The sequence below is a fragment of the Heptranchias perlo genome, chromosome 9, assembly GCF_035084215.1.
Source record: "Heptranchias perlo isolate sHepPer1 chromosome 9, sHepPer1.hap1, whole genome shotgun sequence".
Lineage (NCBI taxonomy): Eukaryota > Metazoa > Chordata > Chondrichthyes > Hexanchiformes > Hexanchidae > Heptranchias > Heptranchias perlo.
The window spans coordinates 36011045-36083133 of NC_090333.1; the positions used below are offsets into that span (position 1 = coordinate 36011045).

The 72089-nt window shown below is 41.9% G+C and overlaps 2 protein-coding genes across 3 annotated transcripts; both read right to left on the reverse strand.

The window, feature by feature from the left end:
• Positions 1–18211: 18211 nt before the first annotated feature.
• Positions 18212–33502, reverse strand: LOC137325275 (leucine rich adaptor protein 1-like). Of its 2 annotated transcripts, none has more exons than XM_067990171.1 (3): positions 33377–33502; positions 33037–33271; positions 18212–21978 (listed from the first exon to the last, which is right to left on the reverse strand). In XM_067990171.1, exons 1-3 carry the CDS (start codon positions 33445–33447, stop codon positions 21382–21384), a joined length of 903 nt encoding a protein of 300 aa, XP_067846272.1. In that variant the 5' UTR covers positions 33448–33502; the 3' UTR covers positions 18212–21381. The 2 variants fall into 2 exon arrangements, with proteins under 2 accessions (XP_067846272.1, XP_067846273.1); XM_067990172.1 differs by having other exon boundaries at positions 33037–33275; positions 33377–33481.
• A 26560-nt stretch (positions 33503–60062) lies between these two features.
• LOC137324992 (uncharacterized) lies at positions 60063–68597 on the reverse strand. Its single transcript, XM_067989688.1, has 2 exons — positions 67864–68597; positions 60063–60795 (listed from the first exon to the last, which is right to left on the reverse strand). Exons 1-2 carry the CDS (start codon positions 68240–68242, stop codon positions 60629–60631), a joined length of 546 nt encoding a protein of 181 aa, XP_067845789.1. The 5' UTR covers positions 68243–68597; the 3' UTR covers positions 60063–60628.
• Positions 68598–72089: the final 3492 nt, after the last annotated feature.

Consider the following 72089-nt stretch of genomic DNA (forward strand, 5'->3'; position numbering starts at 1 on the left):
TGTGAAGGAGACTCTGGAAGACTCTGGAGACTAACCCTCGTGGATGTGAATACCTTACGTCAGGGACGTAAAGACTGCGTCGGGGACGTGGAGACGACGTCGGGAGTAAGAGGGAGAATTGCCTGGCCAGCAGCGTCTCTCCTTTCCGGGTAATATAATATCCTTTCTATTCTGGGACCACTCTGGGAGTGCTGTCAGGAAAACCTAGTGGGTGTGCGTTTAAATCCTAGTTTGAGTATAAACCTGTATAACCTGCTGTAAACTACATGCCTATATCTAACTAGACGTATAAGCGGTATGTACATGATCTAATAACGTTAATAAAGCGAATTGAGAATTAAGAGAGAATTGACTCTTCCTCTGTGTACTAAGCTAAAACCGTTAACCGGTGACTTCCGGTCAACATAATCCACCTATCATCAGTATTCCCTGAATGTCATTTGTTGACAAGAACCTGTCTAGTTCCTTCTTGAAACCCATTAAAGTTTCTTGTTCCACCAACCATGCCGATAATCTGTTCTACATACATACGCCCTTTTAGTAAAAAGGTCCCTTTCTATTTTCCTATTATTTCCTAATTTCCTATTTTCTTTTGTTGCCCATAATTTGTAAATATAACCCCTTGTGCTTAGATTCTGTACATGATATAAAACCTACTTGGATCCAATTGTTCCAAATAATTCATAATTTTAAACACCTCTATCATATCCCCTATCAGTCTTTTCTTTTCAAGAGAGAAAACACCCATGGTGGTCAATCTATGCTCATACATCATTCCCTTAAGTTCTGAGATCAAATGTGTAACATGGCTCATAGGTAGTCTGGGAGTACAGTTGTAATGTTTAACTGCTGAATTGGACTGTCTCTAAAGTCACTAATTGTGTACTCACCATGCGAATGTAGTCTAAGTGGACATTTCCTGAGGTAAATTGTTGACGGCACTTTCTGTAGATTGGCAGCTGTTTGTAAATCCTTGCCCATGCCCTTGGGTTATCAAGGTCGGGAAAACAAAAAGAAAATGACTGACTTTCTGTCTTTCTTTTAGTACTTTTTGGCACACTAAAGTAGGATATTTGAAGAATAATGCAAGATTTTTATTTATATGTATATAAACACTGAAATGGTATTTCTTTAAGATGGCAAATATCAATACTTTCTCTGATGAATGCAACAACTTGTGGGCACTAATTGAAAAACTTTGCTGTGGTAAATTGTGTTGCTCAGATCGTTATTGTTTACCCAGATATTGGGCAGGTTAAGATATGCTCTGGATCGTAGGGAAAGTGAGGTCCACTTGCAGGCTAATAATGCTGAACCTGAGAAAATATCTAGTACAAAAACTCAAAAATGTGTGAGAGACCCTGAGAGCTGTACTGGGTCAAACTCAGAACAGCATCATTTCCCATTTTGGACAGTGGTGAGCTGGAATCTTCAGTACCAACTGAGTACACAAAACTAAATGGCACTAGGTAGGTGGGTACAAGGGTAAGGGATTATATTAAGCACATTGCACAAAAAATCAAATAACTTGAAGAGAGAATATTTGAAGAAATATTTGACCCAAGGGCAATTGTGAAGGAAGCAGGGACTGAACAATTAAGAAAAAGAGCATCAAAACTGTGAAGGAATTCATAGAGAAGAACATTAAATAACAGAGGAGGAGGATATATAGAGTGAAGAAAGGAATGTAGAAGTTGAGGTTGAAAGAGGTGCAAGATTCTGTTACCAATAAAGATTTAAAAAAACATACAGAGTGGATGAGAACTAAATATATAAAATGCTGACTGTGAAGAGTGGAGCAGTTCAGTCCTCTATCCCCAAGGGCTTCCAAAATTAAAGGGGAGTCATCCCTGGGTCACTCTTGTGCCCCTCCCAGTGGTCGACTAAGGAGTTGCATTTGACAGTTGGGTAAGTGGAGTTTGCCTTTCCAATTCAGTCAGAATCTATTCACATCTCCGTAGGAAATTAAATGGAGTTGGGATGAATCCATAATTGAGCAGACTATACACATCTGTCGAAGGAGCGAATTTGGTGGACTGATGAATCCTTTCTTATTATTCTTTTTATATTCTTGATACTTTTTTAATATAGGAGTTGCAGCTGTTTTAAAAGACAACAAAATGTTAAAATTTAACTTTCTGATTGAAAAATATGTAGATAAAGTTATTTGTTTATAAGGAAACTGAGTCATCTTCATGTGGAGTCAACTTGGATAACACACATAAAGTGTCTGCAAAAATTTGGGCCTCAGCCAAAAGATGGTTTAATGCAAAATCTAAAGCAGTGCTCAAGTCAGACACAATATACTTAAATACAGCAAAAACATTAGTTTTGTTGTTAAGCCTTGAGCTTTAGGGAGTTCTTATTTCTCTGTGGAATTCATCTAAACAGACACCAAGGGATAACTTTAATTCTTTTAATCATGAATGCAGAGATAACTCCAGTTAGATGCCTTCAGAGCAGCGACAGATTTCTCATGCCAGAGAGATTTACTTTTCCTAACTTCTGCATGGATGGATTACCTCAGTAATCTAATACTGGTATTTCCAGAATTGGACAAACCCCTTTTGTCACCTTGATATTCCCTCTATATTATAGAATGTAATATGTTGGAGTTTTCCACTTTGAACCAACGTTAATTTTGTACAGTTCTAAATCCGGAGTTAGGGTTGACCTGGGTCTGGAGTGAAGTGGATTGGAGTTAGGCAGCATTTACACTATAAGTGGAGCCAGTGCAATACAGTCATTGTGAAATGAAACCACTTTGCAGTTGTAGCGCAAATGCAGCCTTACATTGCAAGCAGATTCCATAATACCAATGCGACAGAGAAAAACTACACATGTGCACTCATGTGTAGTTGTTTGAAGATCACAAATGGTGACTTTCCTTTATTGCTGCTAAACCTTCTACAATGGCTGGCGAAGGTTCGTGCAGGCCAGCAAATGGTCAACCAAATCCTTGATCTGGATGGGTAAGCTGAGTCCATAGCCTGGTAGTCAGCAGCAGCATCATTTATATTTGCTGGCAGCAGTGATGATATCTTTGGAAATGTCTGGGAAAACAGTCTTTGATGTTAGCTCTCTCCTTTTCTGAGGCAATAATAGTGTGCTATTTATGTTATATTGAAAGTGCCAAAGGCAAGGCTGCTGTTGGTGGCAGTGTGATGATATAATGGTGGGGATATCAGTTACTAGGTCATTTCCCTAACTTAGATCTCTATTAAATAACTCCCTGGCCCCAAAATTCCGATGCCACCATCTGCTACCAGAAGTGCAGTGATGCAGAATTTAAGTTCACCCTTATGCACAGATGCTGACCCCATCCGAAATGCCCAGGTTCAGCTGATTAGCATAATGACTTTTGCCTTTGCAATTCACCTTTAAGAAACTACTTCTGACCGCATCATCAGGTCCTGGCAGAAATGCCTGTAAAATACTGGCATTCTTTACATTGGTGGAGTCTAAGGGAGAATTCACAGGACTGGGGTGGATGATATCACCTTGTCCTAAACCCATTATTTTCATGGCTGTACACAGAAGAGATCAGGCACATTATAATCTGGTCATTCGAAAACTTAACGGGGTAGAAACTGATCAGAGTGGCGAACCAACACTGCTCGCCACTCCATAAATTTATATTAACCCACTAACTTACCGCAGTCTTTTCATTGGGCACTTTCTCGTATAGGAAGAGGAGAAGAGCCCAACGTCAGTTCAGGAGAGCTGGGAGAAGCGAGAGGATCGATCTCTCCCCTCGATCAATCAGATCGCAGCATTTTTGACAAGCTGCATTCACGGAGCGTTAAAACCAGGAAGTGAAAGGTACAACATTAAAATCAATGTAAAAACAGTTATAGACAGAGAAAAAGAGAGTAAGAAATAATTGAATTAAATAAAAGAGCCAGAAGGGAAATGTTAAAAAAAATTTAATCTTTTAATTTTACAAAAAAAATTTTTTTAATGACCAAAAACTATTAAAATAAGGACTAATGAGACTCCACGTTTTTAAAAGCTAATCTTTAGTTGTTTAGCACTCGTTAAGATTTACCGCGCTGTTAAAACTTAGTTTAGACCTGTATTTTTAAGCGTACCCGTTTGGTGGTGATATTAGTGACTTTCCAGCTGGGCAGATGAGCAAAATGACGCTTTTTCAGTGATTTCCCTGATTGCAGCATGCGATAAACCTTTAATTGAAGCTGTCATATCACCGGACCAGTAGGAGCAAGTTCCGGATTTCCGCGTTCCACTGCGCATGTGCGAATGCTGGAACTTGCTCCTCCATTTCGCCACTAACAATGGAGAGCGCTGTTGAGTTCTCCGTTATTTTGCGAGCCAATTCTGCCCCAACAGAGCACAACATGAGCAGATCCATAGCGGATCACAGGCCCGACCTAAATTCCAGCCCTAGGGCAATCAATTGATTTTCCCCCCTCCCCCCTCATCAGAACTGTGGGGCCCCTGTTATTGTCTGGGAAAGAATCAGAGTTTAACTAAACTGGTTACTTTGACATAAAATGAGGCACTGTAGCTTTCAAAAAAACTGTTATCCAGGAGGCAGTGGCTTGTAACCCATTAGTCAAACAAGAATGATCAAAAAAGGCAGGTGAGGTAAAGCAATAAAAATAGGCATTTATTTGTGCAGGATTTTCTACATGGATTTGTGCTAATAGTTCCAAACTGAAATGTATTGCTAATTTGGCACCTGAATGTCCAAATACTGTATTTGTACAAATGAAACATCAATATCAAGAGAAGGCCCGAAAAAGTATGAGGCCTTGTGTGCACGGTAGTCTTGCAGTGTTAGCACTTTGTGTTGTGACTATAGCAACCGTGGTTTGAATCCAGGTTGAGGCTAGGATGGACGGGGATTAATACTAGTCAGGGTAGAGGGAGAAATGGACACAATCACTGTGGGGGTGAGGGGGATAATTGTTTTGGGATGGGCTACATCCTTCTCATCTACTTCAAACCGTTGAATTGTGCTAATGTCTCCCCCAGTACATACATAATATATACGTGGGAGGAAGGGTGGTTGCTTGTGGCTTGTTATTTTGCCCTCTAGGCCGAAAGAAGAGGAAAATTATATTGGCAATGATTTTGTCTCTTTAATGGTGTCAATCATTTTATATCAGCTGAATACCCAGTGTTACTGCATTTAATGCAAATAAACACAATCTGAACCCCAGTAATTTATCAGACTTTTCACATTTAGATGCAAGTGGTGTAGATTGGATTAATCATCATGCTGAATGTGATCTGATGAACTTGTATTGATAAAAAATCAATAGTTTTGATTTATATGGCCACCATTGGCGGCCGTGCCTTCAGTCATTTAAGCTTTAAGCTCTGGAATTCCCTCCCTAAACCTCTCCACCTCTCTCTCCTCCTTTAAGATGCTCCTTAAAATTTACCTCTGTGACCAACCTGTCCTGACTCGGTGTCAATTTTTGTGTGATTACGCTCCTGTGAAGTGCCTTGGGACATTTTACTACATTAAAGGCACTATATAAATGCAGGTTGTTGTTGTTGTTCATCTATGAAAAAGGGATGAGAGTGTTAGGACGAGTAGCCTTTTCCCATACCTATAAATTTTCATGCTGGACTTGAACACATGGAGGTAAGATTCGGTCACAATGTGTAATGACATCATCAATACGTTTGTAAAGATTTCCTCTGATCAGTATTTCCAGAGACGTCATTACCACATTCCGTGAAGAGACATTTACAATTTCACTGAAATAAGAAACAAAGGAAATCGTCACAAATTACATTGACAAAGTCCCTGCTCATAGAATCCAGAGCATGCTTACCAAATTACAACAGTCACTACACTTCAAAAGTACCATAAAGGCACTACTTAAATGCATTTATTATTATTTATTTTCTTCTTTCCTTCTTTCTTTCTTTCTCTCTTTCTTTTTCTCCTACTTTTTCTCTAACTAACTGAAAACCACATGTAGAATTCACCCCAACCCGCTTTCTGTTCTATGTATTTCAGGTATGTATGTGTGCCAGCGGTATAGCTGAAGAATTTCACACCATTCCATTGAGTATAGAGTTCATGGGCAAATATGATTTAGATTTTGATAAACTCTGAAGGGTTACAGTGCAGACATCCCTATAAACTGAAGTAGATTAATGGCTGTTAACTTGATCTTAATATGAAACACGTGAAGTGATGAGGGAAAAACAGCAGCAGTCACTCAGTGAGTGCATTCTTTGAATGTTTCTCTAATCTGAGCTGGAGATCTTCCTGCAGCACCAAATATTGTAAACTGGACTTTTTATAAATATAGAGGCCAGAGCACCTCTTTGGAGATGAATATATGTCATTGTTTTATTTTGTAAGACTAAAGCAATTGACAGAAATAGAAAATATACTGAAAATTAGGAGCACCAAACTATCCAATCTTCTTCAAATACAGATATTGATGGAATTTTCCCATATAATCTAATTTTACACCTGCCTTACCTTTTGGGTTTGTTCACAATAGGGGGCAAAAGTAAGGCTTCCAAAATGTTTTTGCTAAGTGAACTTGCCTACGTCGTTTATTTATACTTATATTTTTGAGACATTAAAATTGAAAAAAATTTGCTATGACTTTGCGTGGACTGTATAGTTTAGGGAGGTGTACAGATAGACAGGGGAGGGGTCAAATAATTCAAATTCCATATGATTCTCCAAAAATACAGTTACACAAGAGTTTGTGTCAATGTGGCAATACTAATCCTTCCTCTTCTTAGGATTGGCCTTTTGTGTCTACTGCTATCGGTAGTTGCAACAAGACTAACACTATATTGGCCCAGATTTTGTTGTTAAAATAACGGTGAGGCTAATAGCGCTCGCTGATATTTATGCGTAAATGGTGCAGCAACTTCAGTTGAGGGGCGGATGTGCTGTTAAACTCAAATATCCAGAAGTTGCTGTCTAAGTTGCGCCGTTCCGCCATTAGCTTCGCGAAAACAGCATCTTGCTGTCAGCCTCACCATTGAAATGCATCAAATAGCGTGAAGTTGCTGTATTTGTACGGTAGATACAAACTAAACTCACCAAAGTCTTGTCTATACCAGTCTAAGTACCCTTTTAAGGTGCTAACATGTTAATTACTGCCAATCAACTGATCTGGCACTGAAAATTAACTATTACAAATGTGGAGTCTCATTCCTTAGGATTTAATTGTTGTTGGAGATTTTAAAAATGTAAAATTATAAATTAAACATTTTTTTTACTTTTTCTTTCTGTTTCTTTTTTCTCTCTCTTAAGCCAATTGTTCTTTCCCACTCTTTATTTCTCTTTCTGTACCTGATGTGATATTGAATTCACCCACTCTAATTTACACTTCCTTCTCAGTCCTTGTGCTGTTTATTTCACAATCCTTCAATCTGATTGGTTAAGGAGACACACAGTTGCTTGCCCTGTTCACTCAGGTCCCAGATACCATGATTCCCTCACTGCGACATTACCAGATCACACTTTCAGAAACTTACTACTCAAAAAATGTAAAAACCTAAACGTGCAAGAGCAAGTCTAACTAATGGCAGACGCCATTCGATGCCCTGCCACAGCAAAATCTGGGCCATTATAATACGTTCCAAATTCACTTCCAGTAAGTTGTACTATTTCTGTGGTTTCTTCATGAAATAATTATTACAGCATTCTGGTGCTTGTCCTTATTATTTTTTTCTGCGTCAAAACAGTGGTAACTCTGTTGCTGTTATTCCATTCACCAAAAGCAACAGCAAGGCAAGGACACATATTTGCCAACAGGTAATGCAATGACTTATGAGTGAAATACTACCATGTTACTGAATTTGGCAGCATTCTATTCGGCAAGGTTGATCAGCACAAGATAGATATAAATGATGAAGAACATTTAACCCATCATAGCTCATGTTTCCAGAGAGCTCCTATAGTTGTCCCCTTCCCATCCATCATGCTTCACAAAGGATTCCAGGATTTTTACCTCCACTGCCCTGCCCAGAAGTCCATTGCATATATTGACACTCTTTATAAGAAGAGCTTCTTCGCATCATGCAAGTGGGTAGCACACTACTACTGAACATTCACATCTTTGCAATTATTGGGCTAGAGGTAAACATTTTACAGTAAACTAAGTCGATGCTACAAAATGATGGTCCATAAAAACAGTTACCGTCCATTGTCATTTATTTGTACTGCATGCAGAGTTGTACCCTTCAGTTGATTCCCTGCTTATAAACTAACAGGGAGGTGTTGAGTGGTTGCAATGCAAACCATAATATTTAAATGTCTAAGATGCTCTTCGTGAAGAGAGTTGTATCATTGTTTATCTGAAAATAGACATTTTTTTTTGAGATCTAATGAAGTCCTTAGGATGAAGAGAAGCTACAGGTCCTCTTTTGGCAAGAGCCAGACTTCCTCATCAGGGGTCTAGACCTCGATCTTGGCCTGGACCCCCACTTCAACTAGACCACATTAGCCTCTGGCTTGGCCAGTACATTTGGTCTCACCAGGTGTATCTGTGTCAACCATATGCTGGTTTGAAGGCCCAGGATACAGGAACTCTCAACATAGGGAGGTGCTGCCCTGACCTCACCCTTCCTAATGACAATGGCCTTGTAAGGCCCAGGCAGCTACTCCATCCATCACTAGATCTAGTTTCTAGCCATTCCACCATATTCTCACTGACGTTATGGCGGGAGTACACTGAACAGCTGTGGCCGGTTGGTCCCATGATGCTTTCCAGGAGGACCTGTAACTTATATTCATCCTTAGGACTTAATTACACCTTTAAAAAATTGTTATTATTTTTTCAGAAAAATTATGTTTCAGTTCTGTTAAATGAAGAGCATTCCACTTCACCCCTTTCAGGAATAAATCTTTTGAAGGGCTATTTTTAATCTGTGCCACTGGTTTTCATTTAAACTGAAAAGAGTGTTATTTTACAGGAGTATTTTAAATAAATCTTATTTGTTGTTCCTCTATGTATTATATAGTTCAGGCTATGACATTGTAGGCTTTCCCTCTTCCCATGTGTGGCCAGAGGTCCCTTGCACTGTAAGCACTTCAACTGTTCTGAGTAAGTAATTCAATTTAAAAAAATAGGATTAGCACTGATCATTATTAAGAATTTTAGTTAGAGAGAACATAATTTTCTGAACATAAACATATATCCAAATGGAAGATGTGCTAATCCAACTTATTTTCATGCAATAGTGATGTTTTAAACACTCTCATAAATCCTGTCCAGATGGTGTCTTTGAAATCATTCAAAAACATATAGTGAGAAAACTGCATGACTGCATCACAATCACCATTCTGGCTACTCTCAAGAGTACAAGAATTGCTATGGCCTCAAACAGAAACTCCTAACAGTGTACCTTTAAAGCCTAACAAACCTTAAAAGTCTTCTATGGAACTATTTGGACTAGATAATTTGTGTCTAAATATGGCCATTGTTCCAAAGATAATGAAAATTCCAAACATTGAAAAGAGATTTATACAAAGAGTGTCAATTAAAAATGATTCTGTATGAAAAACAAGATAATTAATTCACTTCTTTACAAAGGACATTTGTATTTTACTAATTATCAAGAAATTAGATGAATGTATCCATTCAACTCAACATGACCAACGAATAGAAAATATATGCACGGCAACTGAAAATAATTCTTCAGATTTTTTTCAGAAATTCCTTTGCTGGTTAGCACAAAAGAAATTTTCACATGAACAAGAATAATTTTTCATACAAGGAACTCTCAAATTCCCACAAATGCAGAACTCCCTGAAATATAATGGGTCAGACTTTACTATCAAAATAACAGTGAGGCTAACGGCGCTCACCGTTATCTATGCGCAAATCGCACTGCAACTTCAGGCAAGGGCAGATGCGCAGTTAAATGCAAAAATCCGGAAGTTGCTGTCCGAGATACACCGTTCCGCCATCAGCTTCACGAAAAAGGCATCCCGCTGTCTGACTCACCATTCAAATACATTGAACAGCATGAAGTTCCTGTACTTACATGGTAGATACGGACTAAACTCGCCACAGAAAGTTAGGACTTGTCCTTTTCAGTCTAAGTACCTTTTTAACAGTGTGATAAGACTTTATTACTGCCAAACAACCTCCCTGGAACTGAAGATTAACTTTTACAAATGTGGAGTTTCATTCCTTCAGCTTTTAATTGTTGGAGTTTTTTTTTTAATTTAATTTTTTTTTTAAATTCTTTTACTTTTTCTTTGTCTCTTTTAACTTGCTCTCTTAATCCAATCTTTCTTTCTCTCTCTTTATTTCACTTTCTGTACCTGATTTAACATTGAATTCACTATTCTAACTTACACTTCCTGCTTCAGACTCTGCGTTGTTCATTAACAATTCTTCAATCTGATTGGTTAAGGAGATACACTTGCTTGCCCTGTTCACACAGGTCCCAGATGCCCTGTAGAGGGCGCTGCACTGTTTAGCTCACCCACTTACAGCGACTTGCAGTACAAAAGCTCATGGAAAGTCTATGGGCAAGGACACCGTTCGTTCACCACTTACTGTAAATTCTAGACCAATATGTATTGAGGAGTGTTGTTTTACAAGGGGCTCCTTCAACAATGAGTTTGCAAAGGACCATTTGTGGCAATTGTTTATCTTGTTTTACTGTACACAAGGTTTAATATGTACCTGTAAATTCAGCAGCACATTAATACAGCCTCTGAGAACACGAGTCAATAAATTAACTGTACAATGGTAAATAAGTTGGAATTGTGGAAAAAATGAGCAGAAAATAGAAAGAAAAAGATAAAATGACCTACAGTCACATACCACCTTACTATATCTCAGAAATGTCCCAAAGTGTTTCATATACAATTAATTACTTTTTAAAGCTGTGTCTTTTGTTATGTAGGTGAAATAGAAAATACAGCTTATAGAGAGTAGCATGTTTTCTAGAACCTTATAATTAGGCAATAATAAAAAGGATGAAATGAGAATCTCAGTATATTTGGCATAAAGGCACATTCATGCCTTCCTGTTCAATACTTCAATTAGATCCTCATCCTATCTGTAAGTAAAAAATCAATTACTATTTAACATTAAAAACTGCTCAAACTATTGAATTAATCAGTTTCTGAAAAGATTTATTCCCCCCCCCCAACTTTTTTCCCCTCCTTTCCTGAAGGCACTGACTATTCTTGCTGAGGTACAGCCCCACAGGCACAGCAGATGCACAGTTAAACCCATGTGAGCAATCTTCACGTATGAGCCTAGGCAGTGTGTGCTGGCAGACCACTTGCTTATGGAGGGCGTCACAGCTGGGCGTGATCCTGAGCTTAACATCCACATATTCATACTTCCCAGCAGTGGTCACCAGAAAGCAATCGAGACAGGAGCCGGACTGATTTTTCCTCTTTCCTATCTCGGTGATGCTGTGGCCACTTGTAGTGCCTCTACTGCCACCCAGCCTGAAATCAGTTAAGGCGGAACAGATCAGGAATTGAACCAGGTACTTTACTCAGTGGGGCCGATTTTCATACCACCACCGTCCCATTTGCACCTGTAAACAGAGCAGCAGCGAGCTGAAAATCGGGGGAGGAAAACACCGACTGACTGCTGGAGATGTGCCTGTTCCAATTTTTGGAGGGACTTTGATTTAGGTTGCCAGCACTCCCACCGGAAACAAATGAGGGCCTATCTAAAATATTTAACTGATGTTTTCAGGACCCCAACGCCAGTCTCTCATCTTGTCTACAAGCCATGGGCGGTAGAGTATGCAAGGCAGCCATTAAAATACTATTTAAAGGGATTCTCACCTGCTCTCATTTAAAATGCTACAAAGGTTTGGGAAACATTTTGCTGGTAGTTAACATTTGAAATCTTAGGAGGCTTCTGGCAACGTACTTTTTTCTACAAAGGTATCCATCTGGCAATTTTACTCTGGGTGGAGAAAGAGGAGCCTCTTTGTTCAAGCTTTAGTTGCTCCTCCTACTATCCCATTCTTTGACAGTGTCAGTTTTTGTCTGATTACGTCCTTGTGAAGTGCCTTGGGATATTTTTCTATGTTAAAGGCGCTATATAAATGCGAGTTGTTGTTGTTGTTGTTGTTGTTGTTGAGCAGCAGCAACATCCAGAGGAAGGAGCAAATAGAGCTTCAGCTGCAAGGAGGCCAAATAGAAGGAAACGTATAGGCCCAGAGCACATACTTGTAATTCCCTGAGGAGCAGAGGCTACACTTCTCTAGGAGCCTGTCACAGAGTTGTGTCACCTCCTGCAACAAGACCTGCAAGCAACTGGCACAGCATTGACTGTTGCAGTCAAGGTCACTGCAGCCCTCAACTTCTTTGCCTCTGGCTCCTTCTAGGCTGCAACAGGGGATATCAGTAACATCAGTCTGTGCTCTGGTGTTCATGCAGAATGCAGGCTTCCCCTAGGTTCAGGGCACCCACATCACCCTGCAGGTTCCTTCAGATGAGCTTGATGCTTTTAATGAATCTCATGGGCTTCCACTCCATTAATGTGCAACTGGTGTATGATCACCAACAGTACATCGTGCAAGTCTGTGCCCAATATCCTGGCAGCTGCCATGAGGCTTTTATATTGCAACAATCCTCCAACCCCTCCCCCCAACTCTTTGCCTATGCACCGCAAATGAGAGGCTGGCTGGTTGGGAATAAGGGCTTATGAGTCCTATTAAGCATCCACACTCAGTGGCTCAACTGGGCTACAATCAGATCCATGGGTCAACTAGAGTTTTCATTGAGCAGATTATTGGGTTCTCAAGTAACGACTCCAATGCCTGGACAAGTCTGGTGACTTCCTCCAATACAGCCCAGAATGTCCCATATGATTGCGGCTTTCTGTGTACTGTTTTTTCTGCAACAGGGACAACACATGGAACCACCATTAGACAAGGACCTTCAGCAAGATGAGGGAAAATGACACTGATGACATAAAGGATGGCGAAGAAGTGGAAGAGCTCCAACATCTGGCTGCAGCCAGAGCTCTTCAGCAACAGTTCAGTTGAACAATCTCTGCTCACTTCCACGAACAACATCTGTCCCAGTCCTTCCTCTCCCCAATAAACTACAACTGCCCAAAAATCAACATTGAGATTCATGTCATCAGCTGCTACAGGAACATACTTAAATAAGATTTAATCATTTTACTGGCTTACACTAATGCCTACATACTAATTATCACCCAGCTGTGAACCCATAGTGCCCGTCTTAACTGCTCTCTTACTTAGTCCAGCGCTCCTACAAGGTGTTCACCCGGTGGCTTCAGCATGGGAGGTGGAAGGCTGATGTGGCTCAGACAAGGGCTCGTGAGATGTTCATAATTGGAAACATCTGGAGCTCGGGCCTAGCTGCAAACAGCAGCAACTCGGCAACTGCCACGGCAATCTGGCCCAGCTGTCTATCGGGCACAATGGCAGGCATTGATTGAGGGGGTGGTGAGGGTGCGGACGGACTGTCATCCTTAGAGAGGCCAACATGTTCCACTCCCAGTAGCTGCTATTGGGTTGCAGCTCAGTGCTCCCACTGACGTGTGGGAGAGCAGACTGTGGCAGAGCCGACTGTGGGAGAGCCATGATCTAGTAGAAATCCCAATCCATTTGGTCTCCTAGCCTGACCACTATGACCATTCTTGAGTTGCTATTATTGGTGCCATAAACTCCTGCAAGGAGAGCCTACCTATAGCACCCATTGAGGTGACCATGTGCTGCACGGTTAACTGCACGCAAGTTAATAGTGGACTCCACCACAGGGTCCGACATGTTGGGGAGGATCCCTGGCAGGCAGTCCAATACATTCAGCAATTACTGATGTACAGGAAATATTTTTCCTTTGAAGACTGAGCTCCTAAAGTCTGCATGTTTGTAGAGCTAGGAACCAAGCTTGCCGTCTGAGGTAAAATGCAAGAAAAAAAGCCAATGCTAGAAATGCTCTGGGACAACAATCACATAAGGAAGAGTGGAACCAAGTGAGGGCAGCCCTACTGAGCTGGGCAATACAGGAGAGACGTTGGTGGAGGATGGTGCGTGGTCGACTGTGTCACAGACTGCACAAAATTTGAGGGATAACACACCAGGGTCAGAGGATGGCATTTGTGACTTTGGTTAGGGCCGTTTTGGTGCTGTGGCAGTGACAGAAACTGATTGAATCCCTTCAAACAGGGAGCATGGATGTGGAAGGTGACAACATATTTGAGGAACTTGGAGAGGAAAGGGAGATTGGAAATGGGGTGATAGTTTGCAAAGACAGATGAGTTGATGGGTTTGTGAGGTGAGGGGTTTAGGCAACAGTTTTTAAAAAGAGAAGGGGCATCATACCCAAGGAAAAAGAGCCATTTGCAATATCAGTTAGTATAGGGGCCAAGAAGGGAAGTTGGATGGTTAGCAGTTAGATGGATAGAGTGTATGGGGAGATGTGAGTTCAGAGGTAGGGCAATGAGAAGCCAGGGAGTGGGGGAAATGTTTTGGCATAGTGGCCCAAGTCTAAGCCCCTTGAACTTGACGGAGTGAAGATGGGGTCATACCATGGCAACAACCAGAATGGGAGGGAGTAAAGGTTTTGCTAGGGACAAGGACATCAAAGGTGGAGGTGAGGGAGTGATTGAGCAAATCGACAGCTAGGGAATGGTGTACCAAAGATTAGAAAGTTGCGAGAGTTTGAAAGTGCAGTCGTGACACGGGGGAAAAGAGCTCCCCCTCCCTTCTTTCCCCCCACCCCCAAAAGCTGGTAGACATAGAAAAATATGGGTGGTACCCATCTTTCCTGCAACTCTCTGTTTGAATCTCTCCAATCAGGTTTTGTCCCTGCCACAGCACCGAAGTAACCCTAAGCAAAGTCAAAAATGACATCCTCTGTAACTGAAGCATTCTCCCTCCTCAACCTCTTTGATACGGTCTAGCACACCATTCTCTTCCAACACCTCTCCTCTGTTGTCCTGATTGGAACTAAATGAGGGCAGTTCCACCAAACTTACATATCCGACCATTGTCAGAGCATCTCCAGCAATAGCTTCTCTTCCCGCCCCACACGGTTACCACTGGAGTCCCCCAAGGATCTATCCTTGGTCCTCTCCTCTTCCTCATCTACTTGCTGCCCTTTGGGAACATCGACCAAAAATGTTGGGTCAGCTTTCACATGTATGCTGACAACATCTACTTCTGTCTCTCCACTTGTCTCGACACTAGACATTAGAATATTTTCCTCAGATTATGGGACATAGAATCATAGAAGTTTACAACATGGAAACAGGCCCTTCGGCCCAACATGTCCATGTCGCCCAGATTATACCACTAAACTAGTCCCAATTGCCTGCACTTGGCCCATATCCCTCTATACCCATCTTACCCATGTAACGGTCCAAATGCTTTTTAAAAGACAAAATTGTACCCGCCTCTACTACTGCCTCTGGCAGCTCGTTCCAGACACTCACCACCCTTTGAGTGAAAAAATTGCCCCTCTGGACCCTTTTGTATCTCTCCCCTCTCACCTTAAATCTATGCCCCCTCGTTATAGACTCCCCTACCTTTGGGAAAAGATTTTGACTATCTACCTTATCTATGCCCCTCATTATTTTATAGACTTCTATAAGATCACCCCTTAACCTCCTACTCTCCAGGGAAAAAAGTCTCAGTCTATCCAGCCTCTCCCTATAAGTCAAACCATCAAGTCCCGGCAGCATCCTAGTAAATCTTTTCTGCACTCTCTCTAGTTTAATAATATCCTTTCTATAATAGGGTGACCAGAACTGTACACAATATTCCAAGTGTGGCCTTACTAATGTCTTGTACAACTTCAACAAGACATCCCAACTCCTGAATTCAATGTTCTGACCAATGAAACCAAGCAAGCTGAATACCTTCTTCACCACCCTTTCCACCTGTGACTCCACTTTCAAGAAGCTATGAACCTGTACTCCTAGATCTCTTTGTTCTATAACTCTCCCCAACGCCCTACCATTAACGGAGTAGGTCCTGGCCAGATTCGATCTACCAAAATGCATCACCTCACATTTATCTAAATTAAACTCCATCTGCCATTCATCGGCCCACTGGCCCAATTTATCAAGATCCCGTTGCAATCCACATAGAAATTATTACGAAAAAAAAATAAAACCACTGCCTTCTTTATAAAGAAGATCAATATGATATGATTGAAAGGTAAAAGGATGCATAGAGACAGATCCTTACATACTCTACAATACACACTTAGGACCACAGGAAGGATATCTATGAGATGCAACTAATCAGGCACAAATAATACACATTGCCATGTTAAGATTTATATCCTGGGGATTTTGCTTCATCAACCTCTGGAGATAGGAAGGAATTTCAAGTCTTCCTTTGTGGTTTCAGGCTTTTCAGATAATAAATTAGAATGGCATTCAAGATAGCTCACCTCATTCATGGTTGATTGTAGAAGCAGCTTTGATACACTTACAGGCCTTTTTTCCTTTATATATTAAGAATATATAGAAAGAGATGAAAAGACTCAGATCAAGGTAAACTAACCAGCAATTAGGTCATTTTCTTTCATTTTAGAATGTAGTCTTTACTGCAGTCCAAAAATACAATTCAGATGTTATCATTCTTACATTAAGTTTTATTTGTTCTGATGCTGTGCATTTTTATCCAGTGCCATTAAGCAGCTCCTGCCACATATCACCAGTTTTCCTCATCACATCCTGATTTTTTGAGCATACACTGTCATGATATGCTAACAAAGACACTGTAGTCTAGCTGTTTTGTTCCCCATTCTGCACCAGTACAGTTTTCCCCCCAGTGTGTTATGTATTTAAATATTTTTAATTTCAAACCCCTTATCAAATCAGTTCTTTTACACAGCAGTTTCTCTGCACATCTCCAAATGAAATCTCTTGCTCTAGTACAAAGCACCCAAAATTTCCTTTATACATCTGTGACTATTGTAGCTGGTGTTGCCAATGGCACCATGGAATGACCCAAAGGCATGGAAGTTAGGGCTGTTGTGACCTTGTGGCCTTCACAGGCACTGGCAGTGCTACACCTGTGGATGGTCTTCAATGCAGCTCAGCTTGCAGCATGTGACAACTTAGTCACTCTCTTCCTTGTGAATTACAGCCTACATAAATAATGATCCTTTTGACAAAATCTAGGTCTGTAACTTCAAGTGCAAGGGTACCAGGTGACTAGCGAGTGCCTCTTGCACCCCTATTTTTGGAGGAAGAGTACAGAACATTTCCCATGAGGAAAACCCATTTTTTGGGAGCCACTGCCATTCTTGTCCCAACAGTTGCCACAAAAAAAAATCCCAAATCCAAGTGGAAACCAGGGTGATCATGAGGCAGCTACACTTCCCCTCGACTCTTATGCCTAGCCCCTGGAGTGTCGATGTGTGGCATTCAGTTCTCCCTCCATTTTTAGATAATTTTTTTATATATTATATGTAATTTTGAAGTGAGAAATGCCATGGGAGATCCACTTGTGTTTATAGATGACTATTCAAATACATTCTTCAGTAATGCATTGCACAGATTGATGAACAAAATTGCTCATTGTTATAGAAGAACATTATTAGATGCACAAAAGAGAGTGAAAATTTAACAAAGTCATACAATCTCAATTTCAAGGATCATTTAGACTTGGGAGTGCTCTGCATCAATTGTACAGTTCCTGGGGGAAAAATGAGTGTTCCAATATAGTTATCATGTGAGTCTTTTCAAGGAGAATGTGCTTAAAATTAGAATTCAAATTCCCCTACATGAAACAAGGCCACAATGTTAATAGGTTTAAGCTTAAAATAGCTTACTATGTGTGTAACACACTCAAAACCCTCCTTGCGGAATGAAATGAAGTGTCAGGAAATAGCAAATAAAATGGTTTGGAAAGGCCAGGAAATCCATCATTTTAGAAAGTTCCAAAGTACCTACAAAATCAGTAAATTACACAAAGATAAAAAGAGGAAGATTCTAAAGGCCTGTGGCAGTTCACAAGGGGATTCCCACCAGACAAGTATATAAAGTAGGAGGGTCCCATAGTGCTAGATCACATTGATCTTTAGTTATGATTCCAGTGCATTCTCACCCAGTAGACTTTTCATTTGTTACATGAAGATACATTTTAAAAAACTCTGGCATCATAAATGAATAAATAGCTAATAACTGACAAAGACACAGGCCAATTGAACAAAGCACAAATAAGCAATCTGATTCTAGTATTGTTTGACCAGACATTGTCCAAACTATTTACACACAGATTTAAGTTTGTAAACAGAAGAGTTTAATATTGCTGTTACTGCAGTGGTCTGTAATACTTTTAAGATATCTGTTCATCCATTAGTAACATTCACACGTATATTACCAAACTATGATTATATTTTAATCATAAAACTAAGCTTTGAGTTTTATTGTAAAATATAAAATCAAGCGGATACTTTTAAAAATGTATAACCAAGGAATGTATTAAACACAATTAACAATAGAATTAAGTAGTTTACTGCAAATCTTAGTTTGGCTAGAATGAGATAACATGTCCCAAACACAGAGGACTGATTTGAGGATCTATCACTGAACAGGTTAAATTTGGCAATTTATACAACATCCAGAAACATCATATCATACACAAGCACACACACAAAAAAAGTGAGTTTCATGGTTTGGTAACCGCCATACTTTAAGACTTTAGTGCATTGTGTTGCTTTGCTGAAGAATGGTCTTTTTTCTACTTTCGTTAAAGTTTGGCAGGCACTTCAATCACCTTTGTGCCTTTGTTTTAAATCTTTATACATCAGCAGAAATATCAATATATTTTGACAATACAATAATCATTTGAAGTACAGCATAAAACAATAGAGTCAGACCTGGTTTATCCATAATTCATTAAGCCAAACATTCTTTCTTCTGATACCCAGCTTCCATTATAAGCATATTAGATAATCCAAAAACCTTGCACTCTGAATCCAAATTGAATCAACTGGCAAATCCCCATTAATCCAAAATGGCTGCCCATTAGACTGATTTACTGCCACTAACACAGGCTTTTCTCCTTGCTGTCTTACATCTGCTTGCATATATTGCTTCTAGCTGGGCTATGCATTATGAGCCTAATGAGATACAAAATAAAATTATAAAAAGCCCTTTCTTTACGTATGGACACAGCATTTAAACCTGCAGCTTTTGGCCAGGTTTTCAGACTTCAGCTCTGCAGGAAACATGCCTACCCGACTCGCTAAATCTCCTTTATCTGCATTCTAAAGAAGTCTACTGCCAAATAAAAAGGCATAAGCAACACAAGCACAGTCTGAGTTTGGCTTGCGGCTTAGTCTATCAACTAGCTTCATTTGGAGAAACAGGGAAAGGTGGCTCGATTAAACTGCAGACCTGTCCAGCTTGACCTGTGCCCATCAGCAACAATGATACAAACTCAAACAAAAAGGTTTTGGAGGAGGAACTTTTGCCCCCTGCGCCTCCAATAACCCTTTCTAATACCACAGTGACCTTCATTCAGTGATTCACCATCTGAAGCAGCACATGTGATGTGATGCTGTGATGAATACGTTTAAATTCAGGGATATCAAGAAGGATCCAACAATCAAGACAAAGCAACAAAAAGATTCTCTCCATGCCCCATCAAGTTCGGTCACAAGATTTTGAGAGTGCAAGCTTGTATACAGTTACACGATTACAGTTCTAATGCTGAATGTGTTCTTCATTATCTACAAACTATGTACAGAAAACTGCTCTTTTTTGATAAATGCAATATATTTTGTTTTGAAAAAAATGTGTTTAAGTCATTTTCATTCTTTTGCACATTTTTTGAATGGACATCAGATTAATCTGGTGACTTGCAATCTAATAAAAGCCAGTATTCCATAAGTATTTGAATAAACCAGGTCAAACTGCAATTACTGTATTGCAGAACACTAGCTATTTTAGCAATAGCAAATCTCTGCAATTTTCAAAAATCATTCAACAGCTCCTAAAAAACTATTTTTTTGTACCTTCCCAAAGTCAATCATGTGCTTGCATTGAAAGAAATTTACAGCAGATCTTGAACCGCGGGTGTTCTCGAATAGCTACATAAAAAGGTGGTTATATCTGTAATTTGTGCAGAAATGCTATTGCAGTCATGAGGGTTGATGCCTCTATTTTGATAGATATGTAACCACCTAAATAAAAAAAAAGTATCTTTATGAATTTCTAACCTCTGCCCTCATGAAGGGAAAAGTATGTCTGTTGAACCGAATGGCATTTGAGAAAAGGTTTCTCAACCATGGTGAGAGCACTTAACTTGTCATTTAAACATAAACCAGAATTTCCCTTGACCAAATCTGAAGAGATAAATAAGTGCACAAAAATATTCCGCGTAAAAAGCTATATATAGTGTTGAAGATAGGGCTCATGCGTCAGGTAACCCCAGCAATAAGTGGCAATTGGAACCAAGCACACGAGGAAGGAATAACTTTACAAGAATAGCTCAAATATTTTAAGTTCGCACAAATATTTAAACCTGCTGAACCTTGGAATATTTCCCTTCCCAGATCAATGATTGATAAACTTCACTAATTAAGAAGTGCTTACCACCATGTACAAAAACGTAATCTTTCAAATGTTGGCCAACACCTCAGACGGAGCTCAGAAATATACTAGTATTGCAAAGGAAAGTACCTCCAATCAATTATGTACTTATACTACAATTACCATGCTTCCTAATTATTGAAATTGAAATAGGTAGGAAACAGTAGGATTATTGATCTTACATGTAATATACCATGCACTGTGAGATTACTGCCAATCCTATACATTAGGAAAGTGGTACTCAACCTGTAGTGAGTCATATTTGATTATTCAGAACCACAATGCAGATTTTTACCTCCCTCCACCCCAGTTAACGATCACAACCAGCAAAATACATTTTACAATTATAAATGGCACTGATGAAAAACCAAGCTGTTTCTTTTACCTAGAGTTAGTGTGAAACAGTTTCTACTTCGTATCGATGCTAAACTTGTGTGGTATAAATCCAAAGTTATGGCCCAACCTAATTGTGCTTTGTTCCAGTGTCAGGTTGAGCCTGGACTCCAGATTAAAGTTGCATTTACACAACTGTAGAACACCGTGACAAGCCAACTGTTTGCATTTAAACTAGTACTGCAGTGTCGGTGCAATTTCAGTGATTGAAATCCCATTTCTGTTCCCTGATTTCTTAAAACTGCCAAATCTCGCAGACTACTGCTGACACTTGAAACATATGCCTTTTATTGTAAAAGTAACTCCAAATGTGTTTTCTATATTTTGCCGTACTGACCACCCATACCTTTGAACTTGGCTTTTTGAGTCTACTCAGTGCTATAATAGTTCAGATTGAGATAAGGTTGAGTACCACTGCATTGGTCAATAGCAGTGTCAAGAGGTCTACCCTACCTCCTCACAGGAATGTTACATCATCTTGTGACTGCACCCAGTGCCAGTGGGCATCATATTCAATGTGCATTTTGTTTTGTTTACAACCGTCATAATCTATTTTCCCATTTGTTTGAATCTTCAGTTTCCCACCATCTTTGCATAATTTGTCATGAGAAAATTTAGTTTCCACGTTGCAATCAGCAACATTGCTCCCCTGCTTTTCCGAAAAGCCATTAGCCATGTTGGCTTGTTGACAGCGTGTCTCATTGGCATATATTTCTTTCTCCATTGTGGTGAACGGGCCTCCTTGGCTCGAGGGTGCAGTGGGCAAAGGATCTATGGTGATCTGACAGTATTCATCCATATCATCAGCCAAAGTATCCAAAAAACTTCCAATGGAAATGCCATCCAATTTATCATTCGGATCCTGCAGGCTGTTCCAACTGCCTCTCCTCGAGGTTTCCTGACTCTCCACAAGGCTGTACATACTGCTGGTCAGACTGCTGCATCTGCTGGCAAGAGTGCCTTTTTCTTCCAAAATCCACTTCACTGCCTCAATCCCTTCATTAACAGCCATCAACTGGTGCATTATCTTGATATCAATCGACCTTAGATATGCCTAATGGTACAAAATGGACAATTACTAATAAAATCATAATAGCTTCACATTCTACTGCCTAAAGAAATGATTTTTTTTTAAAAACTTAATATCTTGTTGACTGGTTTCATTTTTAATAAAAGCAGAAGTTAATTCTAAGGACAAGTACTATGAACAGCAAATGCCTTCCCCCTCAGTGTCATTTCACTTTGAATATTCCTTTTTATACCACCCCTTTATGGAGCCCAGCCTCTCCGCCAACAGTGGAGTGAATACACAGGTCAGCCAAGCAAATCTGATTCCTATTATTGGCACCACTTGCAGACTGATTGTAAGCCCTCTCCATCGTCCCCCTTTTTAAAGAAGTACCTGTACAGTTGCTCCCCATGTTTTAGTAAAAGCTTACCAGAGACAAGAGATGAAAGGAAGGGGAGCTGGCAGGAGAAGAAGAGAGAAGTGGCTCCCAATGTTCTTCTGTCTGATTTACATCACAGCTATAATGCATAAACCAGGTTTTCTAACAAAACACTGAAGGCAAGAAAGTACTTAACATTATGATGAATCCAACTTTGAGGAACCCGCCATTACAAGAAAGAATGTGCAGCACTATAAAGTCAGCACCAAGAAACAAAGTATGCATTCACTGGGGAAGGCTGTTACCAATGAAGCACCTTTTTGATACAAGATGGTGGGAGTGCAGAAACAGATACAGACTTGACAGACACACCATGTTCAGTTACAGATTTTTTTTTAAATTAAATTTATAGGTAGACAATAACTATATTTTGATGCAAGTTAAAAGGACCATTATTGCCTCAAATGAGGACCTTACTAGTAGACAGTAAACAGTTTATCTTGGGAAATTCCATTATGGCATATATATTGCAAGAGTTAGAAGCAGTGACACTGAACACTAAAAGCCAATTCCTTCAATAGGCATGATGTCTGATGACACCCACACTGAAGGATCAATAGTAGAAATACTGCCTGAGTTTTAAGTACATGATATACAAAAGAAAACAGCATGCCCAGGACCACAGTTCCAGAATAACTTGAATGTTCAGATATGGCTGCTGCAATGGATGAAAACCTCGAAGTGCTGAATCTATGTCTTCCAGAAAACACAATTATCTAACCATAAATCTGTCATTCTTGAAGAATGCTAAGGCATAATGCCAAACCTACATATTATTTTAAACCCATCTATTTCCACAAGATTTATGATTTAATTCATTGTTCATCTTGATATTTTGCATAAACAAAACACAACCTGCATGGTTTGTGCCAAGATGCTGATACATTGCTTGCTTTCTACATTACAAATCCTTTCAAGAATTAACCAATTAAATTACAGTTCTGCCTGGCCCAGGTAGTCCTGTGTAATTAGGCCACTCAAGCCTGCAAACTAGTGTCCAAGACTCAAACTCAAGTTCAATTTAATGTACTCATTCTACATTCCCCACCAATAAACCATAAATCTCTGGTCAGTAACCAGACGTCTAATTGTACACAGGTGGCAAGATATTTTGCTGCTACTAGCAACAAAAAGGAGAAGACTGGAAATCTGCCCAGAATTAAGAATAAATTGCAACAACTAGAATTTCTTTTTCCTCTCCCTCCCAGTGTCTTTTTAAACACAGGTGGGTTAGAATCCTGCTCCAAGGACAAGAGTTCAACCATGACTAAAATAAAATTAGCCTTACTCTACCAGCATGAAAACTGGAAGAATGGCTTGGGGTGGGGGGTGGGGGGGGGGGGGGGGGGGGGAGGGAGGGAGGGAGGGAGGGGGTGGGAGGGGAGGGAAAGAATGATCAATTATTCTCCTCCTCCCCTGTAATCATACCATCCTTATTATGGATGCTCAACAACTGTTACTGCAACCACTTGGAAGAGTTACACAGAAACATATTATGATTAGATTGTTAATATTTTTGTAAACTATACCTCTCAGTGATACATTATCCATTGCACTGATGCACACAAAAAGCAATAGTTTAGCTGACACTCAAAGATCCTTTACACACATTTACATCTGGTGTACTTCAACTCAAAAAAAAGTGGGGATTTAACATTCAAAACGGGAATAGATATTCCAAATATTTTCTCCCCATCTGTCTTCCTGCACCAACTCATTTACTCCTATGCTTCCACAATGCCACTTGAACAGGCTATTAGAACGTGTTTATCCTCCAATTTTCCTTCCTTCCAGCGAGGGAAATAACTAGCCTCTGTTCAATGTCTCTTCCCCCCACCCCACCCTGCCCAAACAGCTCAGCCGAGATCAGGAACTTGATGAAGACACCAGACACAAGCCTACATTATATCACTTTGCACTGAAGCAGCAACAATTATTGTGCTGCCTTGCCTGGGAAATAAATCTGTTGTTCAACTGACTACACGTGCATTTCTGGTGCTAGTGATCAAGGATCAAAAAAAAAAACAAAGCTCCAAATAGCCTCCATTTACGACAGAGATCACTCCTTTAGGGTTAATAACACTAATTCAGTTTTATAATTTTATCTGTATTTTAAATTAGTGCTCAAAGTGGCTATTTGCCACTGATCTGACAGTAGTCATAATTACTTTGGGGAGATCATTACCAGACCAGGACACCAGGTGATGTAAAGAAGCTACTTGCCGCTGACTGAAATATCCGAGAAACTATTTTTAAGTAGGTCAACGCAGGAAAAATTAATTAATTGGCATTTAAACAGACTTCTGCTTAGATTCACAAAAAGGTCTCCCCACTCCCACTACGTTACAAGCCATCCTGCAGCACACTTCTCAATTTCTTTGGGGAGAAAAAAAAGGAACTACGGAACTTGTACTTTGGGCATTTCAAGCCAACTTCCTGCAAAAATCATCTAGTGGCAATCTCTAGTGCACATAATAACTGTAATAAGGCTGTGACCTCCACTCAATTTCATTCTTGCAATAAAGTAAACCTCACGTTTTCCTTGAATTTTTAGCCTTGTCACAGGAAAAGTGCACCAACTTTCAGTAAGAGATCACTGACCCCAAAAATGTCTCCTCTATTGCATAATTACAAAGGGTGTTGAATTTTTTTAAAAATGCTTTAATGGTCTTTAACCAAAAACACGTGCAGCTTGAAGTTATTGATCTGGGGAGACCTGTTTCAACAATAGCAGATGCTTAGTGGTATCAGCATTACTGCCTAAACCTTACTGAGATGCAAGTACTGATGCAGTAGAGTATACAGTTCTGCTGTACGACCTTTGAAGAATACAGGATATCCACTGGCACTGGAAAATGCTTTTGAGATACTGGTACTTCTGAGGAAAAAGAAAATATTGTGTAAAGTTTTGATTGCCAAACAACTGTTATCTGAATCAAGATTAAAGTCTTCTGGTTAAATAAAAGTACACACTTGGCACTGGAGTAAGTGGGCAATGGAGGATCAGCTGCAGCAAGAAAAAGCAGCATTGTAGGTTAGTGGCATAACATAATGCAGCAAAAGATAACTACAACAAGCGAGGACAAATGTCTCATGAATTTGACCCCGCTGGTTGCTAGGAGCAAGAGTGTACTGTATTGTACTGGGCTATAACAGGCACATATCTTTACTGAATACTCCAGCCACTTTGATGGAGGATGGAATAAGCAGACCTTACTTAGAATCTGGCGAGATATTGTTTCAGCTTCACCAAAGCTGGAAATTAGTGTGCAACTATATAGTTCACAGGTAGAATTTCCCAGCCCTGACATAAGCCTATGTGGTATGCTGCAGCAATACAGGTTATACTACATACATATAGAATGAAGAATTCTATGGGAGATTATGATTTCAATGATTCGTGCTGTCATGATTCATGCCAAGTGATTACACAGTCGTTTCAAAAGGTGTAGTGCAACAGAGAGAGGTTCAAATTATAAGACACTCTAGCTTTGTTGCTGAGGTTGACGTTACCTTTGTCTGAATTTGAAGATAACATTATGGCATAACACTTTATATGTGCATACATTAAAAGTTCTTATATCCGGGAACAGTAAAATGAAAGTACTACCACCATATGGAGAAGGAGTTACATACAGTCAGATCAAGTTTGGAAAGAAAAATATTTAGAATGACAATACAAACTTGCGATTTCCTACCAAAATGATAGTGCCATGCTGCCATCACCAATCAAATTAAAAAAGGTAACAGCCAACCATATGCAAATATGAACAGCATGATCTAACTCTTCAAACAGGTCATTTCTAAAAACTTTGCTTCCCTAAAAATATCAATGCTGCAATTCCGCCTCTCCAAACTCAGCTATGACAAAAAAAAGTTATTTCCTCCAACAGAAATCAGGTTTACATTTAAACACAATATACTTGTGTTAGAATTTAACTAAATAGGGGTAAATTACATGCAAAAGAAAGGAAATCACATGTAAATCTAAATTCTCAAAATGTTCACAAATATTCCTTCTTAGCACAAAAACAGATGAATTCATCATTTTATTTAGTTTGTGTACGCTCATTAAAAATGTTAGCAAACGTCATCAATGTGGATACCAGAACAAAGAAAACAAACATGATAAATTCACCAGTATGTTCCAAAATTTGTATAATATTTTAGAATTCCCAGAATTTCATTCTCGGGATATGGGAGTCGCTGGAAAGGCTAGCATTTATTGCCCATCCTAAGGCCTCTTGAACCATTGCAGTCAGTGTAGTAAAAGCGCTTCTGCGATGCTGTTAGGGAGGCAGTTCCAGGAAGTGGTTTGATACAACTGAGTGGCTTGCTAGATCACTTCAGGGGGGCAGTTAAAAGTCAACCATGGTGTGGGTCTGGACTTGTATATAGGCTAGACTGGGTAAGGACAGCAGATTTCCATCCCTAAAAAGATATTAGTGAACCAGTTGGGTTGTATGACAATCAGACAGTGATCACTTTAATTGATGTCAGCTTTTTATTTATTTATAAAAACATTGAATTCCAAATTCTCAACCAGGCATGGTGGGATTTATACTCACATTCTCTGGATTATTAGTCCAGACCTCTGGATTTCTAGTCCAGGAACATAACCACTACACTACCATACCCCAGTTGCACTCTAGAACTAAGCCACAGAGCCAATAGATGAAACAGTGACAATAAGACTCAAATTATCGCCTTACGAGAAAATATTGTAAATATATCTCCATAAAGCTTGTCCACTATCACCAATGATGGTGGTGGTGAGTCCCTTGTACATGATGGTGGTGAGAACATAAGATCATGGTAGGTGCATTGACAAGTATTCAAGCCAATATGGGACAGGCATTTTCTATCACAAGTCTCGTGTTCCTGCGGGTTCGCCTGTTGATCCTTCTAATGTTGCCGACCCTTCCATCTCTCGCATCTTGCTGCCACGCTGGCACTGTGATGTTGCACAATGTTCTTCACTCCTTCTCTCACTGCTGCACACCCTGCCATTTGGTGGTGGTCAGGGTAACCCCAAGACCACGTTACACTGCTTAAGTGAATCTTCAGTGCGTCCTTGTAGTGCCTTTGTTGTCCAATCTGCTTTCTTCTGACATCCACCAGTTCTCCATAAAGTACCTGTTTCAGCAACCATACATTGTCCATCCTAACAACATATCCAGCCCAATGGAGCGGAGCATTGATTATTATAGCCTCACTGCTGGTGCTGTCAACGCAGTCCAGTACTTCGTGGTTAGTGATCTTGTCCTGTCGTCTAATACGAAGGTGTATTTCCAGCTGTTAAATGTGCCTTCTATAATGTATGAATAGAACTGGGCCCAGTGCACATCCTTTCTTAACACCATACAAAACAGGGAACGATTCAGACAGAGTACTTTCAATACACACTGCCACAATGGTATAGGAGGTAGCTCCACCATGTGGCAAACTTCTTCTGGGGAAAAAAAGGGGTCAAGTGGTCACTGAGCCTGACATGAATTACTGTAGCATTGTGAAAGGCAGAACTGTAATATTGTTTTTTTTTAATTGTTGGATCATACGCCAGGAATTCACAGAATTGAAAGAAGATTGAGGGGTGATCTAATTGAGATATTTAAGATGATCAAAGGAATTGATAGGGTAGATATACAGGAACTATTTCCTCTGGTGGGAGAGTCCAAAACAAGGGGGCATAACCTTAAAATTAGAGCTAGGATATTCAGGGGTGATATCAGGAAGCACTTCTTCACACAAAGGGTAGCAGAAATCTGGAACATTCTCCCCCAAAAAGCTGTTGAGGCTAGATCAATTGAAAATTTCAAACCTGAGACTGGTCAATTTTGGTTAGGCAAGGGTATTAAGGGTTACAGAACCAAGGCAGATAGGTGGAGTTAAGATACAGATCAGCCACGATCTAACTGAATGGTGGTACAGGCTCGAGGGCTGAATGGCCTGCACCTGTTCCTATGTTCTGAAGATATGAAATCCCTGAATGGGACTTCCAGTCTGCTGATAGAAGAAGAAAGCGAATTTTATTCGGAAGAGGCCAAATCATCATAAACTACAGTCCCACTGACACCAGCCACCCTCCAACTCATCCACGTGGCCATTTCAGGCTATTGGAGCATGGGAACCCTGGCTGATTTTTGCCCACCTTAGCCTAGTTGAGGCTAATTTTAGTTTGCCACCAATGGTGTAGCTGAGATCAACTGACCCAGCACATTTAGACAGAACCTTGGGCTGCCCTGGTCTAAGTCAGGACTACTAGCAAAACGGTAGGGAAGAAAGCTCCACTGGTGTGCATTGGAGTTATACATACCTTCCTCCATTTTATTTCCCTTACATTTACAATTGCAAGTATTAACATGGCTATACACCATTGGCAACAAAACACATTACATATACCTACATGCAAAAATAGAGAAAAATATGTGTGGCAACATTTTGCATCGCACACTGCCTGCATATGCATTGCACTGTGACCAATTTGAATAATTCTGAGGTGGGGGGGATCACCATCAGAATGTGGTGGAATATCATCCAATATAACAACTTGCACTATCACCAAGTCTGTCTTTTTATCTAGGATCCTATAATCCAATGCAAACTGACCTCCTTAGAGCTGGCCCTCTACACCACAGAACCACCCCACAGGTGCACCCAAGTCCTATTAGTGCTGTCCATCTCTACACCAGACAGCACAGGAAACTTATGTAGCTCGTGGGAGGACTGCAAGGCAACACCAAGGCCGGCCTTCATGACATCTGCCTGCAACAGAATGAGAAAATCCTTCACCTCACCGTGCATAAATTTAGTAAATTTCACCCAACCCTGGCAGGAAAGTTGGCAGAACTGTGGCCACAAACGCACATTCCTGCTTACATTCTGATCTTACCCCACCCTCCAGCCTTCTAAACAAAAGTGCTGCTGGCTACTGAAGCTACGACAGAGCTAACCACCCCATTGAACCCAAGGCCATATATACTCAGCCTACTACCTGAAAAATGAACCCATGCCAATCTCAAGCTCACACAGATCTCTCTCCTGGTAGCAAGATAATGCACCCCCCGTTCTGGCACAATCCAACATAATAAATGCTGTCTAAGCATGTGAGACATCTACCAGTCAGATCAAGTAATGTACGGGCTGTATGTGGACCTGGAGGAACACCGGGAGATGTTTGGCACGTTCCTGGAGGCCAGCCGACCATCCATTGCCAGATCACCCTCAGGATTACCTGCAGTGTCAGCAGGTAATAATACTGCAGTCTACAATGCATCACCTCCCTACAAGCCACTAGTATCATCTGACTAGGGACGACCCCAGCTCCGATACCAACCACCCTAGTGTATAGATCTGTATAATTATGCATAAACCTCACTGAATTTATCTGCAAGTATTGAGATGTGTACTACAGCATACACTGTGAAACCATATCTTATACTTTGTATAATAAAAAGGCATTGTATGGTCTTAGGAATATTAGACTTCAAGATTTTGCCAACCCTCCTGTGAATTTTCTCTTTGCTCAGTAAATAAAAGCTGCAAAACTTGTGCCTATTCATTCTCCACTATGGTAAGCTCCTGTCCATCTCCCATCATCTAGCATTAAGTGCTCGGATGTAATTAGGCTTTCTGAAGGATATTTTTCGATTTCTTCCAATTTTAAGCAGATTTCCAATAGCTGCAAATGATTCAGGAAAATTTCTGAGAAGACCTTGTTCCATGAATATCATGGTAATTCCTTCCCCCACAAAAGAATGTTATAAGTGAACCTCCCTGCACTCTGTTCAGGTCTTTGGTTTGAAAACTCCACATTACCAAATGGAATGACAAAGTGCATCTCTTCCGCCTTTCAAAAAATGTGACTATACTGACTCAGTCTGGAGACAAACCCAATATCTCATTTAGGAGCAGCATGCAATTTGTGCAAAAGATTAGTAAATTTATGAATTTCACACTATGTAACAGTATCACTAGCTGATGGATATAAAGGACATCTTGATTAACATTTTTAATATGGCTATCTTCCAAACACAATGATGTATGCTACAGATCAAATGAAGGTATAAAAACACACAGAATAGGTAGTGATTAAAGAGAAAAAAAGTCCAATTTTTAAATTATAAACGTGGTGGGAATCTTATCCTCCTGTATTTTCTGAAAAATACTCAAAATATTTTAAGTATATACAGACAATGGGGTTGATTTTTACTCACAGGCAGGAACGCAGCAAAGCGAGCCACGTGCCCGTGCGGGAGTGGCAACAGGGAGAGTGGGACAATTTTAACGGCCTGGCCTCATTAGCATGCTGCTTCCCAACCAAAGGGGCCAAGAAGTCGGCGGGAAGCGGTTGCCCTGCCGTTAAAATCAGGCAGTTTGGAGGCAGCCACCGAGGACCAGAGGGAATGGTCCCCAGCACAAGGCAAGTCCATCGGAGGGGAATTTCAGGTTAAGGAAAGCCCAAGGTTTCTTTGTGAGGCTCACAAGAGCACTGCTCCTCCTGGCCCATAGGAAATGAAAAAAAAAACTTACCTTGCATCTTCTGGCTCTGGCTGACGTTTCTGGCAGGTTTTGCCTGGTAGGGAAACTGCAGCACCTTGCAACCCCCCCCCCCAACCCCCGAGGCCTAAGGTTAAAATAGATCAGGCTTCGATAAGTAATCAGAGTCCGATCTGCATGTTTAAAGAGGGCCACGCCAGCTTCGAGCAATTTAAAATTGCAGTTGGCCAGATTGGGGCGGGAAAGGAGGGAGAAGTGGGTAAGTGGCCCATCTCCATTTTTAATCCCCCCAGCCTGATTTCTGCCAGGCAGGGAGTTAAAATTCCTCCCCCCTCTCCCATGGTTTCTGTATCTATCTTCCTCCAAAACCCATTGTTTCCAGACCTGCATACGTTACTTCATCACGAACAACCCTCACCTGATGCAGTCAGCTATGTCTTAAATATATTGCTTATGTCCTACAAAAGCAGCATTTAAATCTTGGATGTTTGACACACAATTATATAGTGATGGAACAAGTGAGACAAAACAGATTGTGAGGGATACAAAGCTGCCATTATATGAAAGATAGCAAATTTACCTACTTTCAAAAACATCCTGGCATCCTACATGTCCTACACTACCAGTCTAATCTAACCAGGATCCATTCATTTCTAACAATTGGCATTAATAAGGTTAGCTTAGACTGAAGTGAAATTGACGGAGGGGAATGAAATGTCTGGAGAGGAAACAGATGTAACAAGCAGTAATTTTAACTTTTAAAATATAAATAGAAAAGCTCTTGAGTGGAGCTTAGCCATAAAGATGAGATAGATCCCAGAATTGATCCCTAGTGTGGTGGACTGAATTAGCGAATAGACTAGGGTGGGCGTGGTTTGGCCTCAGAGACCGCGGGTGGGGCAGATTCGGACAAATATGGGATCCCGCCCTCGCCATCATAACATGCTAAAGAATGGATTCTTTTCGCTGATTCTTACGATTTAGATCATTTATTTATGCACCTGCTGTTCTTCCTTTATTTTAATCATCCATCACTATGTTCTTGCTGAAACTCATGCTAAAGGGGTTTAGATGTATTAAGTATTGTATTACTTGGAGAACTCTAATTTTGCAGTGGTATTTGTTAGACAATTTTTCAACAAAAAGATGCTAAAGCTGCATTTGCAAAATAAAAACTACTGATCAGCTGCGATGATATCTACTTGATTAATGTAACCGCTGTCAACGTCGCGCCCTCGATTCAATGACAAGTAGTGAGACCAGCCTCAATATTACAATAAGTTCTAACATTACAGAAGTGACCACACGCCAGGAGTCTTTCCCATTTCCCACTGAAGTCCAAACACAGAGAGCCATGCACCAGTAACACTGGCACCGTGGCACTTTCACACCTTGGCATATCGGGTCACTTTTTGTAAACTAACATAGCACGAAGTGAGTTTTTTTAAGCGGGAGGTTTGCCAGAGAAGGGACTGCTCACCCATCACCCGGGTCTCTGTGATTTATTTTAAAATGTAGAGGGGAAAATGTCAAAATGACACATTTACAGCGAAACTCTAATAAATGAACGGGTTAATGTTGACATTACTCAGGTGACGACCGCTGCTGATTTAACTGTACGAGACTGGGTGCTTCGATGTTTAGTTAACAAGCAACAACCAATGAAGACAGAAACAAGGTGAGAGTCAAACCCCGAATACTTGGCTGGGTTCCTCAAACTGCTAGAGGGAGCCTCCTGTTACAAAAAAACATGTTCATATCTATTAATTTTCCCCCACTGTACTTGTGTGCTGCAGGTTTAAACATCAGTAATCTGTTGATCTGAGATAAATCCAATAAAACGTGTGGATAAATGAAACCGAAACAATAGTCAATCGGTTCTGCAGAGCACGGTATCTCTGACAAGTGCTCATGGGTTTAATGCGCCTGACAATCTACATTTGACATGAATTTATTTTTAAAATGTCGAACTCCGAAGTTAACTTTCTTCTAGGGGCTGAACGGCAGTGTGTATATTTGAGCGGTGTTGCTAAGGTAAATAAATATAAATGCAATCGCAGCTTGTACCCAACTCGCCCAGAGGTCCTATTTATAAATACCTGCACCTTTTTAAAAATACAAAACTCCACCTCCCCACTCACTCACTCACTCACTCCCCTCCTCACCATTTCCAGCCTGAGGATTTGGATCTTCTCTGCCAGCCCCTGTGGCAGCCTCTTCCCCTGACTGCTACCGTGACCGGAGACCTGCGCTGCTTGCCCGCCACTCGCCCCGGGACTGTCCACGTTATCCCCGGCGGGCCGAGCCGTGTCCTCCCGCAACCAGCGCAGCAAACCTTCGGGCGTCTTCCGTCCCACCTTGTTCTCCAAATCCTTCAGCTCTGGCAGCGATTCGCTCGCACTTTCTTCCATAGCAGGAGGAGAGGAAGAAATTATATATATATATATATATAAATAAATAAAACGATTCAGTCCAGTTAAAAGCACTCAAACTAGTGCTGCTCACCGCCAGCCGGATTCTCCGTGATGTACATTTCCCCACAGTTGCTGGCGACGAGCCGCGCCGAGCCGCTGCATCTATCGGCCCAGGGCAGGTTATCACTAATTTCCATCTGCATGAATCAATGAATGAAGGAGGGAGGGAGGGAGGGAAGACACTGCGGCTAAAGCAGCTCCGGCACAGCGCCTGCCTTACCCCCGCCCCGCCCCTTCTCTGCCGTAATGGGTCTAAACAAAGCGCCATTCACATTTTTCCTCCATCGGTGGGCACCGCAGGGACTGGAGTGCATCCTGGACCGATATAATAAAATTATAATTTGACACTTGTTTTGTTTTTTATTGAGTTGCTGCACATAAACACACCCTAAGCCCCTCCCCCCCCCCTTCTTATAAAAGGGGGGCCTAAAACACACAAGAAAAAAAACCTCAGGGAACATTGGCCGGGATTTTGCGCTGAGCAGCGAGCAAAGGGCGCCCACCGCTCTGTATTTTTAAGCCCCTTAAAAGGAGGGGGAGGGGGGCGTTAGGCACAAACGTACCCCTCCACCCATGACATTAGCCTTTAACCCATCTCATCTTGACTGATCAATAATAAATCAAAGCAAACCAAATGAAATAATAATTTTATTATCGGTGCTGATGATGCACTCCAGTCCCTGAGGTTGCCCAACTGTCACCGAAAGCCTCAAGCGCGCCGGCAGACGCCACATGCTGCTTCTCCAGGGCCACCCGCCCACTGCTCATTAGATTTTAACTTACCCACAAACTATCCACAGGCTTTTGGACAGCAAATTGCTGTAATGGGGAGCTGAAAAAAGTGCAGCATCCTCTCCCCCACATCTGTAAACAGTGTGAACAGGTCAAGGAACTGTGTATCCCCTTAACTAATCAGATTGAAGAATCGTTAATGAGCAGCGCAGACACAGAACCAGGAAATGTTAGTTAGAATAGTAAATTCAATGTAAAATCAGTTACAGAAAACAAAATAAAGAGAGGGTAAGAAATATTGAATTAAAAGCAGTGATCCTAGTACCGACCCCTGGGGAACACCTTCCCCCAGCCCAAAAAACAACCGTTCACTACTACTCTCTGTTTCCTATCACTTAGCCAATTTTGTATCCATGTTGCCACTGCCCCTTTTATTCTATGGGCTTCAATTTTGCTGACAAGCCTATTATGTGCCACTTTATCAAACGCCTTTTGAAAGTCCAGATACACAACATCAATCGCATTGCCCTCATCAACCCTCTTTGTTACCTCAATCAAGGTAGTTAAACACAATTTTCCTTTAACAAATCCATGTTAGTTTTCCTTTATTAATCTATACTTGTCCAAGTAACTATTAATTTTGTCCCAGATTATCATTTCTAAAAACTTCCCCACCACCGGGTTTATCCTTACACCCTTTTTTGAACAAGGGTGAAACATTTGCAATTTCCAGTCCTCTGGCACCACCCCCGTATCTAAGGATAATCGGAAGATTTTGGCCAGTACCTCTGCAATTTCCACCCTTACTGCCCTCAGCAACATAGGATGCATCCCATCCGGACCCAGGTGACTTATCTACTTTAAGTACAGCCAGCCTTTCTAGTATCTCCTCTTTATCAATTTTTAGCCCATCCAGTATCTCAACTACCTCCTCTTTTACTGTGACTTTGGCAGCATCTTCTTCCTTGGTAAAGGCAGATGCAAAGTATTCATTTAGTATCATATAGATAGCTTTTTGGCAATCAAAGGTATTAAGGATATGGGCCAAAGGCAGGTATATGGAGTTAGATCACAGATCAGCCATGATCTTATCAAATGGCGGAGCAAGCACGAGGGGCTGAATGGCCTACTCCTGATCCGATGTTCCTATGTTCCTATCTCAGCCATGCCCTCTGCCTCCATTCGAAGATCTCCTTTTTGGTCCCTAATCGGCCCCACCCCTCCCCTTACTACCCATTTACTATTTATATGCCTATAGAAGACTTTTGGATTCCCTTTTATGTTAGCCATCAGTCTATTCTCATACGCTCTCTCTTTGCACCTCTTCATTCCTTTTTCACTTGTTCTCTATACTTTCTATATTCAGCCTGGTTCTCACTTGTACTGTCAACCTGAGTTCTGTCATACACCCCCTTTTTCTGCTTCGTCTTACTCTATCTCTTTCGTCATCCAGGGAGCTCTGGCTTTGGTTACCCTTCCTTTCCCCCTCATGGGAATGTACCTAGACTGTACGCGAACCATCTCCTCTTTAAAGGCTGCCAATTGTTTGATTACAGTTTTGCCTGCCAAACTTTTATTCCAATTTATCCGGGCCAGATCCGTTCTCAACCCACTGAAATTGGCCCTCCTCCAATTAAGTATTTTTACTCTAGATTGCTCCTTGTCCTTTTCCATAACTAATCTAAACCTTATGATACTATGATCACAGTTCCCTAAATGTTCCCCCACTAAAACTTGCTCCACTTGACCCACCAATAATGTGAAGCTATTTTAGACGTGTATCAACAGAAAGATTATAGTATAATATAGAATCGGGTCAGCCACCTGACTGTGGACTGCAGTAAAGACAAGAGGTATGAGCTCACCCCTGGGAGGTATTCTCACACTGCTTCAGCATCACACCTTCTGCAGTCTAGTGCAGATTTAAATTTTAAAATTTAAACTTAATGCTACATCTCCCATCAGTTCTCACCTATCATTAACATTTAACCAGGATTTGGAATCCAGTGAATAGAGCTCTGTGGTGCCTAGGCAGAAAGGAACATTGGAGCTAACACTATTGCATGGGGGTCTACCAATCATGCATTGCCATTTGTAATCTTAGAGTGTAGTATAACTGACCCCATTGTATAACTCCAGAGCAATCAACTCAGATCTTACTTCTTCCTGGAACTCCCTTCCTAACAGCACTGTGGGAGAACCGTCACCACATGGACTGCAGCAGTTCAAGAAGGCGGCTCACCACCACCTTCTCAAGGGCAATTAGGGATGGGCAATAAATGCCGGCCTCGCCAGCGATGCCCACATCCCATGAACGAATAAAAAGAAAATCAAACTCTGTTGGGTATTGCCACATCTCCATGGAAACAAGTTGAAGTGTCATCATCATTGTTTGAGGATGAAGAGCCATACATCATTCTCATCATGAAGATATCACATGCATCAATGCTTTTGGGACCTGATGAACATTTTGATGCAAACCACATTATCATGTTGTGTGTTTAACAAATAAATAATAAAAGATTTGAAAAACACTTCTGTGTGATGGTAATGAAAAGAAGGAATTTGCACTTATAAGGGAGGGGCAGATGACAGCAGTTTTGAAGGATGAGGCGACCATACCAGCAGACAGGGACAGGTTGAAGATGTCCGCAAGCATGGAAACAAGGAGGACACGTTGGGTGATCAGGAGCTAGGACAGGAGGGGGTGGAGGGGGCATGTAATGGGTTTAATAGAAAAGATAAATTTAGTGACAGTGGGGAGAAATTGAAAAGAAATGATAGAATAATGGTTGAAGGGGACTAGGAAGAGGGCAAGGAGAGGGACTGGAGAGGCTGGAGCACAGTAGACACATTCAAATTTGGACATAGAGGAGTCCATGGTGTCCAAAGTGAGGATGATAGGTGCAGTGGTTGGTGATTGGAGGACACAGTTGCTAGTGCAGAAGAGGAATTTGGAGTTGTTACTGCTCTCCAGGTTGCTCTTTGAGCAGTTTGCAGACTTGACCATTGAAAGGGAGCAATGGTAGAGTTTAAGGCGATCAAACCATATTAGGTGGTGGATAGCAAAGCTGGCTGTTCGGCAAGTATGCCCAAGCTTACAGCCTGTGGATTTGAGGTTATTGTACCAGGATGAACAGTGGAGAGGGCATCTAACAATGACAAGGGCATCAAAAGAGATGAGGTACTTGTGGAGGAAAGAAAGATTTTCAATTATAGCACCTTTTGCATCCTCAGGACATCCCAAAGTGCTTAACAGCTAATAATGTACTTTTGACATGTAGTCACTTTTGTTTTATAGGAAAATGCAGCAACCAATTTGCACACAACAAGGTCCCACAAATAGCAAATGAGATAAGTGTCCAATGAATCTGTTTTGGTGGTGTTGGGTAAGGAAAAATAGTGGCCAGGACACCAACAGATCTCTTCTGCTCTGAATAGTGCCATGGGATCTTTTACATCCACCTGGATTAACAAAGGTGGTAGATCAGATTTGGGTGAGGTTGAAGTATGACAGTGCATGTCTAAAGGAGTTGGCGGGTAATCCTTCCCAGGATGTAATGTAATATTGGAAGTTTTTGGGGCAGGCAGGGAGCTGCATAGGAGCAGTGAAGAAGTGATCAGAGAGAGCCATGTCAGTGATAAAGGTCTCAAGGCTACGTGTGATGATGATATGGTCAAAGATTGGCCAATTCCTCAATCAAGTAGTAGAGTAGATGAACTGATTTGACTTTAAGGGAGTGCTCTTGGATTATATCCACATCTTTTCATTGATGTCAATGTGTTTCCTTGACTGTAATCTATTTTTTTAAGTCCTCTAAATCTGACTTTTTGTTGAATTTCAATCATAGCACTTAATCCAAAAGTTACCTTACCCTTTAAGACATTTACAAAATACAATAGGAAAATGTTCACAAGATATAACAAAATTTCTGCTATTTTGCAATTGCTTTCATGAATAAGGCAGTTGATGGGCATTAGCCTTCATTCAATCATTGTGACCTAATTGTTCTAATACACTGACAGCTTGGTTGTTCATTTTAACTTATGCTACTGATGTTTTTTTATTCATGAGTTACATACTGAACCACCTGAAACTACTGTCTCATTATAATGCATTATTGTCCTTTTATTCTCTATATAAAGGTGTCAGCTTGACTCAGTTGGTAGCATTGTTGCCTCTGTGTTAGAAGGTTGTGGTTTCAAGCCTCACTACAGACTTGAGCGCATAAGCTAGGCTGAGGGAGTGCTGAATTGTCAGAGATGCTGCCTTTTGGATGAGACATTAAACCTGCTTATGCGGGCATAAAAGATCCCATGGCACTATTTGAAGGAGAGCAGAGTTTTCCAGTTGTCCTGGCTGCTTGCTTATAGCTGTTCACAAATTGGTGCTACATTTGCCAACATAACAAGAATGACTGCACTTCAAAAGTAATCCACTGATTGTAAAGCACTTTAGGACATGTGATAAGGTGCTATATAAATGCAAGTTATTTCTTATATTCCCACTGTGCTACTTCTCCTATCTCTAGTGAAATAATCACTAATGCTTCACAGAATAAAGTTTCATAGCATGCTGATTAAAGACCAGTCATGGATCTGACCCTCTTCCTAATCCCTAATAAACTACTGTGCAAAACATTTCAGTTCCCCCGGTTTCTGAAGGTTATCAAGTACCAAGTGTTCTGACAGTACAAAGACCACAGGCAGTCTCCGAGAGGCACAAAAGTAGCTCAAAATACATTTTTTTTAAAATTTCATAAACAAACTGCAGTGCTTTCATATCTGCAGAATTTCCTATATTTCTGAAGGAAAATACACGTGTGTACCGATAGAACCATGAAAGTCAACCAGGACATGAGTGATGCATGTGTCTTGGTGTCCTATTCATCATCATTACCATTCGCAGTGATTAGGAAACTGGGACATGCATATCACATATTAGGCAGCATGTGTGCATCCTCCAATGTAACATCATTACTAAAATAGCAATTTTCAACACACAACCTTCATTGAAGAAGTGGTATCTATACATTGATAAGGTACTAAAGTGTCAAGTGTTGTATTGGTTTATTAATTAGCAAAATATCTGCAATTTTATTGTTTACTTTTTTTTCCAGATGCATTTTCACAGTTAGACACAACAATACAGAAAAAATACCAAGAAAAACACAGATAAATGTGTACCGTATGGGAACTGTGTGGCCATGAGCTGGGAGTATAAAATACTGAATATATTTGTTGGTTCTAAACTGCTCGAATGTCACCGTGCTGGTTCATGAGATTTGGTTACAGCCAAAGTTTTTCTTACTGGCACCATTATAGCCCCCCAGGTTAACCATGGAGTTTTACATCATGTGACAGGAAAGGGAAGGGTTTAGCTATTGACATGCGCTCATCCTCTGACATAAATAGTATTTTAAAAATATTTTTTCCATTTTCTGCCTTTCCTGAAGACTCTTGCTGGGATGCAGTTTCCCAGTACTTTGATACAAGGTACAATTCCATCAATTTATATAGTGCCTTTAACATGGAAAAACACTCAAAGGTAGCTCACAGAGGGGAGACATAAGCAATATTTTAAATAAGAAATAATTCACTTTGTTTTATTAGCTTATAATGCTTGTAATTAAATTTAAGAAAAAACATTGCAGGAAGCAACAGTTTTAAACTGATTGGAGTAATAGATTATTGTCTTGTTCTGCAAAGATCAATCTACTATTGCTTTCTTTGTCTGCCTTTAATTTAATGTCTGCCTAGTTTGCAATACAGATATTAATCGCTCAGTTTCTGATATGGTGAAGCTCCCAATATAATATAAATTTATCATAGTAAATGCAGTTTAATTATTAAAAGGGTCCACATTACCGTACAGTATGGTGTCTCAAAGAAGTGCAGGCTGAATTATTAGGATTGAATTCAGAGGCCCCTGCACTGGAAGCCAAAATATTTGTTTGACTATTTGAATTTTAAGTATAACATTTAGTCAACAGCTGGAAGATATAACAACAGCCTCAGGCAACTCTTCCCTTTCCTCGGCGAGGGATGGGGGTGGGGAGGATACTTCCCCATAGCAGTACAATCGAGATTGACAACACAGCAGTACAGGGGGTGACCACAATAACTCCATTATTGTGGTGCAGTGATTGGTGTTCCAATGTGTGCCATGCAAGTCTTTTAAAACAAGAAAACTCACAAGAAAAAAGTGTGATCTGAAAAACAACTTATTTAATTTAGTATTAAATACTGTAATTTAGTATTAAAAAATATCAATTATAAGTTATTTCTGTTAAATAATTTTTACAGTTTTGACAAGAACAGTAAAAAGTTGAACCTTCAGAGTCCGCTTGAAGTTCTTTGTAGAATAAGACAAGAAGGGATGGGTACATAGAGCGTAAAACTCTGAGAATGAACAGGTTTCATACTCCTCTGAATGCCGAGTAGAACCTGAAAACAGTAATTACATCCTGTCTGTTGAATGACTGGTCTATTTGAAGGTTAATAATATGCTTGCAATAATTAATGACATGTCCATTTTATATTAAACAAAATGATTTGAAGTTACTATACCATGTTCCTTTTTGAAAGCTTCTTTCTAAAGCCACAAAGACCATAATTGATTTACCTTAATGTTGGCTTTTCCCTTTTAACAAAAAAATTCCTCTCATCAAAAATTCACCTTTCTACTGTTACTAACTGACCCAAAATTACTTGCAAAGTAAGAAATTGCTTTTAGTCATTGATATGACTAATATGACAGGAAATACTAGGCATGACTTTGAAGATAACATATCAGCCTATTCCTCTTTAATAAATAGGATATCAAAGAAGTCATAGAAAAGACGAGTGGTGTTTATATAGCATCTTATCACCTTTCAAGTGCTTCCTATGCAATTAATTATTTTGAAAATGCAGTGACTGTTATGTTGGCAAATATGGCAACCATGTAGCAAGATCTAACAAACAGGGATAAGTGAATAACTAATTAATGTATTTTTGGCAGTGTCACACCGGGAGAACTCCGAGCTCTTCGAATGTGCCATGAGCTTTTTAACGTTCAACCGGCCATCAGAAGAGGCAGACAAGGCCTACATCTAATGTGTCGTTAAAGAACAGGTAACATGAATGCAGTCCAACAAAGGCCTCTTTAAATGAAGGAATAATTTGAATGTTACTCTTAGTATTATCCAGCCACTTGACCCATTAGCAGTATGGAAACAGGCCATTCAGCCTATGTTGGGGTTTTTTTCACATGAGCCACCTATTCTAACCATATTCTGCTGCTCACTCCCCATACCCTTAAATAGTCCTCTTTTCAAAGAAACAACAGCTTGTGGGAGAGCATTCTACATTCTAACCACTCTTTTGTGTTTATTCTAACTCCTCTTTAATTTCTTTTGTGATTATCTGAAATTTGTGGCCTCACATAACCATTTCAGTAAATTTTATAAATTAATCATTAATTTTCAATAACAATAAGCTTCATGCCATGTAATCTAATGTTGGGATGACCTAACTGCTTGGAGGTTTTCAAAATGTCAACGTTAGGGAAACTACGTATTAGTGATCATTTTTCTTTTAATACTAAACAACTTTAATTTTTTTTTAAAAGACAGCTGCCTGGAATTTCCACCGGAATTCTTCAACAATAGTTCGGCAGAACCCCTGCCGAAACAAAGTAAATGGCTAAAAATGCTCATTTACGCCATTTCTCCAGGGTTACCACTGATCTTCCACCAAAGTAGCAGCGGGAGATTAGGAGCACCTTGCAGAAATTCAAGGCCAAATTGTTTAGACAGGGTCTGATAACAAGTCACTAAAGGTTTCCCCATTTTTATTATCTGGCGAAACTTTAGTGTGGGAAGAACCAAGAGCAGGCAGGTAAATTAGGGGGATGAGGTCACAGACCAGTTGTCAAATGCTTCTTAGTAAACAGCTGAAAAGCTGTATTGATCAAGATCTGGCCATCTATCTAGTATCTACAGGGAGAAACATTTCATCACACCTTAAAAATTATTTTAAAAATACAGCTGGTTGACTTTCTCTGCAAGCCTTGTTCGACCCAAAAGCACGCTTCAGTCACTGCCTTCCTGGCCTCCTTATGCATTTACCCTCCATTGACCTTGTTTTGCTAGGCCTCCATTCTTGGATGCTGAGAGTCATGCATTTATTAAGCCCTTTACGTTCCTCAGCAGCCTTCCCCCCTTAACAAGGTACAAACTACTTACTGAAAACCTGTTTCTACCCAAAATAGCTGGCGTACTTAACGCGCTGTAAGCGATCTCTTTGTAATTGACAATAATGGTAATGGCAATCGGTTATCGCTATTTGCCCAATTTAAACGATTGCCTGATTTAAATGTGGGCGGTTTAAGTGGGGGGTATTTCACTGTCTGAGTATTGTGTTTCTGGCCTCCATCGACAACAACTACCATGTAACTTCATCTCCATCTCTGTCATGTGTTTCACTGTAATATTCTTGCTTTACCTTGGTGCTGTGATTCCAAAATATGAAGCTTCTTTTGAGCCTCCCTGCAGCTCCCCTCAGTAATTGAGCCCAAGTCCACACGATCTGTGACATATTGCCATGCAGCTTGCCTCCAGAGAATGTTTATGAGCTACCCTACTTGACCAAAAAAGCTTCCATTACTCAATTGATAGGGACCTCCATGGCCCATTCAGTGAAATGGGATTTACAAATTAGTATTGAACCATTACTCAACAGTTTTTTGTACTCTGGAGCTGTATTCACAAACTTTTCATTCTTTATACTAGCTAAATAGCTCATTAGCTGCTTGAAAAGTGATAAAGGATATTATTACCAGTGTGTTGTGATTGGCCAGTTTTCCGTTCTTCCCACTGATAATATCATGTTGTTTGATATTAACTATAGGAAAATTGTTAGCAGCTGGCATTTCCCATTTAAAATTGGTTTGTGCATTTTTATCATACAGGGTAAATATTGCAGTAATACAGCTGCTAATGATATTAGATTAGCTTTATTACTATAAAGTTAACGTTTGCTTCAGCATCACAGCATGTGAGCAGAAAAAGTTTGAAATTAGCTCAAGAAGACTGAAATTTCCACAAATGTGTCAGCGGGTTAATGGTTAAGACACAGAAAATTCATAGAAAACTCTTCGCTTTAAATCACTTGTTAAGAAAAAATGTTATTTGTATAGCAAGAAAGAACTTATATTTATATAGCACCTTTCATGACCTCAGAATGCCCCAAAGCGCTTCACAGCCAATTAAGTATTTTTTGAAGTGTAGTCACTGTTGTAATGTAGGAAACATACCAGCCAATTTGCGGACAGCAAGGTCCCACAAACCGTAATGAAATAAATGACTAGATCTTCTGGGTTTTTTTGGTGTTGGTTTAGAAATAAATATCGGCCAAGACACCAGGAGCGTCTTTAAATAGAGCTGTGGGATTTTTTATATCCAACTGATAGGGCAGACAAGGCCTCGGTTTAATATCTCATCTGAAAGATGACACCTCCGTCTTATTATTATTATTTGCCATTTTAAATAGACCTGCCTTAAAATTAATATTGTTGTTTGTAAAATGTAATTTAAAAAAATTGAGATCCAATAGCTATGAAGTTTAATTCCCAGTATGCTTTTGCAATAATGAAGATATTGCTAATGGGAAATGATGGGGGTAATTTTAACCAAACTTGCCCGATGGGAAACTGCTGCGATCAGATTGACTGCCTGTTTTAAACGCTGCTTAAAGTGCGTAAAATGGGCATCCGATCTGATCGTGTCAATTTCCCACCAGGCATGTTTGGTGAAAATTGCCCCCTATGTTTTGAATGCATCCACAGAAGTTGTAGCGTTGTTAACAGTGGACATTGTCACACAAGATGCAATTTTTATGTTATCAATACAATACTGACCTCCAGTGAGCTGTTCTGAAAAGGATTGATGTCTTCCACAAGATGGCACCCTTGATCACTGAAGACAATCCTTCGTTCCTGAAGAATGAATATACATATACTTAAGTCCTGATATATTGAATGAAATAGTATGATGCATTCATAAATAAATATTACAGTTATCCTATGGCTGTCTGTTCAAATTGTTGTCTGCATAAAACAAGAAAATACAGAAATTCAAAGAAAATAACGGTCCAAGCTCAATTTAAATCAATGCTCCCAGACCATGGGATCCTTCCCCCCAAAACACTGCTAGACCCTGAAATCCCATCCCAATGCTGCCAGAACCCTGGCCCCCTTCCCAGTGCTCTCAGGCACCAAGCCTGACCCCAATGCTGATAAAAAAAAATTTTTTGGTCATACAGCTTAGCATAGCACCTCTGTTCTTATAAAACTTCTGACTCACCATGAGCAATGCCATGGGAGATCTGCTAATAGTATGTAAGGCCTGGAGATTCCTGATGGTAAAATGATGGAGTGGGAGCTTCGCTCACCCATGTGATCCCACCGACATCTGATCGGCTTCACTGAGATGAGTGCCTTCAGCCCTGGAGGGTTCCATCGCACAGTCCCAGCCACAAACCTCACAATCTCCTGCCACATAGGAGTAAGATGTTAGGATCATGTGTAAAAGGGTTTCAGGCACAAAGTTTAGTCATGACGATAAGAGGTAGCAGTAATAATAGGGCACAATGAAGGGACAAGGTGGTAGCAAACATACACATTTCTGGCAATTTGGTGTGTTTGTATATTTTTCTATCCCTCTGTTATCCCTCTGATATGATGATTAATGTTTGTAACGGTCCTCTCCCAGAGAAGATATTAGAGGTATTACAGATTGGCTGAATGATTGTCCGAGAGCAAGGCATGGGATCATGAAGGGATTATTGTGTCATGCAAATGGAAGGCACCCCATCTTTATTTGAAGAAATGATGATCTACTGCCTGATAGTACATCCTGCTGGCAGTGAGCTGTCTGGGCCCCATCTCCTCTCTCCCCAGAGCTTCTTCGTTGTGGGCAGAGGATTGGTCTCCAGTGCCTTCTTCCTCTTCACTTTCTGATCTTGGAAGGCAGCCCAGAGTAGCTTTCCCTGTCAGTTGTCCTTTAAGAGTCAAGCTGAGATATCAAGGTTCATTCATTTGGAGTGAGACTCACTCTTTGGTTTAAAAATGTCACTTATTTTGTTGTATCTCACTGTGAAAAAAATAAAAACAACTTCAAAACCTCAAATTACCTTTGGTGATATTAGTAGACCAATGCTTAATTATTTTCCTTTTATCCAATATTTTAATGCAGGTGATGAGCCTTTTATTCTAAATGATGATTTTTGCCATTAGATAGTAGACAAAAGAATGTCAGGAACTGATTAAGGAACTGATTAAGCATATTGCCAACAGTAATTTCTAGGCCCATATTGTTTAAATGGGTTTGAAATCTGTCTCACTATTTTTGATCATAAATTTTCCTCCTAATATTTTCTGATATGTGTAAAATGAGTTTGGGCAGGCTGAATCCTAGGGCTCGAATTTAGCAGGCCTGCGGGTTCCCAGCGGGTGGTCCTCCGGGAGCGTCGAAAACGCGGACGGGTAATTGTGTGCGTCCCCCACGCGATCGCGGGATAATTGGACCCATTAAGGCCTGCTTCCGGGTTCTGCGCTCCCCAGCTGCGTGCCGGCCGGCTGCGCATGCGCAGTAGCGTCGACGCGATGTAGGAGCTCCAGTTAAAGGGGCAGTCTCCCAAAGCCCCTCCTGCTGCAAGCAAGAGGTCTGGGAGAATGGCTCAACCAAGGGGAAAGGCTGCGCCCCGTTTTTCAGATCTGGCACTGCAGCTGATGCTGGAGGGCGTGAGGAGGAGGAGGGAAACACTCTTCCCTGAGGATGGGCGCAAGTTCCCTGCCGCCGCAACCAGGAAGGCATGGGCAGAGGTGGCGGCGGAGGTGAGCAGCAGGGGCAACACCCCAAGGACTTGGGAGCAGTGCCGCAAGCGCTTCAATGACCTGACTAGGTCTGGCAAGGTGAGTACACCAACGCACCCTCCCACATCCCGTCCCCACCATCACGCCAAGCAGATCACAACCCCCTCCTGCACAGCCACCACTGCGCTCCATCAGCAGTCCTCACAGCCACTCATTCACCATCCTCGCCGTGCACGCAAGTACCCACCGTCCCTGACCCCACCCGAACACTACCACACACCCCAATCCCCATGCAATGGGATGGGCACGTGGCCCACACTTCCTCCCATCCGTTCCGCGCCACGCTCAACCCAACCACACCGATGCTCGATGCGTCTCACGATGCAAGACGCACCCACTCACACATCTGTGTTTTGCCTTCACAGGAGAAGAGGAGCAAGAACAACCGCGAAAGGGCACGCACCGGAGGTGGGCCGCCGCAAGTGGTGGAGCTCACCGACGCAGAGGTGGAGGCGCTCGACCTCGCCCGCACGCGACATTGCCTGTCGGTGGCCGATGGCGAGTGTGTCGCTGCCGAAACGGCCGGTAAGGGAAAGCTGACACTCAACACCCATGATCGCGAGTGACCGTATCATCACCTGCCATCAGGCGCACTGTCAAGTTGGTCCACATGCCTCAAAGTGCCCTCTGTTCTCTTGCAGGTGCGTCTTTGGATCAAGCGAGCATGGAGGGCGATTCCTCAGAGGACATGGCGGTCTCTGAGGGTGCATCGTCACATCAGAGCCAACCATCCACCAGCGCAGAGACACGCACCTCGGTGGGTCCCCCTCGCCAACTAGTTGGGGTAGCACTTGGTGAGTCACTGCGCACGAGTGAGCATGAGCAGATCCTGGTGGCAGGGGCAGCCGCGGAGGGTCCGCGACGGAGGGAGCACTCATCTCCAGGCTCTGCTCAGCCGGACCCAGATGCTGAACCCAGGGGGCCACCAGAGAAAAGGAGAGTCGTCGAGGGCCACCAGCTAATTGCTGAGGTGCTGGCAGAGGTGCCGCGCGCATTGTCCACAATAGCGCAGGCGATGGAGGAGTCCACCTCCTGCATGTGGGCATTGGTGGCGCAGGCACAGGAGGGTACCGGCGACACAGTGTCGCGGGTAGGTGCGGGACTGTCTGCGGTGGAGGACAGGCTGGCCTCCCTCGAGCGTCACGCACAGCTCCACTTCGAGTCCTTGCAGGCCCTCACAACGTCTGTACGGATTCAGGGTGAGCAACATTCCGACGCCACCAACAGGCTGAGGGATACACTAGGGGTGGCCTTGCAAGGCCTCACACATGCCATCCAAACTGCCGTCCAGCAGGGTGGAAGGGGTGATGTGGGCCGAGGCCAAGAGAGGGATGATGGTGACCGGGGACATGGAAGCGGGGACGCCTCTCAAGGCGTCCCCACGTCCCACCCGTCGCCCACCTCTCAACCAGCACCCGCAATGGTGCCTCCTCTCCAGGTGGCCGAGTCTGCCCCTGCCCCGGTGCAGGAGGAGCAGTCTGTGGAGGTGCCCTCACGGGCACCGAAACCCAGGGGCCGTCCGCCAAAAGCATCTACCCGGTCAAGGCAAGAAGACGAGCAACCTGCCACTACCTCTGCTGGAGCCACAGGGGTAGCACCACGTAGGGGTTCCCGGAGAAGAATTCCAAAGGCCTTATAATCACAAAGGGAATACACCAGGGTGTTTATTATTTTGTACTTTGTTTCTTAAATGATGTCACATTCCACATATTAAATAGTCTATTCTCACCACTCCTGCCACCTCTCGTCCATTCTTCCGCGGCTTGTGCAGTAGTTGCGTTCCGTGGAGGCCATCATGACGGCGAACACCTGCTGCCACCCATTGGGCACACTGCTGTGGGTGCAGGATTACTGGCAGCACTCTTCAGTGGAGGGGGCTGGTATGGCCGCTCGCATGTGCAGGTGAGGAGATGCGAGCGCCTCGCAGTGTCTGACTCTAGGAGAACCGTTGACGTATGAGTGCGTCCCTGGCCCGGCGACCATCCCGGTGAGTCGCGGCTCGGCGCATGGGTCGTCCAACATCCTCGGGCGCGTCCTCCTCCTCCGCCTCCTCCGCCTCCGCCTCCTCCTCCTCCTCCTCCTCCTCGCCCTCGCCTTCCTCAATGTGGGTGGCGGGTGTGGATGGGGCCTCCTCCAGCGGCACCCCTCTCTGTTGGGCCATGTTGTGCAGGGCACAGCAGACAACTATGATTCGTCCCACTCTGAATGGTGTGTATTGCAGCGCTCCCCCAGAACGATCAAGGCACCTGAAGCGCATCTTGAGAAGCCCTATGGTCTGCTCAATTGTAGACCTGGTAGCAGTGTGGCTCTCATTGTACCGACGCTCCGGCTCGGTGATGGGGTTCCTCAGAGGTGTCATGAGCCACGTGTGGAGGGGATACCCCTTGTCGCCGAGGAGCCAGCCGTTGCCGGCGTTGGGTGCCTGCAGGATGGGCGGGACGGCGGACTCCCTGAGGACGAAGGCATTGTGGCAGCTGCCGGGGTATCTGGCGCACACATGTAGGAATCTCTGGCGGTGGTCACAGATGAGCTGGGCGTTCATGGAGTGATACCCCTTCCTGTTGATGAACAGCCCTGGCTCATGCGGAGGTGCCCGTATTGCGATGTGGGTGCAGTCGATTACACCCTGCACCCGTGGGAAGCCGGCCATGGCATGGAATCCAACCGCCCTCTCCATCTGGCTGCGCTCGTCCATGGCGAAGTTGATGTAGTGGGAGGCCCTGCGGAACAACCCATCGGTGACCTGCCTTATGCACTTGTGTGCAGAGGACTGACAGACCCCGGTGATGTCCCCGGTGGCACCCTGGAAGGAACCGGATGCGAAGAAGTTGAGGGCAGTGGTGACTTTGACGGCGACAGGTAAGAAGATGCTGCTTGGTCCATCAGGGAGCAGCTCGTCGTTAAGGAGGCTGCAGATGTCGGCGACTACCTGGCGATTGACTCTGAGCCTCCGTATGCACTGCTCCTCGGAGAGGTCCATGAAGCTGAGCCTCGCTCTGTACACCCTGTGCGGAGGGTAGTGCCTCCTGCGACGCATCTCTCTCTGCGGTTGCCCTCCCTCCTGCTGTGCAGGTGGGTGTGCCGCAGCACCGTGTTGGGGGGCCCCACCTCTCCGAGGCGGACGGCGTGGACTGCGAGGCTGCTGGGGCTGGTCATCCTGTTCGTCCTCCGACGATGTCAACGCACCACCCATCTGGCAGGTGTTGGTGTGAGGGGTTGTGCAGGGTAGGTGGGTGGGTCCTCGGACTGGGGCTGCGGTTTCGTGTCGGTCTGTCCTCTGGCTTGGCGGGGGTTGGTGGAGGGCAGGGGTTGCCCTATGTGACGCGGTGGCCTCCTGCGTGGGTGAGGGCGCTCCCCCGTGGAGCGCACCTTGGCACCTGGCACAGGCTGCTGGCTGCAACACGCCTGGTTTGAAGGGTCCTGTTTCCCCCAGTGTGGGAAACTGACTGCTTTGACCGTAAAATCCCACACTTCCTCTTTTGACAGCTGCTTCAGCTCATTAACTGACCACAACAAGCAAGTTAAGTGCTCTCAAGTGGAACCCCGCTGGCTTTAATTGCCTGCGGGATTCCCACCAGCGGGGCTTGCGCGCGCAGCCCCGCACGTCAGCGCGGTACCCGGAAGTGGCCGGGATTTCGTCCGAATCCGGTCACGTGATCGGAGATCGGGATTTTCGGGGCCCCCCCGCTGGAAACCCGCAGGTAACCCGACCCTAAAATCGAGCCCCTAGAGTCCCCAGCACAAAACAGCTAAAAATTGGACACTAGTTGGCAAATATTGTCAATCTCACTTATTACCATGACACTGGTGTGTGAAATGGAAGTGTCACACTGAGACAGTGGGAAGGCTGCTCTTCTAGGGTTTTGGATAAGTACCCCTTCTAATTTCAGTTTCATTTCTTTACCTAAAGTTGAGCTAAATCAACTGCAAACAAATACGTGCTTTATCGGGTCAAAAATAAAGTACAATGTTCATAATCAGAAAGTTTTTGTTTAATCAGCTAAACAATTTTTGAAGGAATAAATACCTTAAGTATATAATAAAAAGAAAGGCTTGCATTTATATAGCTCCTTTCACGACCTCAGGACATCCCAAAGCGCATTACAGCCAATGAAGTACTTTTTTTGCAGCGTAGTCACTGTTGTAATGTAGGAAACAAAGCAGCCAATTTGCGCACAGCAAGCTCCCACAAACAGCAATGTGATAATAACCAGATAATCTGTTTTAGTGGTGTTGGATGAGGGATAAATGTTGACCATGACACCAGGGAGAATTCCCCTGCTCTTCTTTAAAATAATGCCATGGGATCTTTTACATGCACCTGAGATGAGGCCTCGGTTTTAACATCTCATCCAAAAGACAGCACTTCTGATGGTGCAGCATTTCCTCAGTATTTCTCTAGAGGCTGAATTTTGTGCTTAAGTCCCTTGGAGGGGGATTGAATCTATATCCCTTCTGACTTAGAAGCAAGAGTGCGATCTGCTGAGCCACAGTCAACACCTACTTGCAGTAATAACTGCTTACAACTGTCTTCACAATGTGTAATAAAGAGTTGTTGAGTATCATTAACGACATACTTTGTTTCTGTCCCATCAAACTTCAGTTGTCTATACGTGAAGCAGGTGACTAAAGGTGCGTTGTATCTCAATTCTGCTTGTTGGTGGGGCAAGAGAGGACAGATGCTTCTTGTACCAAAGAGGGAAAGTGGCTGAGTGCGTCAGGCCAGAATTGTACTATTCCGATATTCATATTGAAGGATTTGATCAGATTTAATTCTAATATTTTGAAATCACCTTTCGGGTGGAGGGGGCAGTGGTAGTTATCTGGCGAAATCAGGTTTAACCCTAAAATCAGAAAGCTTTTGATTAAGGCTCCTTGTTGAGGCAGTCAGGTGGAAATTTTACCCGACATTAACTCATGCTTTTCCTCAGAGTGCTTTGTGTTGATACTGAGTACAAGAAGTGGAAAATCGCAAAATGTTCCACCCTCCATCACAAACATCTCTCACTTTAATAAGTACAATGTTTAACATGAAAAAGTACAAAAAAATACTTTTGTTTTGTAAAATCCTGAAACCTTTCGGTATAAGTCAGTGAATGCTGGAATAATAAAAACATCCAAGTTTTATGCCTTTCACGTACAACTTGGAAGGAGTTCCCAATATCCACTACTTGGAATGTAAGAGAAGGAAGAGTCATGAGACTTTACAAGAGGATACAAGGGTGGAAATTTTGGAATCTAATAGGCTTCTAAGATTTTACATGCTAACACTAGTGGGCATTCAACTATCTGTAGAGTAAAGGTGAAGTTCCAGCAAACATTGAACATATATAATTTTGTGATGTTTGTTAAGGTTCTGTTTTATTTATTTATTTTCTGTCCAAGTTTCTTCCCTCCCCTCCCCCTTATTCGGGTATGCTTTCAGAAATGGTAGCCACTCCCTACTACGTTGTGCAAATGGTCATTATACAAGTGTGAGTCTTTACACCGAGGCCTGGATTTTCCTCCACTATCCTGATCCAAATTGGGCAAGAAAACAATAGAAACAGTGGGGAAAATCAGGCAGCAAGGACTACCACTGTCCCCCGCTCCCCCCCCCCCACAACTCTGACTTTAATTTCCCTCTTTCTGCAGTTACTGAGACCATTGCTGGCCAACCCTTCCCCACCCACTGCATGAAAATGCCAGTGGGGAGGCGCAGCTCAGATTCTCTTCCCACTTCCCTCTGGTCCACCCTTCTTACCGCTGCATCAGGACTGCCAGGCGAAGGCTGGTGGTGGTCGCTGGGGTAGCGGAGAGAGGGCCTCAAAGTCTCCTGATGGAAGTAGAAAGCCTCGTAGCGGCCTCCTCTCCCTTTATTTTCAGCCCGATCTCTTACCTGCTGAAGGCGTTGGTCTCAGCCGAGACCTTCGGTCAATAATTTGCTGGAGTCTTTGGGATTCCGGTGACCCGTTTAACCTGGCCTCTCACCTCTTCTGGTGCTGCAGCAGTATTCCCATTGCAGCATCTCCTGGATTCTCCTGCTGGCCACTGGTGGGCTCCCTCTCACTGGCAGGGATCTTGCCAGGAGCCTGCCATAGAAGAGATAATGACTAGACTGGGGTCATGACAGGGTCGGGGTCAGGCCATTGGGCCAAAGTTCAGCCCCGACCCTTTAGGGGCAGATTAAAAAAAAACAGCCTTGAGTGTGGAGGACATGACAGCCAAGGCCAATCTTGTTCTCACACATGCAGTCATTTACTTTGTAATAGTGTCATCATGAGAGCCCCTCGCACACTATGAGCAGTCAGTTGAGCAGTTTTATTGTGTGTGAAAAATGAGAGACTAAACTCTCTAAAAGCATAAGCCGCCATCAATATATATCCCAGCCCAGTAAAATTTCCGTTCCATTACCAGGCCAATTTAAAGACAAGAAATATTTGGAAACATTTTGAATCCACAGCCACAGGGCAGGTTGAATCCCTCAGGTCACTTTATCACAAGTCAAAATACAGAATGCACATTTCAAATATCACTGCTGAAATTATATTACTCCGTCTTTTCATTTGACCTATTCCATTGGATGATATTATGAGTTGAACAGAATTGTCATTGACAGGGAAACATTAACCCAGGGGTGCATCAGCTTCAACTGCACTGGGGCTGAATAACTGCTCCAGGTTGGTACAATCAATGTTGCCATCAACACTCACTTTTTAAATAGGTGCTGTCTTCATTGCTGGGAAGAAAGAGCAACTGAAACAGCCGTGTGTCACCTTCATTCCACATAAATGAAAGAATTATATTTTGTGCCATGACGAGTGTTGATGGAAATTGGATTATCACATTGCAATGTTTTCCAAACACAAGTTTGCCAAACACATCTTCACGAGGGAATATTCAAAAGCAATCAAACATAAAAATGCCCAAGTTAATGACAATCCTTTGTAACATATTTGTACCCTTTCAGTCCAATTTGTCATCTCTTGCTGTTATTGTAGTTTTTGACAATATTGACAAACTAGCTTCTATGAATCTTTTTTAAAATACCAGTAAGTAAACAAGGTGCATCTGTCCCTACTGTGACCTCTTACAGCAAGATACCTGCAATGGCTTCTCTTCTTGCTCCTGCACCATTACCTCTGGAGTCCCCCAAGGATCTATCCTTGGGATCTATCCTTGGCCCCTTCCTATTTCTCATCTACATGCTGCCCCTCGGCGACATCAGCTGAAAACACGTCAGCTTCCACATGTATGCTGACAGCACCCAGATTTACCTCACCATGACCTCTCTCGACCCCTCCACTGCCTCTGATTTGTCACGCTGCTTGTCCGACATCCAGTACTGGATGAGAAGAAATTTCCTTCAACTAAATATTAGGAAGTCCGAAGCCATTGTCTTTGGTCCCTGCCACAAACTCCGTTCCCTAGCCATCGATTTCATCCCTCCCCCTGGCCACTGTCTTAGGCTGAACCAAACCGTTCGCAATCTTGGCATCCTATTTGACCCTGAGATGAGATTCTGACCCCATATCTGCTCCATCACCAAGACTGCCTACTTCCACCTCTGTAACATTACCTGTCTCTACCCCTGCCTCAGTTTATCTGCTGCTGAAACCCTCATCTATGCCTTTGTTACCTCTAGACTTGACTATTCCAATAGTTCCTTGGCCCGCCTCCCATCTTCCACCCTCCATAAACTTGAGCTCATCCAAAACTCTGCTGCCCATATCCTAACTCACACCGTCCCATTCACCCATCACCCCTGTGCTTGCTGATCTACATTGGCACCCGGTCCGGGAATGCCTCGATTTTAAAATTCTCATCCTTGTTTTCAAATCCCTCCATGGTCTTGCCCCTCCCTTTCTCTGCAACCTCCTCCAGCCCTACAATCCTCTGAGATCTCTGCGCTCCTCCAATTCTGACCTCTTGTGCATCCCCAATTTTAATTTCCCCACCATTGGCGGCCATGCTTTCAGCTGCTAGGAACGAAGCTCTGGGATTCCCTCCCTAAACCTCTCCCCCTCTCTACCTCTCTCTCGTCCTTTAAGGCACTCTTTAAAACCCATCTCTTTGTCTAAGCTTTGGTCACCTGTCCTAATATCTCCTTATGTGGCTCGGTGTCAAATTTTGTTTGATAATGCTCCTGTGAAGCGCCTTGGAATGTTTTACTATGTTAATGGTGCTATATAAATGCAAGTTGTTGTTGTTAATTGTAGATGGTAACAATTACCTGATATTCCAAGTACAGGTTTGCAAATTCCTATAACAGATCCTTAGACCTCAGTATCAAACAAAAATTTCCTCAAGGAAAGAAGAATGTTTTTGTCAACAGTTGCCATTCCAACCTGCTGATTTTCCCATTTTCACCTATTTATCGGTTAGTCAGATGAGTGCAAACACCTACCCTACATGCTTCATTTCCTGATCAATTACTTTAATTTCATCCATGAGTATTGGCTGAGCACCAAAATAAGTCTACTGTTGCCATGCTGTACTGTCCTCACACACAATAGTAGCCTCAGATTGTTTGATATGTGACTTGTATATTAGATGTAAGTAGGGATTATTTCTTGTTGGAAAGTTTCCAGCTTGAGTGTTCACATTCCCTCAAAGTGCAGCAACCCAAAGAAACCAAGATCAGGCATAAGAAACTTTAACATCTCTTTAAAAAGTCTGAGCCCAAAAGGCTGTTAACCCCAATAAATTAGGTATTCAGGTTCTCATAACCCTATCTGAGGAATGAACTACTTCCTTACTTCATTTATTTCACCTGTCCATCTGAGTGGAGAACAGCAAATATTGGGCACTAAATTGGGCCATGTAGCACCTGTTGTTTCAGCGCTACACGGCCTCTCCGACATCCAAGATGGTGTCTTGGATGCGCGCGCACGCACGTTTCCAACATGACGTGCGCCGGACGCCATCTTGGTATAGGAGTTAGCGCAGGCACAGATAATGAACGCTGGAATCATGTAAAGTAAGGAGAAAATGGCTTCAATCAGTGAGCAACACTGATTTAAAGTGATAGACACCATTTTGGGACTTAACGCTCAACTCAACGCACAGTCTTAACCTCGACCATCTGAACGTGTCTTAGAGTGCCTGGAAGTCCCCCCACCAGCACTATTTAAAGGGACCATGCAGGATTTACAGGTTAGTAGCTGGATTATTGCTTCTGGCTGCCGAGACATTTGTAACTGTTTTTGGAGGTCTCCTAGACTTCAATACTAGGACACAAGGACATAGCCTAACAGTTAGAGCCAGGACATGCAGGAGTGAAGTTAGGAAACGCTTCTACACGCAAAGCGCAGGAGACGTTTGGAACACTCTTCTGCAGATGGCAGTTGATGCTAGCTCACTTGTGAATGTTAAATCTGAGATTGATAGATTTCTGCAAACCAAGGGTATTAAGGGATATGGGTCTAAGGCGAGTATATGGAGTTAGGTCACAGGTCCACCATGATCTCATTGAATGTTGGAGCAGGCTTGAGGGGCTAAATGCCACTGCCACTTGCTGCCTCCTGATATGTGCCACCTCCTCCTTCAAGAAAGCGGGACTTGTGTCTGGGTGATGTGTCTGTCATGAATACTAGTGTGTGTGGCCTGTGAGTTGTGGGTGGACGGCTTGAAACAGTGGTAATGTGTAAGGGTGAGAGGGAGCATCGTTGGAAGAGTTGAGTGCTGATGGAAAGGGTTTGTTGGTACGTGGGTGATGGGGGGTGTAGTGTGGGGTGCAGTTGGGAGGAGAAGCCACTTGACAGTTGACCTCACTCACTTTGACCACTCATGTCAAAGCATTGAACTTCTTCCTGCACTGCATCCATGTTCATGATGCTGTGTGCCTGACATTGACTTCGTCCTCCGTTGCCTCCCACTGCCTTTTGGATATATGTCTGGAGGGTCTCTTGCACCCCCGCACCCCCCCCCCCCCCGCACCCCCCTCCACCGCAGATATAGGATGTCCCTCCTTCTGTCCACCTCTTGCACCAAGGTCTCTACTGCATCAGCAGAGAACCTTGGTGCACGCACTCTCGCAGGCCTGGTACCAACTCAGATCGGCAGATTGGTGAGGTCTGGCGTGCAGATTGGAGGATGTGGGATTTAGTAGTGCGCAACCTTTATTCAATGTTTTAACATAACTCATCAATGTGTAAACATAGGGATGGGACCTGTATCTGTATTTTACGTGTGCAATGTCTGATCTCCATTCAGACTCCGTGCAGACAGTAAACTGTTATTTTCAGCAAATAACAGGTACCAGCTACCTTTAAGAGAGTTCTAAGAAACATCCTCCCTTTAAGAGATTGAGCTCCCCCTGGTGGTGGAAAGTGTGAATTGCATTGATTCCATGTGCAAGGCCTGGCAAGGCTGATTGCAGGTGAGTCCTCGGGTATGCGGAAACTTGCGTCCTGCCTGCGCAAGGGCCATTGGGCGTGGGGTAATAGCACATCACGCTACCCTGGCCCAAAAATGGCCCCTATCCAATCTTTCCCCCTTCATATCTATCTAGGCAAAGGGATAACAGTCAAACCTCCGACAACCATAGACTTCTTTCCTTTCTGCCAATCTTATCAAAACTGCCCAGAATGCTAAGGCTAACATTCTCTCCCTACATCTCCAGTACATGCTACTCTCTCCCAGTGTTGTGACCTAAACTCCATCTTTTATATGCAGAAATTCAAATGCTAACTTATACATCAGATGATAAACAGGGTCGTTGAACCATGCATTTAGTCAGTAGGAATTCCCTGGCTTCCATTTTTTACAACTGCGAGATTTTCTGTGTTCCCAGAAAACACCAGTGTTGTATACTGCCTTATATAAAGAACAGATCCAAAAAAGCCCTTTTACTGTGCTCAGGTTATAAAGTTACTTCATCAACTAAACAAAAGGAGTAAATCTCACTTCTTATACCACAACTATAGTAGAACTCTGAAGTAACAAGGATATAGAACTAGCCAAGTAAGAGAGCAGGTGGAAACGAGAGGACGGGGAGACCAAAATTGGACCTCATTTCACCCATTTCTCAGGCTCGAAACAAGGGCAAAATAGGTGCTGTGCACTCAGGGCACTTGAACTATGTCTGACACCAAATGGGTTTGGGCAATTTTCAGCCGTCCCTGGCGGCCACCTTAAATGCGCATTAGACTCTTTGCATAATGTAATGAGGGGCCTAACACCTGTTTGAGGACCCCTCTCCGAAATTGGTCAGAAAGTGAGCAGATAATGCGCCCGGCATACGCTGCTTAGTTTTTCCTGTTATTTCTGCAGCCCAACCAGTAGTTCTTAAAGAAACCGTTGGAGGCTGCTAACAGAAAGGCAATTTTTTTTCTTTTTAACTTATCTTAATATGGAGCCAGGAGGAGTAAGAGTTCTCTTCCTGGATCAACAGCAATACTGTTGGGCTGCCAGCCCATGCTCACCCTCCTCCCATTCTCCTTCTCCCATCTCTCAGGACCTACCTGAGTGCCACAGCTGGCCCAAATTGGTCCAGAGGAAACTGGCAAGCTGCCTCAGGAGGCCCAACAGGCACTTGCAGCTCACCAGAATTACACAGATGAGGCCCAAGACCCAATTTCAAACGAGCCTCAGGCTGCTGGCTGCTGGCACGTGCTGCAAGTACGCTGACCATTTTGGGCCCGAAAATGGGCCTAAACAAGTTGCAAGGAAAGTAACAATGAATAAAGAGAACCAGGATAAATAGGGACAGAAGGTGAAAGTGCACTATGGCATACAAGTTTTGTGGGGACAAATTAATGTAGCAATGCAAAATATTTTTACATGGCCCATTTTCCATTGTGGATGCTGGTTGGGAGGAAAGCATTTGGTGTAGGCTCTGGAAAAATGTCCCTTTTCACATAAAAACTGCAAACAAAAAGAAATCTCAGCCACCCACACCTCTGGACGTTGGTGTCAGTGCACGAACATTTGAGATCATGCCTTAAAATGTTACAGTATTTGAGTTGATTTGGGTCTTGGATCGGGTTTGCCTGTGATGGTCTTCGTGATTGAGTAGCATCCTGATGCTCAATGTCCAAGCTCATACATGAAGATCAGCCACAGGGAGAGGTACTGGGAGGGCTGCACTCCAGCTTGAGTCACCATCTTTAGTGGAGAACAAAGAAGGAGAGAAAATCGAAGGGAGTTTTAAAAAAAAACTGCCATGGTGTAACTAAATGTCTACAGAGCTCTATATGGAAGGATTAAATAGATCTGTTTGTTAGTCCTTCTGGAAAATACATATGCCATAGCGTTAAAGGTTTGGTTGCAACATTTTTCAGAAATGTATCCTAAGATGTTTTAACTGAAGGAATAACTGGAATGTTTACACTTAGTGTTTTTCAGAGGCAGGATCCATTTTTTTATAACATAACTTTATAAATCATGATTTTTATAAATTGCAGAGTATGATAGCTGTTACATACATGTTTGTACCTTTGCAGCATGCGCAATGTTTCATTCTTGTTGAGTTGTATTTGTTGTATTGTCAGTGGTAGCACTCTCACCTCTCACCTCTGAATCAGAAGGTCGTGGGTCCAAGTCCCAATCCGGAGACTTGAGCACCATAATCCAGGCGACCATTTCAGTGCAGTCCTAGGGGGTGCTGTCGGAGATGCCGTCCTTTGGATATGACTTTAAACCGAGGCCCCGTCTGCCCTCCCAGCTAGATGTAAAAGATCCCATGGCACTATTCAAAGAAGAGCAGGGGAGTTCTCCTGGTGTCCTGGCCAATATGTATCCTTCAACCAACAACACTAAAACAAATCATCTGGTCATTTATTCATTACTGTTTATGGGACCTTGCTGTGCGCAAATTGGCTGCCATGTTTCCTACATTACAACAGTGACCACACTTCAAAAATAGTTCATTGGCTGTGAAGTGCTTTGGATGACCCGAGGTTGTGAAATGCACTACATAAATACAAGTTCTTTCTTTTTATTTTTGATGATCATTATGCTGTTGTCTGGCTATCTCAATGAATACTGGTTTTGTGATGTCAGTCTTCAAATGGTACCATGTTATATTCATAGTAAATTATAGAATAAAGTCACCAACTTGTCTGTGTCATATCATAATGCTGTACAAACCAGACTCTTACTTTCCCAGTAATGTTTGCATCATAACTATGAGTGGTTTCTATGTTATATATGCCTGTGTTACAAACCATGTGACTAGTTTTGCATCAACAGCACAGCAACGTCTCATTTATTGAACAACTACAGCTTAGCTGTCACAGTGAACAAGTTTATTTTTTAACATGAAATCCTGTTTCTTGTACATTATGAAAATGGCAGGTGTCTGTGAGTAAGGACAGGGCACATCATTTAATCTCAAGGTCTGGACGGTTTCTGTAAAAATGTCTCCAGCAGGGAGGAATTAAAAATCCAAAATATATCTGACTTCATTGTCATGGTTTCCTAGTTTGCAATTATACTGTAAATGGATTTATTTTATCTACACAAACTCATAACAAACCACTAGCAAGATGTTAAAGCGCAAAAGCTTTGAACCAGCTCCATAACAAACAAAATATATTTGGATGATAAGAAGTTTTATGTTCAGCATTTCCTAGCACTAGTACAGCCTTTCTTAGCATGTTCAATAGAGAATTGGGGTAGGCAGTTTGGTATGTTAAATATTAAGAACACTGTGATCAGACACAATGTAAACACCTCTTATTCACTGTTAAACTATTCTGTAACAGAAAGCTCTTTACTGAAGGGCCAGCCATAGTGTACATACAGTTAGCTGATATTGGAACCTCAGCATTAAACTAATCTAAAATTGAGCTATAGATGGTTGTCACGTCCATATTGCCATTACAATCTGACTGCAACCTAGCATTTTACAGCAAGATGGGTGTATGATTTTGCACAAATGCCACTTGATGTCTAGGGGCGCACATCAAAATAAGTAATGCTACGAAGGAAAAGTACGTTTTTCAAATGATCGCCCAACTAGGAATTTGAAGACAGTATAATGCAGTGGCCACGTGTACAGTATATCCAGTAACAGTATATTTTATGTTGACAATCTTCAGAAAAAAAATTAAGTCAAGGACACTTTCTAGGCATTTTTATTTCAAAAATAATTCAGCTGAAACCTGAAATATTAAAAAATCCCACAAAATGATGCAATCAAAAATATTACAGCACGTTTCATCTCTCTGTGAAGTAACATTCTAATTCAAATATTTTTAAATAGCGATCAATAAATTGTGTAAAGTTCATTTCAGATGATATTTTAAAGGGACATCAGACCCCCAAATGGAATGTCCCCAGAAGTATTCCCCTTAATAATTGTGGAAAGAAATTACATTACCTATATATCACATGGAGGGGGGAGAAGCAGCAACAACAAAAAGATGCTTGCATATAAAAAGATGTCCTTAATTAAGTCCAAAGCTAGAGGTGCTATCACTCAAACAATAACCACTCTTACGAAAGTTATGCAGAAATTGGCAACATTTTCCTTCTCTTCTCTTTCTCATATTCAACTTTATTCTGTGTGTGTGTGTGTGTGTGTGTGCGTGTGAGAGAGAGAGAGAGAGAGAAAGCTGGATTCAGTTCATCCTTAGCTTTTAGTTAATTAAAGAAGGGAATCTTGTATTCATATGTCCTCGTGTTCCCATGTCTGAAGGCCATTCATTTTCATGTCTCTTGAGGTAAATATAAATGATCTTCTATGAAAATCACCAGTTCATCTGGTTTTTCACCTCCTCCCTGGCGCTGGCTATCTACTTCATTCAAGCTACTGGAAATGCATTTCAGATCGCTCTTATTGCTGCTGTCATCTGGAGCAGGTCCAAATATCCAATCTGTAAAACAGAGTTTTGTACAATATGGAAAACAGAAAGAAGATTAAAAGGACAGTGTCTCTGATTGACAACACCCTTAAACCCCAGGTTGTGCATGTTACTAAGGGAAACGAGTTTCTTACCCACCATTGCTCTTCTACACTAGTAGAATGGAAATATTTAGTACTCAGTAGGAGACATCCATTTACAGTAACTGCAATACCTAATATGACAACAGTTATATAACAGGAATTACTAACTAACTGACACAAGATCAATTCATTCTCCTGCGCCTAATTATCATCTAGATTAGAAGATTAATGAATTACCATTTTCCAGATGACATGTTACACCTGAAGAAATGCTAAACAGATATTAGCAGGGACATGGGAGGAAATCAAACAGATCCAGAAAATAACATTTATAAATTGTTCAGCCTTTTATTTAACAATTTCTAAAGTCAACTAACAGGGTACATTTTCCTGTAAGGTTCATTTTATACATTTGAATATATCTTAAAATTTTCTATTTCCCCATCCAAATATTAATTTCAATTTAGTGTAGCATAGTTAACAGAAAGAATAATGATAGATAATGTGGCAGCAATTACATGGAAAATGACATATACGTAGCAATAATTGCATAGAATAACATCTGTAGAGCTGATTGCACAAAGGATAATAGATGCATGGAACTAATTAGATGGATTATAGCCAATGGATTGGTTTGATTATACAGAGAATAACAGATACGTAGGACTCATTACATGGAATATGACAGATGTGTGGGACTGATTACATGGAACATAAAAAATGCATGGGACTGATTACAGAGAATAACAGATAAATAGGAATAACAGATAGGAGGGACTGATTAGTTGGAGATAGCAGATGGGTAAAACTGAATACAGTGAGAATAATAGATACCTATATCTCATTACATGGAGAATAATAAATATGGGACCAATTAAATAGAGCATAAGGGATACTTTAAGAGTCAACCATGTGGTGTGAGAGTTGAGTCATGTATAGGCCTGACCAGTAGGGTGATAGGTTCCATCAGTGAATTAGTTGGGTCTTTACGACAATCCAGCACCTTTCATGGTCATTTTAATCTGGTGCCACACTGCAAATTATTAGATTTATTGAGTTCAATGTCACAATTTGCTATGGTTCACTCCTTTGACTCAAATTATCTCCTTTTATGGTTCATTCTCTCTCCTTTCTGGCATACTCACACATGCACTCTTTTCTGCTTCTCTCCTTTTCTCTCTCTCTTTTCTTCTACCACAATTCTCCATCTCACTCTCTCTCCGCCTCTCTTTTCTCTACCTCCTTTGCTCTCACTCCACTCTTCTACCTTTCTCCCCCTTACTGTCTGTCTCTTTCTGTCTCTCTCTCTCTCTCCCCTTTTTCCCCTTTCACTATTTCTTATCTCGCTCCACTGCTGGGTGGGAGGATAGTAAGCTCTGTGTTTCCCTACATGTTAACAGTGACTACACATCAAAAGTACTTCATTGCCTGTGAAGTATTTTGGGACATCCTGGGGTCATGAAAGGCATTAAAAAATTCAAGTTCTTTCTTTCAAAGCATTTTACAGCTAACGAATTATGTTGAAGTGTAGTCACTGTTGAAATGTGGACATCCATAGCAGCCAATTTGTACACAGCAAGATCCCACAGACTGCAAAGAGATAAATGACTAGTGTTATAAGTTTCAGTTCTGCCATCAATATTCTTGGTTACAGTAATGATGTTCACTCCTGTAGACAGTCCAAACAGCTTAAGTTCAGGGGTGGTGCTGTAATGTGCAATACCTAATTATACAATAGCGTAATCCTTGGGTGTAACAATAGGACTCCTAAACTTCAGATCTAAACTTCTCCAACTTTTGATGAGACTACACTAGATACAAATTGTTCAGCTGCTTTATTTCTCAGATAGCAACTGAATATACAGAGCAACAGTCAAAGCAAATTCCATTTACTCCACTCAATCTCACTTCTCTCCTCGAAAAATAAGCAACAATAATAAACCAAACGCTGTGACCCTTTTGTGGGCTGGCATACTTGTTTATTGCATTCTAACATTCTTTCTAAATATCTACTTCCAAAAACTAACCTCCAGGAATTTAACTTTCAGTTGTGGGCCCCAGGCCTACAATTCGCAGTTGTTTATTAAAATCTGACTGCCCATGTGCCCCCTTTCCCTGGAAGGGAGGGGAGGTGGGGTGTGACACTGACTTCCTCCCTAGTCAGCGATTCACCAGCAGACCTGTCAATAAAACAGGTGCGGGTTTAAAGAGAACATCTCATGCTGTTCTCAAAATAAATGGGTGCCATCCAGGCTAATGGGCTAATGAGACAATTAACCGTCATTGTATCAGTTGTGACATTCCACAAACAGGCTCACCTGGCTGTAATAAATATCTCAATGCCTGCGACCTGTCAGGGGTATTTTATTTTTAAATCTGTGCAAATTCACTTTATTTTAAAATGCAACACCTAAACGTAACTCAAAGGTGAAGAAAAAAATCATCAAGAAACCCCAAAACATGACAACCAGTTTTGGTTGATACAAGAACCTGTTCTTTTTTGAGTAGTGCTATGGATCTTAGACATCCACCTGACTATGCTCTCCTGGCCGGCCTCCCTTCTTCCACCCTCCATAAACTTCAGTTCATCGAAAACTCTGCTGCCCGTATCCTCAACCCGCACCAAGTCCCATTCACCCATCGCCCGTGTGATTGTTGACCTACATTGGCTCCCAGTCCGGCAATGTCTCAATTTTAAAGTTCTCATCCTTGTCTTCAGAGCTGTCCATGGCCTTGCTGCTCCCTATCTCTGTAATCTCCTCCAGTCCTACCAACCAGCTAGATCTCTGCACTCCTCCAATTCTGGCCTCTTGCGCATCACCGATTTTGATCACTCCACCATTGACAGCCCGTGCCTTCAGCTGCCTAGGACCGAAGCTCTGGAATTCCCTCCCTAAACCTCTCCGCCTCTCTATTTCTCTCATCCTTTAAGACGCTCCTGAAAACCTACCTCTTTGACCAAGCTTTTGGTCACCTGTCCTAATATCTTGTTATGTGACTCAGTGTCAAATTTTGTTTGATAATGCTCCTGTGAAGCACCTTGAGACGTTTTACTACTTTAAAGGCGTTAGATAAATGCGAGTTGTTGTTATTGTAGAACAGGCAGATGGGGCCTCAGTTTAATGTTTCATCCAAAATTGGCACATCCAACAAAGCAGCATTCGCTCAATGCTCAAGTTCCTAGAATGGGGCTTGAACCCACAGCTTTCTGAATCTGAGGCTACCACTGAGCCAAGCTAATACGTGAGATTGATTATCTCGAGAATAATAGATACATGGAACTGATTGCAGAGACAAGGTAGTGCAAGGATGTAAAGGGATTTATAAATGAGGATTTTGAATTCAAGACAGTGGGGAGAGGGCAGCCAATTGAGGTTGGCTAGGACAAAGGTGATGGGGAAGCATGACTTGGTAGAGGATAAGTTGTGGGCAGTTTAGCAGGGAATTTTGGATCAGCTGGAGCTTAGGTAGATGGAGCTGCAGTGCACCATCCACAGGATGCACTGCAGCAACTCGCCAAGGCTTCTTCGACAGCACCTCCCAAACCCGCGACCTCTACCACCTAGAAGGACAAGGGCAGCAGGCGCATGGGAACAACACCACCTGCACGTTCCCCTCCAAGTCACACACCATCCCGACTTGGAAATATATCGCCGTTCCTTCATTGTCGCTGGGTCAAAATCCTGGAACTCCCTTCCTAACAGCACTGTGGGAGAACCGTCACCACACGGACTGCAGCGGTTCAAGAAGGCGGCTCACCACCACCTTCTCAAGGGCAATTAGGGATGGGCAATAAATGCCGGCCTTGCCAGCGACGCCCACATCCCGTGAACGAATAAAAAAAAAGCTCAGGAGTCCGATGGAGAGCATTGGAGAAGTCCGGCCTGAAGATAATGAAGGCATGGGTGACTATTTCAGCGGCATAAGAGCAAAGGTGGGCAAAGCTGCAGAGGTGGAATTACGTGGTCTTTCTACAAGCTGTTGATATGCTTTTGTTATTTTTTTTAGGTTGCAATATACAAATATTTTATTTGATTTACAAAAGTGTCAGCTTTCTCCAAATTTATATATTTCGGTAGAGATCAGTAGTTTCTCTCTTTTGTTTCATTAATGAAACAATTTGCAAACTTTATACCCATTTTAGAGTATCTTTAAAATAAAATCACAGTGTTTCAAACGCATTACATGTCTCCACAATAACTTCCATTCCTCACCTCCAATACCTGCAGGAATTATTATTGTTGATATCATTACCGTCATCGTTATTATTTAATTTTCAAGACAACATGACCTATTCAAGATGACTTAGAACATGACTTATCAGTGAATGCAATGAATTCCATTTAAAACTGATTAGATTAAAGCATTGCTTATCATAAGGAATGACTTTTGTATGGACATAAGCACATTATCTAGGTTGACATTTCAATGCAGTACTAAGGGAGTTGCCATCTTTTGGTTGACATGTTAAAAGCAGGTCCTATCTGCCTAGTCAGGTAGAGGTAAAGAAATGTAAAATATTCTATTGATACATCTCCAAAAAAAACAGATTATCTAGTCATTCATCCCATTTACTGTCTGTGTGCTAATTGGCTACCATGTTTACCTAAGTAACAGCTGTGACTGCACATTAGTAGACACTGAATCACAGAGTGCTATTGAAAACCAGTGAGAAGCTAAGGAAGACTCAGGTTTGAATCATTTTTTCTTTGCTAATCATCTGCAGATTATCACTTGGTCATTTTGCAGTGATTATGTCACACTAGCTATTTTGTAATAGTTGACATCCTGTTAACTAAGTGGATTGCACTGGTCATTAATGTCCACCATAATACCTCTCACTGGCAAAAGGACCCAAACTTAAATGCCCCACTTTAAAGAAAAATTCCATGCAGCATAATTTAAAAAGAAACCATTTGAACTTCTCAGTGAGATCTCTGCCTTGTAATCATTCCCAAGTATTTACATTTCAAAATGAATTCTCTCACTCCATAACATCCTGCTTCACTTTACAGAACCTTGCCAAACATCCTGGATATGGTATTATAGATGAAATAAAGGAAATCTAACATTGGCTAAACTACCAAAACAGGAGCGATCTATATTTGAGGCATCAGTTTATGTTCACGCATGTTATATAGTTTTTCCCTGAAGGCTTGACTGATTTTATACACAATAAGTTAGTGACTGGTGCCTACCAGCTTTTTTTTAAAAAGTCTCTATCAAACAATGGAGAAGAGTAAAGCATCTCTCCTACTCACCATTCCAGGTCAGGGGAATTTACAGCTGTTTTTAATACTGTAATCCTACAAATATATAACACACAATCTCATCCTTCAGCTGCCTACTGACTTTAAGAAATTATTTTAACAGACATAGACTGTTCGGAGGTGAGTGCATTATGAGTTGATATAATGATTAATGAAAGTGCTCCACTTTTTAATGGCAAAATGGGCCAGTATTTGGGTTTCTAAGACTAGGTATCTTATGGTAACTTTGAAATTACAGCAAACAAACTCTGATAAAGTTGGATGAATTTCACCACAAAAAAAAAATCTTAAGAAAAAAGCTATTCTTCTTAACTCAAAACTGTTTTAAAATAGCAGACTCAGCTGTTGGAAAAAATAATTTGACTCAATAAGTTAGCCACACCTACATTATCAATAATTGACTATAAAATAAAAAAATATTCGAATTGTATGCTACACTGCTAGTACCTTTAAATGGATATGTTACAGGTGAAAGTGTTTGGCAAGTCTCTTTTACTCTGTCAATGCGACTACATCATTTGTGTCAAGAAACACAACGGAGTTTAAAAACCTTATTTTGTGTTGATAGTTGACGTTAATTTGACAAAAATAACACTTCCCCAAATGGCACCAACTCCCGTTTAGAGGAAATTCATTGGGAATAATCTGAAATGTAGAATGTAGATTAATATTAACTCTTAGCTTCTTTGACTTGTAAAAAGCTATTACAATATGACTAGTACTTAACTCGGTGTCTCTTTTCTGCTTTGCGTTTTAAAATCGTGTCGACGCTACTGTTCTAGAATTTAGATTTCTGATTTAGATAGTTAAACCGATCAAAACAAGCAGCCCAAGCATTGCCTTCATACCCAGCTAGACAAGGCAAATGTTTGTGGGTGAAATAACATTGTGTTGTCTGTATTGTTGGGGGGAGGAGCTTATACTATATATTTAATTATAAAGTTGACCCCTTTTAATTTTATGCTGTTTAAATGCTGCATTGTTTTACTATGATTACAGGTTCCTGGTTTTGTAAATTATATTTTATCTTTATTTCAGTTTGATGGGTGTGTATCCAGGTTTCTTTTAATAAATCACCTGTTTCTAAATTGGTCTGACTTTGATTATATATTTGTTATTCTGTGCAAGCTTTTAAGCAACGAAGATATGTTAATGAAATAAAACGGGGTTTGACCTAAGGTGCGTGATCAAAGACAACAAAGAATCCATGTCCGTTTAGGTGCTATATAACAATGCTATATAACGGGCAAATGCAACAATGAACACAAAGCCAAGGAAGTATCTCAGCATCCAACCACACAGCCATCGGATTTTGAGTACAAGAGCTATGTGCTGTTTAATTCGAAGGGCAAAGATGTGAAAAACTAAAATGAATTTATATTAAAGGATTATACCTTAAGGATTTCAGCGTTTAAGTTGTCAGTAGATGTAATTCATAGTCTCCTTTTTGTTATTGCGACCTTTTAGTTATAAGTAAACTGTTGAGAGCATTCAGAAACCATTATTGAGATAATAGAAGGGGAGATTACTGAGAAAATAGTCACGATTGTGGGTCTATGATTTTTAACTGTGGCTTCGAATATAATTATCCGTCCGGTTAGTTTGGATGGGTGTTAAAAAACAGAAAAGAATCGAATTTGATTAAGTTCCCTCATAAACTTTTAATGTTGGGAACAAGATATACATTATGCCGTTTTAATTAGTCATTGATGAATCCAACTACTCACCCACAAAGTCATGGACAAGGTCCTTGATGAGGTGCCCAACAATAGCATAAGCCACAGCCACCACCACCAACGCTGCCATCAACAGGTAAAGCACAGCCTTTGGCAAAGGGATGGCATCCCGAGACGGAGGTTTGTATTCCTTGTACAGTAATTCGTTGTCGGAGAAAGAATATTGGAACAGATGCTCCATCCCACCGGTGGAGTTGGTAGCATTCACAGCTGGGTTATAATCGCCCTCTCCCGGACCCAGCACACTCACCACCGACGTCGTCGTCTCCACAGTTTTTTGCACCAAATTTGCTGTCTTGTTCACAACGGGTAAAATCCGAGAAAGAAAAGTGATCCAGTCTTTGACCGCTGTCCCGTTGCACAGGATCATATTGCCATGGACGTGTGGAAGTGAAGTAGGCTGGAATTGTTGGATGAAATGCAAGTTGTTGCAGTTGAAAGGCTCTGGCAGATTCTCACTCCCCAATATCTCCAGCACGGTCTAATCGGGCAGCAAGAGTTTGGGTCTGTATTGGCTGGAGAGCCGCTCTCCGGCTGTGTGACCAGGGTGTGACTGACTGGATGTTGCTGAACGCTGACTGTCTTCTTCAAACGGATTAGTATCAGCCAGGGATAGGAGTCTATGGAATGAGTTTACACGGAGGGATAAGGAGATAGCTGTGCGTTTACGTGTGTGAGGGCACTTGTCACTGTTGGTGGCGTGGGGAGGAGATGTTCAGCGTCAGTCGGTGTCCTCCCAGTGAGGGGCGCCTTTGTATTTGTTTTGATGCTGATCTCATTCAGTGTTTAGAACGAGTTTGGGTTTCAGACTGACAATGTTTAGATCTTAAGCCTCAAATAGAGACAAATAACACAAAAGAACAGGCTGGAGAGGTAATTACTTCCACCCAGACTTTGCTGCTGATGGCACTTCCCAGGAGGACTCAGAAGTAGTCAGATTCAAGAGGCGATCAAGGTGAAAGCAATGAATTCCATTCACACTGCCAGTTTAGCATCAATGCGAAGTGATTTCCGCACTGATCCCGAACTGGCAGTGTGAATGCGGAGTCAGAGTCTGACCTGACTCGGGCCACGAAGAATGAGTCTCCCTGAGTCTTACGCCATTTGGATTGAACACCGCATGTCGTGTAAATCCAGTGCAATGTCAAACCAGGTCACTTTGGAAACCTGCCTTAACCCCATCTAAATGTTTAGAGAATGGGGATTCTCCCCTCCATTCTATAAACATTTACATTTCTAACTTCAGGGGGACAACTCTGCACGTGTATGTATTGATGCATTTAAAATTCCAGCCAGACAGGAGCTAATGTAAACAGGGTTCTGTCTGGCTGGGACCCAAACTCCAGCTATCTGCCTCAAACCAGTCTGGGATTTGTAGTTACAGATCAAAGTATAGAATCCCAATCAGTGTAGCAAATCACTTTCCACTCACACTCATCATGTGCAATTTCTCATACAAATATAAAGCTTAAAGAGGCAGGATGGAGGAAATATATCATTGCAATTACATTATACACAAACAATGCAATAACATTTTTGCAATGTAATTATATATTTTAAGACAAATTGTATCATCAAATGTTTGGCAAAGAAATATATTATATCTTTGGCAAATGCCTTTAAAGACGGTGCCCCTTTAAAGAAGAACCACCACCATTTTGCATGGGGAGTCTGAATACAACAGCCATGCCTGAGAAAATTGGCCTGCAATGACATCACCTGCAAGTGACACAATATTTTCATAACGGCCCATTTTCTAATGTGGAATGCATTATTAGGCCATGTGTTTTCATAACAAAAAGAAAGCTTTGTCAAAAAGTAATGCTGACGATTTCCCCTAAAATGCAAAACTATAATCAAACTACTTTTTTAAATGTTCTAGTAATTTACTCATGGGATTTTTACAACCTTTTGTAACAAGTGTGATTTTGCCCAGGAGTAGTTTGATATACTACTTTGGGCAAAACTAGCAGGATGAGAGTGGCAGGTGAAGCACTAAATTCAGGAATAAGGTGAGAGAGAACAGCAGGAGCCAGTACTAAAGTGGGAGTTGGGTAGGAAAAGGGAACGATGTCCATTTGTGAACTTTTTTTGCCCGATCTGAGTTGAGCTGGGTGCTTGCTCTGATAACTTAACTGAGGAACACGAGTGGTTGTAATAGAGTACAGGAGAAGGGCACGCAGACACTCAACCCTACTTGGAGCTCGCCTTCAGGGAGAGGTGTGACTTTCCCGATTTTACCTGCTCAGCCTCTGCACTGAGCGAGTACTCATCCTCGACAATTTCAATCACCATCTCAACTCACCTTGCCCTCTCTCCTCTGAGTTCACTTCCCTCCTGTCCTCCTTCCCTCCATTTGCCACACTTCTGCATCCATCAACCTGCTCAATCACACCCTCACCTCTGCCTTTGATGCCTTTGTCCCCAGTAAAACCCTTACTCATTCCCAACCAGTCATTTCCCTGGTATGGCCCTTACTTTCACTCTCTCAAGTCCAAGGGACAAAGACTGGAATGTATCTGGTGCACAACTGGTTTAGCTATTCATCACCAAATCTGGCTGGACCACACCAAGCACTATCGGGTCTTGCTATCCTCTGCCAAAACCATTCACTACTCCAGGATAATGCTGGAATGCAAAGAGAACATTTGGCTCTTTTTCTTCACTACAAACTGTCTCCTTAAACCCCTCTCCCCTGCCCCTTCCACCCCCACCTCCAACAACGTGCAGGGAGCTCATGGATTTCTTTGTCACTAAGATTGAGACCGTCCTCTTGTACATGCTTTTAGTCATCCCTCCTAATATCTCCTTCTTTGGCTTGGCATTAATATTTGCCTCACCCTTCTGTGAAGCACCTTGGGAAATCTTTCTATGTAAAAGGCACTATAAAGGCAAGTTTTTGTTATTATACCTGTAACTTGCTCTGTGATTTGGGGCAAAATTTCCCATGATAAATCATTAGCCTTAGTAATGCTTAATGTTCTGAATATTGTGAAGACAGCAGTACCCATTCAAAGTCTATTTCCTGAAGCTATGGCAAATCTCAAAGATTTGGTACTTTTATGTATACAGCCTCCGTAAAAGTATCCAAGATTCCACTGACTTTTAAAATCTGTAAACTATGCACGATTTTTGTGATTCCACATTTAGTCTTGTGACATCATGTTCATTTTCTATGCCAGTGCTTTAATGGTACAAAATTCAGTAACTGCTATGTAAAAAAAATAGCCTTAACAAAGCAAGCAAAATGATAGTTTAGCACCAAGCAGCTGATAATTTTCCAGTTGTGGTACTGGATGGTTTAAACTGGTCCACCTTGCTCTATAGCCGCATTACAATGATTTATTTTCAAATTGGTAGCTCTGCAGCTGAGCTTAGGTTTAGGGAGGAGGAGTGGGGTGAAGACTCAGGCTAATGGATCATTTATCATACCATATTTGGTGTAGAATTCTGGAGGTGGATGCATTGCTCCTCTATCTCATTTGATCTCACTAGTTTCACTTCTACAGAAATGTAATCCTTTCTCCACAGCAATAATTGTAAGAAAATAATGAATATTGATTCTTTTCATTTACATTAAGTTACAGAATAATTATACGGACTTCTGTGTCTGCTTACTAAACTAACCACTTTATTCAACAGAATCTTGATCTTTATTTCTAAAGGAATTTTAAGTAGTTAAATAATGAGGACTCAATTCTAATCATTGCACAACCCCAAATAAGTAGCACAGCATAAATTAGAAAACCTTAGTAAGTTATCCGAATAAGTCCCCATTCCAGCAAACAATTACACAAGAAACTCATGTTTAGCCCCATATCAACTGATACAAATTTTGGTTTACAGCAGAAACTTGAATTGTTATTTTTTAACTCTTGCTGCATTTTGGGATTTTCTAGTGAGGAGGTAAGCGAGTGGAACTCTGCTGCTCTACTTCTCGCCATGGTTGATTTTTGTAATCATTTACTCAGATTTTGAGAGAGCAAGAGACTGAATCATTTAATTTTAATATTTTACTATGCTAACCCACCCATCTACTTGTGATACTGAACTTGATGATGGATCCAGGCTGATTAGTGGCAAATGAAGTTCAATATGGACAAATGCAAAGTAATGCATATTGGAAGTAAAAATAGGAGGCGCGCATGATCCATGAGTTAGGAATTAAAAGGGGAAAACCCTATGGATGGTGATAAACTCATTACTCACCATGTCTA

Excerpts from the sequence above, each read along its gene's own strand:
- LOC137324992 (XM_067989688.1), bottom strand. The coding sequence starts at position 68,242 with ATGATCCTGTGCAACGGGACAGCGGTCAAAGACTGGATCACTTTTCTT. Across the intron at positions 60,796-67,863 it reads CCTTGTCCATGACTTTGTGG|ATTGGATATTTGGACCTGCT; the intron begins GTGAGTAGTTGG and ends TCTGTTTTACAG.
- LOC137325275 (XM_067990171.1), bottom strand. The coding sequence starts at position 33,447 with ATGCAGCGGCTCGGCGCGGCTCGTCGCCAGCAACTGTGGGGAAATGTA. Across the intron at positions 33,272-33,376 it reads CACGGAGAATCCGGCTGGCG|TGCGAGCGAATCGCTGCCAG; the intron begins GTGAGCAGCACT and ends TATGGAAGAAAG. Across the intron at positions 21,979-33,036 it reads AAATCCTCAGGCTGGAAATG|GCATATCTAAGGTCGATTGA; the intron begins GTGAGGAGGGGA and ends TTGTACCATTAG.